At 38.4% G+C, this 72,089-nt stretch overlaps 5 protein-coding genes and 1 pseudogene across 5 annotated transcripts; all 6 read left to right on the top strand.

Moving 5' to 3' along the window:
- Window positions 1-1,979: 1,979 nt before the first annotated feature.
- Window positions 1,980-3,468, top strand: LOC480784 (hemoglobin subunit beta-like). Its single transcript, NM_001270884.1, has 3 exons — window positions 1,980-2,139; window positions 2,259-2,481; window positions 3,213-3,468. The coding sequence occupies exons 1-3, from the start codon at window positions 2,048-2,050 to the stop codon at window positions 3,339-3,341; spliced, it is 444 nt and encodes a 147-aa protein (NP_001257813.1). The 5' UTR covers window positions 1,980-2,047; the 3' UTR covers window positions 3,342-3,468.
- A 1,071-nt stretch (window positions 3,469-4,539) lies between these two features.
- On the top strand, window positions 4,540-5,900 carry LOC476825 (hemoglobin subunit beta-like). Its single transcript, XM_038568846.1, has 3 exons — window positions 4,540-4,697; window positions 4,826-5,048; window positions 5,646-5,900. Exons 1-3 carry the CDS (start codon window positions 4,606-4,608, stop codon window positions 5,772-5,774), a joined length of 444 nt encoding a protein of 147 aa, XP_038424774.1. The 5' UTR covers window positions 4,540-4,605; the 3' UTR covers window positions 5,775-5,900.
- Window positions 18,719-19,537, top strand: OR51V1CP (olfactory receptor family 51 subfamily V member 1C, pseudogene; annotated as a pseudogene).
- On the top strand, window positions 34,801-35,772 carry OR52Z1B (olfactory receptor family 52 subfamily Z member 1B). The gene has a single exon (NM_001388826.1). The coding sequence runs from the start codon at window positions 34,801-34,803 to the stop codon at window positions 35,770-35,772; it is 972 nt and encodes a 323-aa protein (NP_001375755.1).
- A 10,586-nt stretch (window positions 35,773-46,358) lies between these two features.
- On the top strand, window positions 46,359-47,309 carry OR51V20 (olfactory receptor family 51 subfamily V member 20). Its single transcript, NM_001389123.1, is given in 1 exon segment — window positions 46,359-47,309. A coding segment is annotated over 1 exon segment (951 nt).
- Window positions 47,310-61,088: 13,779 nt separating this feature from the next.
- OR52Z1 (olfactory receptor family 52 subfamily Z member 1) lies at window positions 61,089-62,060 on the top strand. The gene is given in 1 exon segment (NM_001389166.1): window positions 61,089-62,060. A coding segment is annotated over 1 exon segment (972 nt).
- Window positions 62,061-72,089: the final 10,029 nt, after the last annotated feature.

The following is a 72,089-nucleotide window of genomic DNA, read 5'->3' as shown; positions in this document are numbered from 1 at the left end:
CTTGCCCCAGGAATAGACAGATAGTCAGAACTTCTTTGCTTATGGGTTTTAGAGAAGAATAAATATAAATAGAAAATGCTAGAATTGTATCTCTTTTACTCCCATCATCTTTTATGGGCATGTAATTCTGACCTAACCTCCAGATTACCAGAGAAGAACCAAGACTTTCCTCTCTGTCTGAGAAAGATCAGAGAGAGGTTGTTCACAAGTACTTGATGGGATTTGGGATGAGTAAAAGGGGAGAGAGATCCTTACTCATGTAGCAGTGATGGAGAAAGTAGTTTAGGGAATGGAACAATGGAAGTGGAGATTTTGTGAGTTTATTTGAAACAACTAGAAATAGAGAAGTCCTTTTCTTATGGTTCACCCTGTAGTTGAGGTTTTGGAGTGTTAGACGTGAAAGGATGAAAAATATATGTTAAGTATTTGTAGCCAGTGATGACAACAGAGAGAGAAAGATGGTTCTAGACATCAAGGTACCTTAATCAAAAGAAGATTCTAACGCAGGAGAAACATGGTAAGTAAAAAAATGCACAGCCATTTCTTTGCTTATAGGAAAGGGGAATTTAGGAGCAGGCTAGGAGGCAAGAGGTACACAGATGATGGGAAGTTGGAAAAAGAACCAGCAGGGCCGTCCAAGAACACCAACATCCTAAGCTGAGCTTAGAAATGCTCACTGCTTTTTTTTTTTTTTTATGGTATCTTTTGATAGTAAGGAGCAGAAATCTCCACTTCAGTTTCTTTGCCTAAGAAGTTAGTTATCAGAATGTATTACTTGGAGGAGAGAAGGATAAGGGGAGGGAAATTGGAAAAGCTATAGAGATAGGGGAAAACATGATAATAAAGGAAGATTTTAAAATATTATTTATATATTCCTGAAAGACACACAGAGAGAGACAGAGACATAGGCAGAAGAAGAAGTAGACTCCCTCAGGGAGCCTGATGCCAGACTTGATCCCAGGATCCTGGGAACACACCCTGAGCCAAAGGCAGATGCTCAACTACTGAGCCACCCAGGTGTCCCTAAAAAAAGATTTAAACAAAAAAATATGTGGACGAAATGAGATTATAAGTGGTGAATTTGAATAAAAGAAATGGTTATACACACAGCATTCTTAGTGGTCTAGGGGGATGATTATCTAAGCCAAAGCCATAGTGCCCTGTCACTTTCCTGCCACTCATTTCAAGTCACAAAGAAGCTTCTCTCTTCTCCCATTCACTTTTCCACATCAGTCCAGGAAGAAATCATTTTTATGTCCCTGGTTAATTAAAGACATTATTTTTCTCACTGCTACTAACCATTTTGTTTTTTAACTGATTTTTCAGTTAGTTTTATTCCTTACTACAGAGAGATAACTCTATGTTTTCATCTGTGGATGCTCAAAACCTAATAGAGTAATTATTACACAGGAGACTTCTGATTTATACGTATTTTCAATTTCCAATCATCATTTACTTGGTTACATGACTAAAGTATGAGAAAAATGAATGAATGAATGAATGAATGAATGAATGAATGAACTAAGCATCTTTCTAGGAGGATTTAATCCAAACCAAGAGAAGGAAGATACACGTAGGACTGTGGCAGAGGTCCCATCCACACTGTCCATGTAATTAGATTCTGAAGACACAGGGGGAGATCCATCCATACGCTTTTAAGTTGAACACAGTGGATGGATGCCTTCTATTTACTGGACCTGGGATTCTTCATTTGTATAACAAGAAAATTGGGGAGGCACTCTCTAAGAAGTTACCAGGTTATGGTTCTCAAAAGTGTAACAGTACACTTGCCAAAGAATGATTTTAGTAGCAATTTGTATTGCTGAGATGGGCCTGAAGATGGGAGGGTCTGAAGTCAGACTCACAAGCCAGTTTCAGAATTGCCAAGGATAGGCTTCACCCTGCGTGACCACACCCAGGCCTGGGCCAATCTCATAACAGCAAGGATGCAAGATCAGGGCTGGGCATAAAAGGAAGAACAGGGACAGCTGCTGCTTACATTTGCTTCTGAAACAACCGTGTTCACTAGCAACCACAAACAGACACCATGGTGCATCTGACTGCTGAAGAGAAGAGTCTTGTCTCCGGCCTGTGGGGCAAGGTGAATGTGGACGAAGTTGGCGGTGAGGCCCTGGGCAGGTTGGTATCCATGTGGCAAGGCAGGCTTTTGGAGAAAACATGAGAGCTGGGCAGATGGAGTTAACTCAGTCCCTTGGGTTCTGACGGGCACAGCCCTCTGTGCTGTTTTCACTCCTCAGGCTGCTGATTGTCTACCCCTGGACTCAGAGGTTCTTTGACTCCTTTGGGGACCTGTCCACTCCTGATGCTGTTATGAGCAATGCTAAAGTGAAGGCCCATGGCAAGAAGGTGCTGAACTCCTTTAGTGATGGCCTGAAAAACCTGGACAACCTCAAGGGCACCTTTGCTAAGCTCAGTGAGCTTCACTGTGACAAGCTGCACGTGGATCCCGAGAACTTCAAGGTGAGTCTAGGATATGTTCCATTTCTTTTTCTTTTCACTTTCTAGTCTCTCACCTGATTCATTTACCTACCTGTTCTCCCTCCACCTTCCTTTGTACTTCAGCATATATCATCTTGAATACCTTTCAAAGTTTATGTAATTTCATACATTTCCTTTCTCACGGCCTTTTCTTTTTCATTAAGTTGTTTTTTTTTTTCATCAAGTTGTTTATTTAACTTCTTGTCTTCTTCCCCTGACTAGTTTTTTTCCCTACTCGATATGCAAATTATGCGTGTCTATTCTCATCTTCTACTTCTCCACTCGGAAACATCTTTCTGTCTCTCCAAATGGGGATTGGAAGGGCACCTCAAGGAGTTGTCAATCTAGAGGCTACAAATCATTTCAAAATTAAAGGATAATTGGATGTTTATAGAGACAAGACTCAATGAAAAGGAAAGGAATTGAATATCTGAGAATAGTGAAGTAGGACAGCCGCAGGTGCTAAAAGACAGCCCAGCATCATACTAATTAATTAATTAACTATTAAATTATATATATATACATATACAATGAAAATATACAGTGTACATACACATATATTTGCTCATTTATGCTGATGGAGAAAACCTGAATATCAGTTTGGGCTGGAGTGTGGGGAAAAAAAAAAAAAGATCATTGGCTCAGTTTCTCAGAAGCCGAGCTTGATTTCTCTCTGAATCATTTATGCGTGTCTCTCTATGTCTTCCCCACAGCTCCTGGGCAACGTGCTTGTGTGTGTGCTGGCTCACCACTTTGGCAAAGAATTCACCCCTCAGGTGCAGGCTGCCTATCAGAAGGTGGTGGCTGGTGTGGCCAATGCCCTGGCTCACAAGTACCATTGAGATCCTGGCCTGTTTCCTGGTGACCACTGGAAGACCCTGTCTCCCTAAATTCTTTCTTCTGAACTGGGGGAAATAATGTCCACCATCAAGGGTATGGCTTCTGCCTAATAAAGAACCTTCAGCTCAACTTTCTGATTCATTCCACTTATTTTATTTTATATTTTATTTTATTATTATTTTTTACTTTATTTGTCTAGGGGTGTGGGAAATACTTGAGAGTCTACAGATAGGAAGCACTTGTTTCTTATTCAAAGAGGTCAAGGGAGATGAGAAAAGGAAGTAGGGGCCTACATTGTCACTAGTGGAAAACACTTCTCCCTCCAAAACATAGGCACGGTCAAGAAGATTTTACATAAAGAATGCTGACATTACAGGGCTCTGTGGAAGACTTCCAACCTAAGGCACAGCCCTCAGGCTAATGCTTTTACTTATTTCCAATAATTAGTAAAAAATAGGGTGCTCGATTAGAGACATAATGAATGATCAAGATACTGTTCTGTTTCCTTTTTCCCTACTTCCCTTGCCTGCGGTGTAGCCTACCATGCCATACTCCATCAGGGAACCAGTTCCAGCTCTAAGAGACAACTATTCATCTATGGGTCCTCAAAACTTAATAGAGTAATTATTACACAAGAGACTTCTGATTTATACATAATTATTTTTCCAATCATCATTTATTTGGTTACATGACTAAAGTATGAGAAAAATGAATGAATGAATGAATGAATGAATGGGCTTTAAGTATCTTTCTAGGAGGTTTTAATCCAAACCAAGAGAAGGAAGATACACGTAGGACTGTGGCAGAGGTCCCATCCACACTGTCCATGTAATTAGATTCTGAAGACACAGGGGGAGATCCATCCATACGCTTTTAAGTTGAACCACAGTGGATGGATGCCTTCTATTTACTGGACCTGGGATTCTTCATTTGTATAACAAGAAAATTGGGGAGGCACTCTCTAAGAAGTTACCAGGTTATGGTTCTCAAAAGTGTAACAGTACACTTGCCAAAGAATGATTTTAGTAGCAATTTGTATTGCTGAGATGGGCCTGAAGATGGGAGGGTCTGAAGTCAGACTCACAAGCCAGTTTCAGAATTGCCAAGGATAGGCTTCACCCTGCGTGACCACACCCAGGCCTGGGCCAATCTCATAACAGCAAGGATGCAAGATCAGGGCTGGGCATAAAAGGAAGAACAGGGACAGCTGCTGCTTACATTTGCTTCTGAAACAACCGTGTTCACTAGCAACCACAAACAGACACCATGGTGCATCTGACTGCTGAAGAGAAGAGTCTTATCTCCAGCATGTGGGGCAAGGTGAATGTGGATGAAGTTGGCGGTGAGGCCCTGGGCAGGTTGGTATCCATGTGGCAAGGCAGGCTTTTGGAGAAAGCATGAGAGCTGGGCAGATGGAGTTAACTCAGTCCCCTGGGTTCTGACAGGCACTGACTCCTGTGCCCTCTGTGCTATTTTCACCCCTCAGGCTGCTGATTGTCTACCCCTGGACTCAGAGGTTCTTTGACTCCTTTGGGGACCTGTCCACTCCTGATGCTGTTATGAGCAATGCTAAAGTGAAGGCCCATGGCAAGAAGGTGCTGAACTCCTTTAGTGATGGCCTGAAAAACCTGGACAACCTCAAGGGCACCTTTGCTAAGCTCAGTGAGCTTCACTGTGACAAGCTGCACGTGGATCCCGAGAACTTCAAGGTGAGTCTGTGGGACCCTCAACATTCTCTTTGATCTTCCTTTTTAAGACCCAACTCATGATGTCCGTAAAGGGTATGGGCATCAGGATGTTGTTCAGAGTGTAAAGGAAGTGTTCTAGTTGCATAAGTATGGACTCCTCAGCACTGTTTTACTTATTTTATCCACTTGGCTCATTAATTGTTTCCTCTTGTCCTTTTTTTTGTTCTCTGCAATGGTTTTTCTTTATTGTTTTAATTAAACTTTTGAGTGTTTAAAAAGTGCTTTTAATCCATTCAAAAACATTTTTTTTTCTGATCCTTTTTTCCTTATCTCTTTTTTGAAAGCAAGGAAGATAAAATCTTATTGCTTCTTTGCCTAGTTGGAAAGAATAACCAAGAAAATTTAAGATTTGGGTTAAAACAGAAGGAAAGAACCATTTCTCAATGTAAAATGAGGGTGATATTGTTGGAGTCATATGGATTGTAACATCTTAATAATCAGCTATCTTTCTGCTTATATTCTAATGACACTGTTTGGGTCTGTGGATGGGTTGGAATACTCTGAGTCTTAGCTAGGTCCCTCTGCTAATCATCCACATGCCTCTTGTCTTCCCCACAGCTGCTGGGCAACGTGTTGGTGTGTGTGCTGGCCCGCCACTTTGGCAGGGAATTCACCCCATTGGCTCAGGCTGCCTACCAGAAGGTGGTGGCTGGTGTGGCCAATGCCCTGGCCCACAAATACCACTGAGTTCTCTTTCTTGCTTTCAAGGCAAAGTCATTTGGTCCCCGGACCCCAACACTTGAACATGGGGAAATTGCGAAGTCCTTTGAGCATCTGGTTCCTGACTAATAAAGAACATTTATTTTCTATGTACTGGTGTATTTAAATTACTTCTGTGACTGTCACTGGAATTGTTACATCACATGAGAAGTCAAGTCATGTAAGACATAAAGAATGAGGGGCTAGTTCAGATCTTGGGAAAATATATCCGTATTTTGGACTCCATGAATGGAGAGGTTATAAATAGCTAACTATGTGGCAAACTGACCCTGCTGCCTATTTTTACTTTCCCTTAGGAAAGGATTCAACTAGAGACTTGCTTTGGGGGTTAGGCTTTTCCTATGCTTTATTTAAATCAAGCATTTTATTTAGGCTTACTTAAATTTCCTCACTCTCCCCAGTTCAAAAACTCACTTTAATACGCAAAATTCTTCTGCCTAAAGGCATCAGTGCTCCCCTAAGATTTTCCTTTGTGTGTTGTTGACAGTTACTTGTCCTCCCCAAGTTTCTTATTCTGGTTCTCTCCATCCTCTTACAACATATACTAGCATGAAAGTTTCAAAGTAGGGGAGGGAGTTTTACTATCTCTTCCCTTGCTTCTTTCTAGGTCTGCATTGGAAGAAAGGAACTGAGAATGTTTTGATAAATATAAGACTAAGACAAATGTGAAAAGGAGATTTTCTGGCTTGATATTCACTACTGTCTTGCAATCCTCCTATGGGCTTCCACTGAATGGAATCCCATCTTCTCAGGATGTTTTAGCGTCCATAGCCAAGAAGTGATTGGAAGCCAGCTCCCACCTCCTTCTCTCTTTGATGCCTCTGATGCCTTCTCTGGCTTTCTAGTTATTAGCACAGTGTTGCCATCATCAATACACCCTTATTTCATTTCCTCAGTTAATGGCTATTTTATGTGGAAGGCAGATTTTGGAAATAAAATGACTTTGAAGACATTCACTTTGAAGTGACTTGTCCCAACCCACATTCTAATTCTGAATAAAGTTAGGAAGACTATGAAAGTAATACCATTAATAAGTAAAATATTTGATTAATTAAATTAATATAAAACCAATCTTCATGCAAACACAGAATAAAGATGAATACAAGGTGTCATTATAAATACACAAATGAGAATTCCCTAAACCTTCAGCATCAGAAGGGAGTCAAAAGTGTGCCTTGGTGACAACTTTGGTCATCTGCTGAAAGGGACCTCACATTTGATATTGACCTGAATGTTAGGACTTTGCATGCAGACAGAGCATAGTAGAGCAGATGTCCCATAGATCTGGATAACATGAGATTTGGTATTGACATAAATGCCCATCTCTGACAAAACTTGGCACTACCTGGCTGCTGTTCTTCTCCTAATATTAGTTGGAGAAGGATGAAAGAGAGGGACAGAGTACATAGCATGTGTATGTCATACACAGAGAATACTATTCTTGTTTGAAAGTGACTTAGACTCATGGAAAGGATTCTCTCACTTTAATAGCCATCAAACAGTAGAAAACAATTTCAATTATTCACATCATAAAATGGATAAGGGCCAGAGTTGCTCCAAAATTACTCTTGCTTTTGCATCTTGCTTTATAAAGATAGTGATTTTTCTTCCAGGACTGATTTTTTATTTTCTGATTGTTTGTCTCAGGATGCTATTAAAATGAACATTCCCTAGCTCTTAAAATGAAATGAAAAAGGAGATTCTAATATAGATGTGAGGGACTAATGTTAGAGTTGAACAAGACCTGAGATTTTGTCACAACTAATCTACTTGAAGGGGAATTGGCTAATTGAGAACACATAATATTTCTATCTATGTCAAAGAGAACACCTTGATAATGGTTCAGTACATCCAGTAGGCCTTGATGCTAAAAATGACTGGGTTCATTAGGGGTACAAAGAAAATGGACACTTTGCTTGTGATGATGTGGATAAGGGAGAGGGAATGCTTTGCAAACTTGTGAATGATAGAAGAGCCCAGCACAAGGACATAAAGTAAAAGGGAAGTAAGAATGTGAGACACACGCTGGACTGAGAGTTGCCTCCTGTAGGAGACAATGGCCATTGCAGATCTGAGAATCAGAACATAAGAAGGCACTATTAAAAGGAAGTCTGGGCCCATGGCAAGCAAGATGAAAAACAAAGTATAGAAACTGTTGATCCATGAGCCAGAGCAGGGGAGTTGGATCATATCCTGGTGTAGATAGCAGGAGTGAGAAAGGATACTGTCATGACAATAAGAGAAACCAAAGAGGTACAGGCCATGAAAGATGGTGAAATATGCACTCTGAATCCACAAAACAATCCTCACTACTTGGGAGCTGATAAGCACTGAGGGATATCTCAGAGGGTCAGCAATGGCCACAGAGCAATCATATGCCATGGCTAAAAGCATGATTGACTCCATGAAAGAAAGATATGAACAACTTAGGGATGGAAAATATAGTCATATAAATGATACAAAATTTATCCATAGCTTTCCCAGTACTGTGGATAATACTGGAACACAGAGACCCAGGTCAATTCCTGCCAGCATAACCAGAAAATAGTACATGGATTAGTTCAGGGATAAGTCTATGTGGACGATGGGAATGATAGTGGCTTTGCCCAGCACTGCTGCCTAGTACACCTAGACAACAGAGATGGAGACTCAGCAGTGGGGCCCATATTCCATCCTAGAAAACCTGTCAGTGTGAATTTGGAAAGTCTAACAATGGAAGACCAGGCAAGATTTCAGGGATTACCTGACAGTAGAATTATAAAATATGATTTCTATATTTTTATTTTTTTAAAGGTTTTTTATTTATTCATGAGAGACACAGTAAGAGACAGAGGCATAGGCAGAGGGAGAAGTCTCCCTGCAGCGAACCTGATGCGGGACTCAATCCCAAGACCCCGGGATCATGACATGAGCTGAAGGCAGATGTTCAACCACTGAGCCACCCAGGCATCCCACTATATCTTTATTTTCAAAAAAAATTGATGCCAGGTGATAATTTACAGAGTGAGTTGACTCTTAATATCTCTTCCTAAATCCCTGAGGTCTCATGCTGGGATAGAAATATTGAGCCCTAGGGAATTTTTGAGCCTTATTTTTAAGGACCTGCATAACATCAAGGCAGCAATGTTAATAGTTGTAAAGTCCAAAAGAAAGTTAAATTGTTACATTCATCTGGAATTGACAAGCTATGGAAATACCTGTCATTTGCATTCCAAAGTTTTGAGAACTAGGAGGTCAAATCAGAGATAAAAAATAACTGAAGAGAGATAGAGGTTTGGAAACAGTCCAGTTGAAATAAAACAAAACAAAAACAAATACACAGAGACATCAATAATCAATATAAAAATTCAAGTTAGTTGACTAAGGATAGATCATCTGATGACCTTCTTTATAGTTTATTGTTGCTGAGTATTGTGATAGTAATAGAAGTAAGAGAAAGTAAGAGCATGGAAGCAATGCTACTGATATATTCAAATGGAAGTCTACACTCCCAGAGTGCCTAGAAGCATTTTTTTTCCAATGGATTCATGGGCCTTTCATAACTTCTTAAGTTGTGAAATGACACTCATGCAAAGATTTTGTCTGTCTTCTTCAGACATTGGACTTTGGATGAACTATCTTTTCTGATGGGGACCCCACGAAGTCATGCATCCAGATATAATTCAGTGTGCAAAGAAGCAAAGGAGACATTTATTGAAGAGAATTTGGAAGCCAAGGAGTATTCTGGAATAAAGAAGAAAACTCAAACAACTGAGGTTGGAGAAAAGGCAGGGATAGATAGGACTCTATCCTAAGTGTTCTCAGATAAAGGATAACTACTTATTTCTTTGCTAAGGGAATTGATGGAATTGCTAGTAGTTTCATCTGGCCTGCTCACAATTTGTTTCTTCTTTGTCTTCACTTTCTTCTACTTTTCTCATATAAGATAATCAATTAAAAAAACACACAATTGCATGCCTAACTGTGAGTCTTTAACAATTCTTGCATGTGCATCACAGAAGTAATCTGGTGACTCACTACTCTTTTTTTGATTCATTTTTATTCAACAAGCACTTATAGGGTCTCTATATGTTAAATTTAAAACTCTGTCTTATGTCCTAGATACAGAATAATAATAGTATGTTTGCCTTGAAAAAAAGTAGAAGTAAGAAGAGAGCACAAATGAAAAGATATTTCATGCTCATGGATTGGAAAAAAAAATACTGTTAAAATTCCCAAACTACCCAAAGCAATCTACACATTTACTGCAATCCCTATCAAAAAACCACCAGTATTTTTCACAGAACTAGAACAAATAATTTTAACATTTGTATGGAACCACAGAAGACCCCAAATAGTCAAAGCAATTTTGAAAAAGAACAACAAAGCTAGATGTAAAACAACCCCAGGTTTCAAGATATACATGAAACTGTAGTCATCAAAACAGTGTGTTACTGGCACAAAAGTAAACACATAGATCAATGGAACAGAAGAGAGAGTCCAGAAATAAACAAACATACAAACAAACAAACAAACAAACAAACACACAAACCCATGATTAAATGGTCATTTAATCTTCAAAAAAAAGAGACAAGAATATGCAATGGGAAAAGAGAGCCTACAAAATGAGAGAAGATATTTGCAAATGACATATCTGAGGGGTTAGTATCCAAAATACAGAAAGAACATACACAGCTCAAGACCAAACACCCAAATAATCCAAATAAAAAATAGAAGACATGAACAGACATTTCTTCAAAGTAGACATACAGATGGCTAACATATGCATGATCAATATCACTCATCATCAGGAAAGTGCATAGTAATATATCACCTCACACCACTTCAAAATGGCTAATACAGAAAGCACAAGAAACAAGTGTTAATAAGGGTATGGAGAAATAGGAACCCTAATGCGCTGTTAGTGGGAATGCTGACTGGCACGCCCAATGTGAAAAACAGTATGGAGGTTCTTCAAAAAATTAAAAATAGAAATACCACCTGATCCAATAATTCCCCTACTTGGTATTTACCCAATGAATTAAAAAAAAAACTAATTCAAAAAGATATATACACCTCTATATTTAATGCAGCATTATTTACAATAGCCAAACTATGGTAGCAACCCAAGTGTCCACTTGGTTGATGAATGGATAAAGAAGAAGTGATATGCATATATGATAGAATATTAATAAGCCATAAAAATGAAATCTTACTATTTATAGTAACATGGATGAACTAGAAGATATAATGCTAAAATAAATCAGTTATCAGAAAAAGAAAAATACCATGTGATTTGATTCATACGTGAAATTTAAAATATAAAAAACAAAGAAAGAAAAGCAAAAAGAAAAAAAAAACAGACATTTAACTATAGAAAACAAACTGGTGATTACCAGAGGGGAGGAGCATGAGGAGGTAGGGATGAAACAGGTAATGGAGATTAAGAGTACACTTACTGTATAGAGCACCATGTAATCTATAGAATTGTTGAATCACTGATGTATAACTGAAACTAATATAACACTACATTAATTACACTGGAATTTAAAAAATAGAATGTATAAGCAATTTAGTCCAAGATGCTTCCTCTTCTTTCAGTATATTAAATTAGCTTTATCATTCTCTTCTCAGATGCATGGGGCGATAAATATTTCTACACAAAGTTATGATGCACCCCTTAGTCTCCTTGGCCAAAGTGAATCATTAATGTCAATTTTTAGTCCTTGTAATAACTCAAGTGTTATTTCTGAATGAAATCAGAAGGCACCAAAAAGATTAAGAAATACCACAAGGAAGTTCATGGAGGAATTATTAAAAAGGAGAAAAAGAGCTATAGTTAGCTTTGCTTTATTGGTAAGGAAGTGAAATGAGTAAGAACACCAAGTTTCTCAATCTCTAGTAAGCCCTGAGCTGGGGAGTTTCTACATGATGTGAAGAGCACATGAGCAAAGTAGAACTTAGGTCTTGGCAGGTGCTGCTCCCCTCCCCTCTCAGCTCCCTGTCTGCCTGCTTAGTTGGATGGTAGGGCTAGGCTTTAAACTTCACCATAATGTCAGCTTTTGCACCTAAACCAAGGCTAGCCATGAAACCGAGGGAGAAAATTAAAAGTAATTAAAAAATACATTAAAAAAAAGAAGTTATAAAGGGAGATACAGGACAATTCTGAAGGAATTCTGGATGTTAGTTTTATTGTTTATCTACCAGAAATAGACTCAGATAATAGAAGAGTTAGGATATCACTTTGTACATTAGACCCAGCTGTGGTAAAAGAATGATCTGCCTGTCTGCAGGGAAGAAATTTCCTACCTTACTGAGATGATTTATAGCCTCCTCCAAAGTTTAATCAAGTATTTCTTGGAGATGCCCTTGAGAGTAAATGCCTTTGTATTGCTTTCATTTTGAGCCTAATGGGGCCACATTGCTTCCCACAACTGTTTTTCTTATTGAATTTCCAGTCAAATATGAGCTAGAATATGTGTTCTTGCTATTGTTGTTGTAGAATGTAGCCATGAGCAATGTAACCTTGGGAGAACTTGGTTTCTTCAGTGGAAAACTAAATTGTTCAATATCACATGCTAAAGATGAATATATGCATACCTTATGACCCCAAATTTCCAGAGATCCAAGTGAGTGTGTGTATGCAAAATTTCTACAAGAATCTTCAGAGTAAGGTTCTTCATGAGTCACAAGCTACAAAGAACCCAAATGCCCATCAACAATGGTATTGATAGATTTATTTGTGATAGATACATAAAGTGGAATACTATGAACCACTCTCTAGTTACATCAACAATATGAATGCAATTCACAAATATTAGGTTGCATAGGTAAGTCAGACTTTAAGAAAATGATATAATTCAATACATATACATTTTAAATTGAATATGTATTGAATATACATATTCATTTTATGAATATGAATCAGTCATGATAGGTAAAAAGAGACAAATCAGGGCACCGAGTAACTTTAAGGCTAATGATAGAGAGGTAACCCCTGCACCATGCATGTTCTTTTACTCCTAGACACTAACCCATACTACTTCTCCTTGCTGTTTCATCACTGTTGCTATTTTTATCAACATAAAAGGCATTTTTGGTGTTGGATATTACTTTCTACAGTATGTATTTTTCTGATCCTTTATCCCTCTGAAACTTTTTACTGTGACCTTAATTTGTGTTTCCATAGATACGCATTAAAAGTGGTATAACAGATATCACATGAGATATTACTCACAATTTACAATCTACAATCTCTGTGATTCTGGGATTTCTCAATTTCTGTTTTTAAATTTAGAGCCTGGATCCTGTTACTGGTACATAATGTAGTCTCAAAAACAAAATAAAATAAAATAAAAATAATTTTTAAAAAAGGAAAATGGTAAAGAAGATGAGGGATTAAATAAACAAACAATTTCTATGGCACCAGTACTTTTCCTGAGTATTTTGTCACATTTTAGAACAATGTGTCTTTCCAGATAGTTACCAGTTCCATTCTGAGAGACATGCCTGGCTCATTACCTGATTTGAAAGGCCATAAATCCCAAAACACTCAAAAATGCCTACCTCTGGTGTTTCAGGTAATGAGCCTTTACCACTTCTGGGACCTTCTAGAAATTCAAGGATCTAGAAATGTAAGCAATTAAAATTTTACATCTACTACAAGTTCAGAATATAACAATGTTCAATATACACAGAAATTTGCTTTACATAAATAAAAAGTGATCTGTTCTCACAGAATGCAACAACCTGTTGTCAAAAGCCACAATAAGGGGAGTCTCCCAGCACTGCATCTATCAGAGCAGAGGCTGTTGGACAGGGTAAGAGGCCATGTTCATCACCCATAGCTTCTCATAAGCTCTACAGGGAAGTCTAGCCATTTGTACTCCACCATCTTTTTGTTCCCCAGCAACAAGGCATCCTAGTAATAACATCCTGGTGAGGTGCTTTGAGTAACTCTCTTCCCTGAGATACAGTGGCTACATTCCCCCTGCTACCCCATCTGGCTTAGGTTAAAATTTCACTGAGTGAGTTGATTTTTGCTCCTTGGAAAACTGACTATTCTGAGATATGGCCAGCATTACTCTCTGAACTAGATTTTGCTCTTATCCCCATCTCTGTGGCAACAGAAGGGCTAACAGGCAAGATATGTACCTAGGGATGCCCTGGAGGCCCTTTCAGCCCTTGGAGATATGGGTTTCCACTGATTATGAAGGAGTCTTGAGCAGTCATTTGGGATTAGCCTAGTTCTTGTCTTGTCTATAATATCCTTCTTTCCTATGCTCTGGGGACACAGTAACCAGTCATCGGGGCCTCGACTCTACTCTCAGCAAAGTAGTGCTCTCTTAGTAATAAAGCAGGAACAATTAGAGGAACTAATATACTTCTTATGTTCTCTTCCTATAGAGGAGAGTGGAATGGAAATTAATGCCACTTTTTCATTATTAATAACATTTCTGTCAAGCGTGTAAAAGTGATCATGGGAATATAAACTTCTATGATTATATCTTAATTCTAGATATAACTATATATGTATATAATGCCCACTGGTTTTCTATGTCTTTTTCTGAAGATCTGAGGCAATTAATATGACTATATATATGTGTGTATATATATAGTCATAGTATATATGCTATATGAATATATATTAATATATATGTATATGTATATGTATGTATATGTATGTATATGTATGTGTGTGTGTGTGTGTATATATATATTGCTGACCAAGCTATTATCTCCACCAAGTGAAACTAAAAACCTAAAACACATCTAATTAGGTCTGATCTCCTATAGTACAGTAATCAAGCTATTCTTCTTCACCAACTATTCTTCTATACTGAAAGAATAAGAGCAGTAATGAAGAGGGTGATTCCGATGGCCAGGTTGAAGCCACCCAAATGCCTTCGAGAGCAGCAGGAGATTACTAATGTATATTCTGGTTGTCCATTTCTTAGAAAGACACTGCAAATTTCTTTATCTTGAAATAGAAGGGGGTGAATTAGCTTATTCTGTATTTTTTAGGGGACGTTTAAAAATATATGTAACATTTTAAATGCTTACCCTCAAAAATTTAACTCCCTATTTTAGAACGATTAAAGAGAGATTTGCTTCCCGTTTTCATGTTTCTGCTTGGATTTCATCTTTCACTCAGTGACTGTTATCCTATTATGTCTGATTTTTATCTCAGTTGTCTTATATTACCTTAAAAATAGAAAAAGTATTAAAAAGGATAAATTTCCTTAATGGTGATCACTTAGGCCATAGTGCAATCAAAAAAAGGCAATTCCTGATGGAAACTTCTCAGATACTCACATGACCACAATTAAACAAATGTACCATGTAATATAACTTTTATCATGGTTCTAATACTATGGTATCATTTTAAAATACTTAAGATGGGAGTATTATTTAGAAATTTCTAATATAATGTAATAAGCAAAACACATAGTAAGAAAAGATACACAAATAATATATAATAAAGAGCAAATTTACAAAATTAATAAAAGTAGCTAATCCTGTAATCTGGGATTTTAAACCTACACTGAGATTATGGTAAACACTAGTCCTTTGGACTAGTGTTACAGAAGGTTCTTATCTCTTCAGCCATGCCAAGTCTCTGAAGGGCTGGGCCTCACTTAAAATTTCACAGTTGTAAAGCAAATCTGCTTTATACATCCTTGAAGATGGGAAAATTCAATGGGCTTCTTCAGGCCCTGCTGGTATCCATATGTGACCCTTAGATGGACTACCTGGCAAAGAGTGAGATCTTTCAATTTATTGGACATAGCAGGTTGTGTGTGGGTGTCATTAAATAATGATACGAAAGAAAGAAAGAAAAGAAGAAAGAAGAAAGAGAGAAAGAAAGAAAGAAGAAAGAAAGAAAGAAAGAAAGAAAGAAAGAAAGAAAGAAAGAAAGAAAAGAAAGAAAGAAAGAAAGAAAGAAAGAAAGAAAGAAAGAAAGAAAGAAAGAAAGAAAGAAAGAAAGAAGAAAGAAAAGAAAGAGAAAAAAGCAAACCCTGGACTATTCTGGCAAACAGTCATACTTTTTATTCAATTTAATGAAAAAGACTCTGACTTGTACATCCAACACTCCACCTCCATGCCTTTAGGGTAAGTAAGGAATATTCATCTTTACCCTACCCAACCTGGAAAAGGCAGCGAGTGATTAATAGTGATTAATTCATTAAAAGTGATTCATTTGCAAAGAACAGAAAAAAAGACAGCATGCTTGAATATGTAGGTCAGTTTGAACTGGAGGGTGTAAGAAAAGACTCCTGTGAGAAAATGATCTGTTTACTTTGATCACAGATATGCTTTCCAAATCCACATTCCAGACAAAGTGCACAGAGCAAATGCCGGGATCCCATCACCACCCTGGGCTCCAATTCACTGCTGCATTAATTCACTGAAATATTATTTATTTCATGCCAGGCATTGCTCTGGTTGCTAGGAATTCAGAAACAAGTATTATGCACACTGACTGAGAGAGGGAAAAACATAGCATGATGTTTTGAGAAATATGTTCTTTTTTCCCCTCCTTTTTGATACAAATGGAGCATATTTTGCATCTGAAATATCTGACCACTTTCCTTAGAAATTTTCATTTATTCATCTCATCAGCACTATCTTCTCTGATTCCCATCCTATCTCAAAATAGAATTTAGAAAAATTCTACAATTGCACTTTTATGCTGAAAGACTTCATCTGAGGCGACACTACTAAGCTTTGTGGCTAGGCTGAAGAAGCCTGAATGAGAGAATAGATTTCAATTCCATGTGTGCCTATATTCAGAGGATGTTTGAATCTTTTGTCAGTCAGGCTGTGAATGACGGGAACCATATCTGGATTCTGAGCATTGTTGTTTGAGGTCAGCAGGAATGCCCAAGGCAGCATCTGTTTTATGCATCACATAAACCTTCGAGAGGATGACAACGTTTGGTAACATGTGACCAAAAAGAATCGAATGTGTACTTTAAGATATGACAGTTTAGATTTCATGGTATTTTTTTTGCAATGTGTTTGCATTTAACTTGTTTTATACCTCTGTAATTGAACAGTTCAAAATCATAGATTAATTCAAATAAGACAGTAATAATTGGATAAATGCCCCATCTATGCTACACCTCACTTTGCCTTTCAATGAGCAAAAACCAGACATGGCTCCTATTCCTCTCACACTTCCAACAGATCTCCTAGAAAATCAGCAAAGGATAAGTGGCATAAATACAAAGCAGGGAATGATGAGACTCATTTATTGGAGAGGATGGGGGCACTTGTGGTGGGGCTACAAAAATCCCTCTGAGGAAGCTACATTGAACTTCTCCACCAAAGAAGAAAAAGTAATTGTTGACTATGTCACCTGGAGGGGAGAATCCTCAATGACGAAAGGAGGTTTTGTGCAAATACCTGGGGTAGATCATTCTACACAGAGAGAAAATCAAGAACAAAGACTCCGAGATAGGAAAACTCTTAAGTGGTTTTAAGGAGGAATAGATTCCTGGAGATAGGAAAAGAAAGCAACAGTGGCCAATCCTGTAGACAGAGAAGTGGGTGGGCCAGATCCTTTCATTTTTTCGACCAGGATAAATATATTTTTGTTTTAATAGCAATGAAAAGGCACAGTGATTTTGTTTTTTGTTGTTTTTGCCTTTTGTTATTTCATTTTGTTTTAACATGGGCTTATGTGATCTAGTAGATGTTCATTGTTTATTTATTTATTATTTAATTTTTTTATTTTTTATATTGGCGGGGGGAGTAGATGTTTTTTAAAAAAGCAGCCAGAGGTGCCTGGGTGACTCAGTAGGTTAAGCATACAACTTGATGTCAGCTCAGGTCATGATCTCAGGGAGATGGGATTGAAGCCTGATTTGGGTTCTGGGCTCAGTGTGGAGTCTGCTTGACCCTTTCCCCTTTATTCCCCGCATTGTGGTGTCTCTGGGGAGAGTTATTTTTAGGGGGAAAGTAGAAAAACAATAAAACTAACTGGTAAATTATTGCCATAGGCCAGGAACAGATGAGGATATTATATACCAAGACCTGGTAGCGTATAGTGTATAGGTGAGAAGTCAGCAGGTCTGGGTACGTTTGAGGCAGGAAATGATAGAAAGAGATGAAGAATTTGATAGCCAGAAGAGGGAAGGAAAGACAAGAAACAAGAAAGACTCTTGAAAGTTTTCCTAAGTAATCTTTAATTTGCTGAACTGAATTTATGATACCAGGAGTTAATGGACTTATGAGGAAAATGATATATTTTTGTTATAATTTGAATTTTTGGATTAAAGATGATCTCAAATATGAGGCTGCATCCATCAGTCTGTGCTCACAGGGGAGGTGAGAACACTGAAGTGCAAATTTCAGCCTACCTTACGGAATAAAAATTAACACTCTCCTCCCTCTCAGAGACATTACAATGCAGTATGTAACAGAGACCTTAGTCAGTTATGTAGGCTTATGAATATGACATTGTAAATTGAATAAATTATATAAAGATAAATGTATTTACCAACGATATAGATAAGTGAGGAAAATCTGTCTCAGGTAACGGATCCTTGAAAAGTGATAGTTGAGTTGCAGAGGAAAAATACAGGATTATTTTACAAAGGAGAGGAAGAGGTTGGGGAGAAGACGGAAAGACCATCTCTGTGAAAAGAACACCTTAGGCAGATAGAACATGTGAAGAAATATCTGATGAAAGAAGAGAAATTGTGCTTTTGAGAAGGAAAAGGAGTGCTCAAGGGGAATACATTTTTCTTCAAAGGGTAAATACTCCAATCATTCAAGGAAGGACAGAAAGAAAAATATTGGGCTAGATTATTTCACATGGAGGGGGATCAAGGCAAGAAAGAACAGCACAGGGGACTCTAGACGCGGTCTGACAGGGACAGAGGGTGCATTATGAAAGAAGGGTAGCCTGAGGAGCTGCTCAGTGTGCTAGTGTACTGTCTGGGAACTGCCTGGTGCTGCATGTGATCCGGACTGAGCCGAGCCTGCACCAGCCCATGTTCTACTTCCTGGCCATGCTGGCCCTCACTGACCTGTGCATGGGGCTGTCCACGGTGCACACGGTGCTGGGCATCCTGTGGGGGTTCATTCGAGAAATCAGCCTGGATTCGTGCATTGCCCAGTCCTACTTCATCCATGGTCTTTCCTTCATGGAGTCCTCTGTCCTCCTTACTATGGCCTTTGATAGGTATGTCGCCATTTGCAATCCACTGCGGTATTCCTCCATTCTGACTAATTCCAGGATTTTCAAAATCGGGCTCATCATAGTGGGTAGGAGTTTCTTCTTTATTACACCCCCCATCATCAATCTGAAATTTTTCCATTACTGTCATTCCCATAGCCTCTCTCACTCGTTCTGCCTACACCAGGACCTTCTGCGTCTAGCTTGCTCAGACATCAGGTTTAATAGCTACTATGCCCTGATGTTGGTCATTCTCACGCTGTTGTTGGATGCTGTTCTCATCCTTTACTCCTATGTGCTGATTCTTAGGGCAGTCCTGGCAATTGCCTCTCAGGAGGAACAGCATAAATTATTTCAGACCTGCATCTCCCACCTGTGTGCTGTTCTCGTGTTCTATATCCCTATCATTAGCTTAACAATGGTGCACCGTTTTGGCAAGCATCTCTCACCTGTGATCCATGTACTTATGGGCAACATCTACATCCTTTTCCCACCTTTGATGAACCCCATCATCTACAGTGTCAAGACCCAGCAGATTCGGAGCAGAATGCTCAGACTCTTTTCTCTGGATATGTGTCAAGATGCCTAGGGCTTTTGAAAAATAAAACAGCAGCCTTAATTAACACACAGTATGTAATACCAAAAAGGAATTTTGTTTTAGTTAAGTAGTCCAGAGTCTAGGATTCTTGATTTTAAACACATTTAAACATAAATCGAGAGAATCACCTATGAACAAATGCTATTTTAACTTATGTTTGGTACTAAATCATTCTTTGGGCTGGAGTTGGGAGACTCCCTTTGAAACATTCCAGAAATTTTCTACCAACTATGGATTTATGTAAAATGAGATATTATATGTTCCTGCCACAAGTATATCCAAGAGATGATAAAACTAGTTCATGTGCCCAAAATGGAAATCAAGCACTTTCCTTGCATCAAAACAGGTCTAGATTCAAATCCTCAGTTTTAGTTACAAGGGTGGATGACTGCACATTCTTTAATTCTCAGATTATGTTAACTAATATTCAAATTGGGGAAAGTGGGGATTCATGGGTGGCTCAGCAATTTGGCGCCTGCCTTTGGCCCAGGATGCGATCTTAGGGTCCCGGGATCAACCTGCGTCTGGCTCCTGGTATGGAGCCTGCTTCTCCCTCTGCCTGTCTCTCTGCCTGTCTCTGTCTCTCTCTGTCTCTCTCTCTCTCTTATAAATAAATAAAATAAATAAATAAATAAATAAATAAATAAATAAATAAATAAATATTTTTTAAAAAATGGGGAAAGTGCCCATCTCTCGGAGATCTTATGATAGGCATATATGGACCAGAATCCTCCAGTAGGGTTTTACTAACATGATGGATATATTCTCTAATATAGGGTAATAGGGACCAATATAGAAGAGCTATGTATGGCTATTGAACATTTGAAATGTAAAGAGTATAACGGGGCTCATGCCTCTACAATTCATGTTAATTATGGTTAATTTATATTTAATTGTTAAAAGGACATTGCCTCCGCCAATGCAGTGGCTACTGTATTGGACAGGGCAATATAGATTATAAAGACAACCTCTAATGGAATTTGATTTTGGATTCAATTTTCACCACGTCTACTTAAAATTGGAATCCTCACTTGTTATATTTTACATGTAAACTCTTTTGTCATTGGGCCAGAAATAGATCTTGCAGTAAACTCTTTGATTTTAAATGTTAAGAGGGGAGTATTCTGAATAGATGAAATTTTACGCTTATGATTGAGCTTTATGAACTTTATATTTATTGATTCTGAGTTAAAAAATATCAACAGATTCCCTTCTGAGTAATTTAGAAAATTTAATTCAATTTTCAAAAGAATGGAAGCAAGAACGAAATCAGGTATCTGTGCTGAGATACAGGGGGAAAATGGTTTAAGATTCTCGTAATCTTGGATACCTGAGGAAGAAATGTTAAGTAATGCTCAACAGATGACTGCATCAGAGCAATTTCATGAAGCAAGAATTTAATATTAATAGGTAAAACCTAGACCTTTGTATTTTATTTATTTATTTTTTTTTAAATTTTTATTTATTTATGATAGTCACAGAGAGAGAAAGAGAGAGAGGCAGAGACATAGGCAGAGGGAGAAGCGGGCTCCATGCACCGGGAGCCCGATGTGGGATTCGATCCCGGGTCTCCAGGATCGCGCCCTGGGCCAAAGGCAGGCGCCAAACCGCTGCGCCACCCAGGGATCCCGACCTTTGTATTTTAAATTAGCCTTTGAAACTCTGTGTTTCTATCTTCCCCTCCTTTTTAGTGCTTCACTCAATTAAGTAATCAGTGTAGAAAGCAGAAGTATAGGCTACTCTCCAACAGCTTTAAAGTGTGGAAATAGTTCCTAGACAGAACAAAGTATCTTGGAACATGCGTTTGACAAGAGTCCTAAGACCCAATTTCAGCATGAAAACAGCAGTTAGCTGCTGAATCTTTGGAGATTCTGTTGTTTCTCACAGACCATGTCTAGGCACATGTCTCTCAGCTTCCCTTCAATATCTTGACACCGCAGCATCACCTCTCCTCAGCACTGACTCAATCTTGCTGAAGCAGGGGCCTCTGGGGCAGCAGGACATGTCCTGCCCTGGCCAGGCATGCTGGGAGTACTGACATGAGCTTATGTTGTGTTAAGGGATTAGCACCATATGTAACACACCCGAGTCCTCTTTTGGAGAGTCCTGTATTCCACGGTGAATGGGAGGGTTCACTTGAGGACTTGGTACTCATAGAGATGCTCTGAGTGGCTGTACCTCACATTATGACAATTTGTAGAATATGAGCCAAAAGAGTTGGAAAGAAGGGCTATGAAATGGACGTGAAAATACCTGGTACACTCTCAGAAACCACAGGTGGTTTCAGAACTGTGCAATTGTATTATGATGAGGAGACTTGTGAAGAACTTCAGAATGTTTGAAACTGTGTGAACCAGTGGAAGGATGTCAAAGGAAGGCAAATGTGTGAAGGAAGCAAGCTGATGAAAATACATCTCCTGACTACTGGGTTTTACATGGAAACAAACAGGCAGGAGAGTTGGTCTTATAAAGGCCTTTGACTTGAAGCACCATCATAAAGTCAAATAAAGCCATTCTTAGGGAGGAAGGGAGATTTTGGAGTCATCCTTCCCGGTCCTGAAGTTGAGAATTGACAGCCATACCTTAGGTTTAGGAGCACTGTCTGACACTTTGTAACCTTTTTAGAAACATGACAAAGATATTCTTCCATGACTTCTGGAAAGCAAACTTGTAAGGAAAAGAAACTTGTTATCCAAAAATTAGACAGTCTCTGAGGGCTGTTTTCAATGAGGTGGCCTAAAGAGCTAGTAGGAACTAACAACCTGATGGGAGTTGCCCAGACATCATGCTAAGCCTTCAAGGCAGCCACCCAGTATGGATGGAAACCACTATTGAATATTTGGAAGCATGTGTTCTCTTGGTGTAGACTTTGTTACATGTCGACTGTTATGTCCTTGTACGCTACTTCCTTAACTAAGGTCAAACAAAAAGGAGAGGTAAAGGACATTAGATGGGGTGAGTTGAGCAAAACAAGATGTGGGAAAACAGAGATCATGGCTCTGTTGGTGTTCATTTTGTTCTGACTTCAGAAAGCTATGGTCCAGAATGAGAGAGATTTGTGATCCTCAGAAGTGAGGGAACATGTTTTAGTGGAAATAACACCCTGGTAATAGTCCAAAGGCCGATGCTCTCTGTACACTATATGTCCTAATTTCCTTAGATGTAACAGAACTCTACTTTCAATCAACTTAGGTTTTCTACCTTAGGATGTTTCTCTGGTCCCTAGACTATTTGTGACCCCTACCTCAAAAAGGGAGAATCAGCTAGAGGAATGGATAGAGACTTTCTGGTGAGGCGACGAAAACAAGCCCACTATCCAGGATCACTCTCTTAGAAATTTAAAAATAGGGATCCCTGGGTTGTGCAGCGGTTTAGCGCCTGCCTTTGGCCCCGGGCGCGGTCCTGGAGACCCGGGATCGAGTCCCACGTCGGGCTCCGAGTGCATGGAGCCTGCTTCTCCCTCTGCCTGTTTCTCTGCCTCTCTCTCTCTCTCTCTCCCTGTGTGCCTATCATAAATAATAAATAAAAATTAAAAAAAGTTTAGAAATTTAAAAATAATACCAACCCAGTCTAAATTCCCTTTGCCAGTGAAAACTGGTGTCCTAGAGCTTTTCTACTGAACATGTGACTTCCGGTCCTGCAGCCTCAGCTTGATCTGGGAGCTTGGAAAAAACTTATATTCTTGAGCTTAGTCCAGTCCTACTGAAACAGAATCTGTATTCATGTTGGGGATGCTGGCGCTGTTCTTTTTCTTGGTCAAGTGTCAGATATAGGTTTCTGCAAATTTTGTGGCAATTAACCAAGATGTACCTTTCTGTGTTCACTTAATAATAGAATATGAATTTAAGGAATGTAATCATAAAATAGGAATGTGTAAATTTACAGGTAAACTCAGCAGATTGAATGTTATGTTTTTATTTCTGCTACTTTCTGAAGTTCACTAAAACCATGGTGCCCACAAGAGACAGTGTGAAATGTTACCAATGTATGTGTAAACAAGTTATATAAATATGGAAGATTAAGATATCCCCCAAAGTCAGAATGGTTACTTAAATCTGAAATCTTGGTGCCTGCAGAAGGGGATACCCGTGAGGTAAAAAATGATCTGTGCATGCCAACTCTAGAAAAACAGCAATTTCATTTAAAGCATTGGTGAGAGGTGGCACTGAGAATGGCACAAAAGGTGAGTTTGTGTGTAAGGCTTCCTAATTGAAGTGTCCAGAAAATATCTATTTCAATTCCTGCAAAATGCTTGGTCTCTTAGTGACAGAATCAAATATGACCCAGATAAAAGGGCATTGGGTACAAAGGATGATAGGAATGAGGGGTCATATAAGAGAGAGGGATGGTGTAAAATAATTCATATTGAATGTTGAAGCCCATAGAACACTTGTCTACATTCTGCTTGTAAAATAGCAGCACACTGATTTTCTCTAGGGAAGCAAGTTTGAGATGATTCTCCGTTGAACTGTCTCAAAAGAAAAGAGTAACAGGTACTGACATTCGAGTATTTATTCACTGACTTGTGTAGTCTCCTTCCTCTGGAACCTACAATGTCATGGACCAGGTAACATATCCCAGTATGTCCATGGAAGTCCCTGTTACATTCATGGTCCCTCATCATGACATATGAATGGACAGCCAAATCAACACCAGGGATGAGATCAAATCCACATATGGAAAAGTCACATATCAAAATTTAAATTATGAAAAGAAAATCACCTGGAACGTGTTATGATGAGTGAAATAAGTCAATTAGAGAAGCACAAACATTGTATGGTGTCATTCATTGGGGGCATATAAAAAATAGTAAAGGGAATAAAGAGGAAAGGAGAGAAAATGAGTGGGAAATATCAGAGAGGGAGACAGAACATGAGAGACTCCTAAATCTGGGAAAGGAACAAGGGGTGGTGAAAAGGGAGGTGGACGGGGGTGGGGGTGACTGGGTGACGGGCACTGATGGGGGCACTTGATTGGATGAGCACTGGGTGTTGTGTATATGTTGGCAAATTGAACTCCAATAAAAAAATAAATAAATAAAAATAAATAAAAAATAAATAAAAAAGAAAAAAGAAAGAAAAGAAAATTAGCTGTATTGAGCAGAGCTTCTACAGGGTAGAAAATAAAACTTAAAGAGAAAAACTAATCCCTAATTAATACTCCTAACAACATACCAGATTATACTAAATCCTTGACAGTGGATTAGAATACTCTTAATAAGACATAATTAGACAATACAAAAGATTATTTATGAATTAAGCAACAATGTGAGAGATTAAAGAAAAACCAATAAAACTCTCAGGAAATAGTGTTAAGAAAGTAGAACAAAAGGTTAAATGTTACATTGGGGTGTGTGGGGGTGGAAGAAGAAAAAGAGGATCAATCCAGTAACACAAACACATCACTGGTAGGTGTCCTAGGAAGTCAGGGAGTATAAAAATATAGGCAGAATAATAGGATAGGAATGTATTAGAGTATTATACAAGATTTTTTCCCAGAACACAAGGACACAATTCCACATAGATACTATCCCCCAAAGACCCAGAAGAGGAAAATAAAAAAATAATATAATTTCATAGTAAGTTAAGAAAATGAAAAGAAAGCCATAGACCAGAGGAAATCATTACAACACACTGTTCATCAAAGGATCTGTATTCAAAGTATACAAGGAACCTTTAAATTTAACAACAAGGAAATAAACAAGTCAGTTAAATATTGGGCAAAAGATCTAAAAAGATATTTACCTCCGAGAGGACAGGTTAATACCAATAAGCACATGAAAAAGAATTTTTTTAATTTAAAAGAAATTTATTGGAGTTCAATTTGCCAACATGTAGCATAATACTCAGTTCTCATCCCGCCAAGTGCCCCCTCAGTGCCCATCACCCAGTCACCACAACCCCAAACCCACTTCCCCTTCCACTACCCCTTGTTCATTTCCCAGACTTAGGTGTCTCATGTTTTGTCACCCTCAATGATATTTTCACTCCTTTCCTTTATTCTCTTTCACTAATTTTTAATTTCCCCAAATGAATGAGAACATATAATGTTTGTCCTTTTCCAATGGACTTATTCTACTCAGCATAATACCTTCCAGGTCCATCCACGTTGAAGCAAATGGTGGGTATTTGTCGTTTCTAATGGCTGAGGAATATTCCATTGTATACATAAACCACATCTTCTTTATCCATTCATCTTTCAATGGACACCGAGGCTCCTTCCACAGTTTGGCTATTGTGGACATTGCTGCTATAAATATCGGGGTGTAGATGTCCCAGTGTTTCACTACATCTGTAACTTTGGGGTAAATCCCCAGCAGTGCAATTGCTGGGTCGTAGGGCAGGTCTATTTTTAACTCTCTGAGGAACCTCCACAGAGTTTTCCAGGGTGGCTGCACCAGTTTACATTCCCAACAACAACGCAAGAGGGTTCCCCTTTCTCCACATCCTCTCCAACATTTGTCCTTTCCTGTCTTGTTAATTTTCCCCATTCTCAGTGGTGTGAGGTGGTATCTCATTGTGGTTTTGGTTTGTATTTCCCTGGTAGCCAGTGATGCAGAGCATTTTCTCATGTGCATGTTGGCTATGTCTATGTCTTCCTCTGTGAAATTTCTGTTCATGTCTTTTGCCCATTTCAGGATTGGATTGTTTGTTTCTTTGCTGTTGAGTTGAATAAGTTCTTTATAGATCTTGGATACTAGCCCTTTCTCTGATAGGTCATTTGCAAATATCTTCTCCCATTCCGTAGGTTGTCTTTTAGTTTTGTTGACTGTATCCTTTGCTGTGCAAAAGCTTCTTATCTTGATGAAGTCCCAATAGTTCATTTTTGCTTTTGTTTCCCTAGCTTTCATGGATGTATCTTGCAAGAAGTGCTGTGGCCAAGTTCAAAAAGGGTGTTGCCTGTGTTCTCCTCTAGGATTTTGATGGAATCTTGTCTCACATTTAGATCTTTCATCCATTTTGAGTTTATCGTTGTGTATGGTAAGAGAATGGTTTAGTTTCATTCTTCTGCATGTGGATGTCCAATTTACCCAGCAGCATTTATTGAAGAGACTGCCTTTTTTCCAGTGGATAGTCTTTCCTGCTTTGTCGAATATTAGTTGACCATAGAGTTGAGGATCCACGTCTGAACTCTCTATTCTGTTCCACTGATCTATGTGTCTGTTTTTGTGCCAGTACCACACTGTCTTGATGACCACAGCTTTGTAGTACAACCTGAAATCTGGCATTGTGATGCACCCAGGTATGGTTTTCTTTTTTAATATTCCCCTGGATATTCGGGGTCTTTTCTGATTCCACAAAAATCTTAAGATGATTTGTTCCAACTTTCTGAAGAAAGTCCATGTTATTTTGATAGGGATTGCATTAAACGTGTAGATTGCCCTGGGTAGCAAGGACATTTTCACAATATTAATTCTGCCAATCCATGAGCATGGAATAGTTTTCCATCTCTTTGTGTCTTCCTCAATTTCTTTCAAAAGTGTTCTGTAGTTTTGAGGGTATAGATCCTTTACATCTTTGGTTAGGTTTATTCCTAGGTATCTTATGCTTTTGGGTGCAATTGTAAATGGCATTGACTCCTTAATTTCTCTTTCTTCAGTCTCATCGTTAGTGTATAGAAATGCCACTAATGTGGGCATTGATTTTGTATCCTGCCATGCTGCCGAATTGCTGTATGAGTTCTCGCAATCTTGTGGTGGAGTCTTTTGGGTTTTCTACGTACCATGTATCATGTCGTCTGCAAAGAGTGAGAGTTGACTTCCTCTTTGCCAATTTGAATGCTGTTTATTTCTTTTTGTTGCCTGATTGCTGAAGCCAGGACTTCTAGTACAATGTTGAATAGCAGTGGTGAAAGTGGACATCCCTGTCTTGTTCCTGATCTTACGGCAAAGGCTCCCAGTGTTTCCCCCATTGAGAATGCTATTTGCTGTGGGCTTTTTGTGGATGGCTTTTAAGATGCTGAGGAATGTTCCCTCTATCCCTACACTCTGAAGAGTTTTGATCAGGAATGGATGCTATATCTTGTCAAATCCTTTCTCTGCTTTGTCAAAAGCTCTCTCTGTGAAAAAAGATGTTTAATACCATTTGTCATTAACAAATGGCAAAGTAAAACAATGAGACAGCATACACACCTATTAGAATGGCTAAAACCTAAAACACTGACAATGTCAAATGCTGCTGAGGATGCAGTCATAGTCATAGTCATACTCATTCATTGCTGGTAAAAAGGCAAACTAGTACAGCCTCTCTGGAGGAGAGTCATGCAGTTTCTCACAGGATCAAACATACTCTTATCATAGGTTCATTCATTCCCAGGCATTTTATCCAATGATATGAAGTCTTATGTCCACACAAAGACATGCACCTGAATCTTTATTTCAGATTTCTTTGCAATTGCCCCAAATTGGAAGCATTTAAGATGAATGGATAAACAAACTGGTATCTCTGTAAAATGTAACATTCCCTTTGATTCAAAGAGAGATAGAGAGAGAGAGAGAGAGAAAGAGAGAGAGAGCTATCAATCTATGGAAAGACATGGAAGAAACTTAAATGCATATTTTTAAGTGAAAGAAGCTGTCTGACAAGGCTGAATATTTATATGATTTCAAGGACCCGACCTCCTAGAAAGGGCAAAACTATAGTAATAGAATACAAATCAGTGTAGCCAGGGGTCCAGGAAGAGGGAGAGATACATGAATAGGTGGGGAACAGGGAATTTTAGGGTAGTGAAGGTGTTCTGTAGGATACTCTGATGGTAGGCATATGACATTATCTATAGGTAACCTCTAGTTTTAGAAAGTTCACCTTATGGCAGTTAGCTGTCATGAAAGACCTACATTAGTCCTATTTTTGGTACTTGAAAGAAATCTCAAGAATATTTTAACTTTACAAAAAAGATGAAAATCAAAACTAGCTTTTAGTGTGTGTTTTGCTTTTTTTTAAAAATAATAAATTTATTTTTTATTGGTGTTCAATTTGCTAACATACAGAATAACACCCAGTGCTCATCCCGTCAAGTGCCCCCTTCAGTGCCCGTCACCCATTCACCCCCATCCCCCGCCCTCCTCCCCTTCCACTACCCCTAGTTCGTTTCCCAGAGTTAGGAGTCTTTATGTTCTGTCTCCCTTTCTGATATTTCCTACCTATTTCTTCTCCCTTCCCTTCTATTCCCTTTCACTATTATTTATATTCCCCAAATGAATGAGACCATATAATGTTTGTCCTTCTCCGATTGACTTATTCTACTCAGCATAATACCCTCCAGTTCCATCCACGTTGAAGCAAATGGTGGGTATTTGTCATTTCTAATGGCTGAGTAATATTGCATTCAGCCATCACAGGAGCAGTGAGAGCAGCCCCACTTCCTTCCCCATGAAACACACTCAACATCACAGTATCAAAACCCCACAGTATTGATACTGTGTCTGTGATCACCTATGCTCTATCCTGAGTGATTTTGTGCATCTGTCAGCAAGATATATCCTGAAGTATCAGAAAACCTAACAGAAGGTATTTTGGGGGTCTGGAAATGCTCAAAATCCTTCATGCTTTTGTTGTTGTTGTTGTTGTTGTTAATAGCGTCTTTACTTTGTTTCATTTCATTTTGGCTCAGGAAAGATTTTATAGGAACTCTCTACTTTTGGACACCAGGGAGAAAACATGTTCTCATCAGACACAGGATTGTAGACAGCGCGATCCCATATGTAAACTGTCAACTTTGGTGAGTAATAATGCATCAATACTTCCTCAATTGCTTAACAAAGAGACAAATCAGACATGCAATCATCATATTGTAACATAAAATGGGAATGAAAAGGACACAGCAGTAGCTTGGAGCTGAAAATGAATAAGTGAGTAAACCAAAAGCCAATACCAAAGGAGTGGAAAACAGAATGGTCCTGCTAATTTCCACAAGAATGCAGGAATCTAGAAGATATCATAAAATCCCTTCAAAAGGTTGAGGGAAGGTACTGGACTCCTGATGATAATGGTAGTCACTTCCATCTCAATATGTCTACAGATTTCTTTCTCTCCCTCAACCTATAAAGTACAACAAGAAGACTAGACATAACTATCCATATTTCCATGTCTAGGGACATACAAAATCTCAAACTTTGAGAGTCAGCTCCAGAACTACAGGTAAGACTGTAATAGACTGTTCAGGGAAACAGGTTGAGCAGCAGTATTTTACTGTTACTGAAACATTGAAAACACCACATCCACCATCACAAATGCCAAAAAAGAGTCCATTCCATGGTGTAAAATAGTGAGAATAGGTCTGAGGGCCTTTAAAGGAGACATTCCTCAAGTGGGGAATTAAAGGAAGAGTTGAAAGAGCAGGAAAAGAAACTTGAAAGCAAACTTGAGAAGCTGTTGCTTTTGTGTCATGAAACACCATGACAAAATGGGTGTTAGGAGCACATGGTTGGTGCTGTCAATTAAGCTCTCAATCTTGATGTGTCAGCTGAACTCTGCTCTCCGTGTCCTGAGATGGAACCCTGAGTCGGTCTCTGCACTCAGCAGATGGTCAGCTTGAGATTCTCTTTCTTTCCCTCCCTCTCTATTCCACCCCTCCTTGTGCACTCCTTCTCTCTCTCTCTCTCTCTCTCTCTTATATATATATATATATATATATATATATATATATATATATATATAAAGAGAGGGGACACTCTAGTAAACCCTCTTAGTCTTCTATCATTCCCTCACCCTTCTATATGTGCATGTGTTGGGCATTCCAGGGAAACCATGAGATATTTCAATTGAAGAGTTCCTACAGAAAACATATAATTATAATAAAAATGTTTCTGCTGATAGAGATTCTGTCTCACCTCCCTGAAAATGCACACACACAATAACACACACATGGGTTCTAGAGAAACTTCAATGTATCTCTCCAATCTATCTTTCTTGGGAATAATTTGTATTCCTCAGATATGGGAAATAAAACAGGAATGGAAAGAATAGAAATAGATAAGAAATGTATCATATTATTTAAACTCTGAAGTCAGAAGAGAAAGATGCACAATCATTTCAAAAATATATTTACTGTCTTTTTATTGTTATCTGCTATGTAACAAACCACCCAAAACCTTTGTGCTTCAAACAACAGTGATATAACATTTCTAAAAATTCTGTGGGTCAACAATCCAAGTAGGGCTTGTCTGTATGGTTCTATTTCAAAGAGGAAATGGTCTCACTGAGACCTCACTGGTCACTCAGTAGGCAGCATCTGGCTGGGAACTCAGTTGATTTGAAAGGTCCACAGAGTTCATTGTCATATTTGGTGCCTTTTCTGAAGGTCTCATCCACTTAGTCATACTCTCCCCAAGGAGAGCTTCTTCTTATTCTTGTGTGGTCCTATTCCTAACATGGGTGGCTGGCATTGAATTAGAAACAAGGCCGAAGTTGCCAGACCTACTACTTTGGCTCAATATCTGAGAACATCACCGTCATTTCTGCAGTATTATTTGGTCAAAACACCTATCAGCCCAGTTTCAAGAGGAGGAGACATCAGCACCCTTATGGATGATAGTAGAGGCAGGCATCCATTGAGAAGGGAGGGATTACAGTCTGTTTCACAGATTACTTTGCACAGTCTCAAAACAGATTGGTGAAAATATTGTAACAGGAATTGAAAAAGAATAATAAACAGGAGAGAAATCATTATGTAAAGGCCAGTGATATGTGGAGAAAAGACAAAATGTACAAAAGGATTCTCTGAAAAGTAAAAAAAAAAAAAAAATAGAAGAAAAAAAAAGAGCAAAACCAAACAATAAAGCAAAGCTGAAACTAAGATTATAGTTATAACCTTTGCAGAAAACCCAGACAATCCCAATGCATTTAGAGAATGGTTACTAGGAATGAGAAAGTTGAAAAAGAAACAGAAACAGAAGAAGAAAACCTCATGCAGAGAACATAAATATCCAAATAAAAATATCTATAGGGGCTAATGGCGTTTCTGGATCCATCTGATGCTAATTCTACCATATGACCAATGGAAGAGAGAGAAGGCCAAGGAGTCTTAAATTTTTGAGGTAAATAAATGACAATATCAAGGTTTTAGAGACCCTTTAAGAAACAAACAATGCTTTCATATGTGGCATTGACCCTCAGCATTTGCTGATGCCTCCAAGGGAACAAGACATGACTACACTAGCAGGAGTTTCTGCCTCTCAATGGAGACCTGGATGTTTAACGGCAAGTGTGTGCTGATCTGGGTGTGTTAGAGTACTGGGCAGAGGGAAACCTGCACATGTGGCCTGTGGAGAGAATGTGGGGGCGCTTCTCCCCTAAGCCAGGTCTGGACCCTCTCCTTCCATGAATCAGTAAAGTTCAGTCCTCTGGGGACTGAAGATCTTGGGCCTGAGAGATCCCTAAAGGAGGTATAAATAGCTATACATTTCCTCTTTGTGTCTGTGTGTTTTGAAAAGATTTTATGTATCCACTTAAAGGAGAGAGAGAGAGAAAGAGAGAGAGAGAGAACAAGCAGGGAGAGGATCAGAGGGAGAAGGACAAGCCAGATTCTGCACACAGTGCTGAGCCTGACATGGTGCTCCATCCCATGATGCTGAGATCATGGCCTGAGTGAAAATCAAGAGTAAGAGACTCAATGGATTGATCCACCCCCAGGTGCCCCATCCTATTTTTGCTTTGAACATCATCTGCCTTTTACTTTTTCCATCTCAACGAATTAAATATCTCCAGGGTCCTAGAAAAGATAGGTAAGTAAGCTGACTTTTGCTCAGCAAAGATGTAGAAAAAGACATCAGGGAAAAAAAGAAAAGGGAAGGAAAGGAAGAAAAATCTTAGGAAACCGAAGGAGCTACTCAGTCTTCCTAGAACTTGATCATCCCACATTTCTCTCAGCCCTGACCCCTGAGGTGCGGTATGTGGCTGTGATTGGACTGCAGGGGCGATTGTAGTGGCTCTTTGGACTCTTTTACGAAATGAGTCATCTGCAAAGAGCACAAATATTTTTTCCTTTAAGAATATATTTATACAGTGGTTGTTTTTCTTTACTATGTGTCTCTGAATGTTGGGCATAGGGGCAATGAATTTCTATTCCAGGTCCAGTAATAAGAGTAAGGCTCAGGAGTTACACAAGTCTAGTAGTTAAAGACCATGTATAGGTGTGTACACATCAATCCTTGCATGCATTTTTTCCATAGATTTCCTTGATATTCACCATATAGCAGGTGCTGGGCTAAACACAGAGGAAGAAGCTGAAGTGTAGAGATTTGGACTCCACTCCCTATGTGACAAAGGTGCTACCCTGGTGATTGGGCAAAAATAAAACTCCATTTCTAAGCCCACTGAGTTCAGCATGCTGATCTGCCTGCATCTTATAAATCAAAAAGGACAGATTTGGGGTGAATATTATAGTTGATATCATGTGCCTAGGGTGAGTAAGTGAGTCTTGGCCTGTGTGTATACTCTAAAGCAGTTCAGTGTCTGTCCAGTGGATCCTAAGCCTAAAGTCCAAAACATTGAACTTACTTCAAAGTAACAATGTTTTTGATCTTAGTGATGGTAATTTTGGAAGTGCCCTAATTTCATCTGTTGCCTGGATAAAAATGTATGTGATTTATTTAGCAATTATCCTAAGTTACTAACTTCAGAACTGGTTCATATCTGTCATTTATGTTTATTTTTGAGTATTTTAAAGAAGAAAACCAAGCTTTAAATCAAGTAAGTTTTATTGGAAATGTAGTCAGAATATGACTTACTCAGCTGTACATCCAATCTGTGGGTCCCATTCTGTCCCTGTAGCCACAACACTGCCTCTGTGCATATAGTCACAATTCAGTCAGACTAGGCCATTATGAATATTGTAAAGAAATTCTTCAGTGAGCTCTGGAGCTGTAAGTTAGAGAGCTGCATGTGATACTGCTATGCCAAGAGGAAATCAAGTAAAATAAACCAGATCACTGGTGTCCCAAAGGATCTGGAAAATATCTATAAATTGGTTGATTTTCTCTTCTACCTCCATTTCTGTGCTTTTCATCACTCATGTAGACTCCTCCCTCCCCATCTCTGATGTCCTTATGAAGCCCCGCTCACTCTACAACCCCTCCCATAGCTGTACATGACTCACATACATGGTTCTGGCTCAGGTCCCGATCAAGTATACTGTATCTTTTCTCTCGCACTCTGAAACCCTGCGATCCTTTTTAAAATAAGTTTCCAACAATTAATTTTACTTGTATGTTAAATGTTTAGACCATTAGCTTATGTAATCAAAGGAGATCCAGAGACTTATGCATCTCAACTTTTTAGTGTAACACCTTAAAGAATTAAGTACCAACTTCAGTGTACTCACCCTCCCTTTTAGTGAAGGACAGTGGATGCCTACTTCATAATGTAAAACATTAGTATTTGCTGCTGTGTGGGGATTTGGAAATAATAAATATGTTGTCCAATTTTCAATCAATGACCCAAAAGGTTAAGAATGTTTTTCCTCACCACATGCAGGACATATCCATTTAAGAATCTAACTGAACTCGATATTGCATAAACTTTAGGTTTTTAATGTTCAGCCTATAATTTTAAGAAACATGTTGATTAGCAGACAAGGATCAGTTAATTCATCTGTGGCTCCTCTATGCCCAGCATAGACCTTAGCATCATTTCTACGGTCAATCAATGCACAAGAGAGCCTCCTCGTATACATGGTCTGAAATCTATTTTGGTAAAACCTAATTCCCTCCCTCTTCAATAAGCAGTATAATCAATTCCACATGTATCTATGTTACTCAGGGGTAGGATCAGTGAAAATTTTGATGACGTGTTTTTATATAGGCAACATTCGATGGTGGTTAAGATCGGAACTTTCACATTTTCATTCTTTGGCTCTAATGGGACCTAAGTCAAGAAGCTGAAAGTCTGTGGGATTCTTTTTTTTCATCTGTGGGAATAAGAATGATATTATGTCAAGGATTATTGTTCAAGTCTTTTCAACAGGCTATTGTGAAGATTTAATGAGTTTAAATTTTGGGAGTACTAGACATATATTAAGCACTTATCAAATGGTAACTATTTTTTTCAAGATATGTTTTAATATTTCCATGTAATGAGTCAGAGTGCAATTTTAAGCTGGTTTATACACCTCACTGTCGTTCCACAGAGAAGAACATATTGGAGAAGAAATTCTGATCCTACATCAACCAGTGGTGCTCTTCAATTCTCAGTCTGCCCTGTGGTTTTTATTCAAGGTACTAGGTTCTGAATATGCTGCAGGAGATGGCCCCTTTCTCTTACAACCACACCAATACCCAGGATATGTGGTATGTCCTGATTGGAATCCCAGGGCTGGAAGATTCTCACCCCTGGATCTCCATCCCTATCTGTTCGATGTACGTGTTGGCTGTCATAGGCAACAGCTTCTTGATCTTCCTGATTGTGACTGAGCGCAGTCTCCACGAGCCCATGTATTTTTTCCTTTCCATGCTGGCCTCGGCAGATGTGCTGCTCTCCACAGCCACGGCCCCCAAGATGCTGGCCATCTTCTGGTTCCAGTCCATGGATATATCCTTCGGTAGCTGTGTATCTCAGATGTTTTTCATACATTTCATCTTTGCGACAGAATCTGCTATTCTCCTGGCCATGGCATTTGACCGCTATGTGGCCATCTGTCACCCCCTGAGATACACCACCATCTTAACCTCCTCAGCCACTGGGAAGATTGGCATAGCAGCTGTGGTCAGGAGCTTTTTCATCTGCCTTCCATTCATCTTCCTGGTTTACCGACTTAGGTACTGTGGGAGAAACATCATTCCCCACTCCTACTGTGAGCACATGGGCATTGCCAGATTGGCATGTGACAGTATCAAGGTCAACATCATCTATGGCCTGACTGTGGCCCTACTGTCTACAGGACTGGATATTGTGTTCATCATTATGTCGTACATCATGATCCTTTGCACAGTGTTTCAGATACCTTCCTGGGCTGCCAGATTCAAGGCCCTCAACACATGTGCTTCCCACATCTGTGTCATCCTTATGTTCTATGCCCCAGCATTCTTTTCATTTTTTGCCCATCGTTTTGGGGGTAAAACCATCCCTCACCACATCCACATCCTGGTAGCCAATCTCTATGTGGTTGTTCCCCCTATGCTAAACCCCATCATTTATGGGGTGAAGACCAAACAGTTTCAAGACCGAGTGATGTCGCTTTTCTCTCCCATCAGCACATGTTGTTAAAATGGAGATTGATGCTAAAAGCTGCATATCTCTGAATCAAACACATGCACCCTCACATATATACACACACACACATAATATTTGAATGAGGAATTAGAATGATTGAAATGCATAAAGAATCCTCAACACACTTAAAAGGACAGTAAATGCCAAAGATACCAATGCATAAATCACTTAAAGTCTTTGGAATACTAATGATATTCTCAATTCTAGACATGTTATCATCTTGCATTGTACTTAATTCTTTTTTTTTTTTTGTACCTATTTGTTAAGGAAGTATAAGATAAGTCTGAAAAGAAAGGAATATATTTTAGGATTCAGTCCAGATGGAACTTTCTTGGGTATAGCTGGGAGGTGAGAATAGTGATTTGCTGAGCTTTTGCACGGACATTTAAAATTCTGCTGAAATATAAAACTCTCCCACTGCAATCAGTAAACACTTGCCTAGTAGCATGAAGCTACTTAACTAAACTTATTTTTATCAGCACCTTTTTCTTTAATTAAATTGTTAGTTTTAAAGTGAGATATTTTTGTATCCCTGATACACTCTACTGTATGGAATAGGTACAGAATATAGGTCTATTGTATGAACGCTTAATAGTGAATTAAAACAAATAATGACTTCATCTTACATAAAATGTCTCTAATAACACGAAATATAAATTTTTATAAGCTTGTCTCCAAACTGTACCTTAATTTCTTTATTTAAGAAAATACTTTTATAGTATCTCCTTCTCAAGGCTTAACATGCTATGAGAATGTAAAATCGGAACTTATCTACATTTGATGTCAGCAAAAAGTGAACTTGGAGGTATTGCTTTGAACAATTGCAACCTTTCCAGGGTTAGTCTTTTTTCTTTGTCTTCTATTAAGTATATATCATGTATGTGTGGATATACACATTAATGTATATATGATGTAATATATGCGAATGAATGTGAAATGAAAGTCTTTTTCTTTGATCCTTGGAATCCTGAATAATTACCGTGGCTTGCAATAAATGATATATTCACTTGAATTTCAACAAATCTATTTTAGCAGTTAAAAAAAAAGTTTGATATTAAAAATCCTTGTTTGCTTGTCCACACTAACTGTATAAAATTATCTGTTGTGTAACTTTTGATTCTTGCCTGGTAAAATGGAATCATTTGAGTACCTTCTTTATTGGCTTGATAATTAATCGAAATATTTCATAGGATATATTTGATATTTTATAAATATAAATTTTATTTTGATGATGTCGGTAATTTTTATGATCAGAGACACTAAAGAACCCAGCAAACTGAAACTAGCTCTAGTAACAATAGTTCATGGAAAAATGGTGGGAATGGGTCATAGTCATAGATATGGGAGTCACATAAACTGTGACAAAAGTTGCAGCACATAACTAGGAACTCTTTGACTCATATGGGTCAAAAAATGTTCTGTTTTCTTCTAGTCATTTATAATTTTAGATATTTCATTTAGATTTATAATCCATTTCAAGTCAATTGTTGCATAGGAAAATGGTTGTTTTTCTTTTTCTTTTTTGGATAATGATACCCAGTTGTTTCAGCAATATTTGTATAGAGGACTATTCTTTCTCTGTTGAACAACTTTGATATTGTTTTTGAGAATCAATTGACCTCATATGTAGACATTAATTTCTTGACTCTGTATTCCATATATCAGTGACTTTAGCAATATGAGTCTCTTAATGACCGTAGCATTCTTAAAATACAAAGTGGCGGGAAATTGGTGTAATTTATTGTATTCTGCTAAAAACCTGGATTGTCAGATTAGTGTATGATACATAGTGAATACATATCAATATTTTTGAGGAAATTTTTGGGTGATAATCCTTTAAAGATGATTCATTAGCCTACTACCCTCCTAAAAAAAAAGCCAATATTCAGAAAAAAGGAAAACAAATAGGTTTTGATCTATGTGTGAAGACATTTCCAGGGATTACAATAAAGTAGAAAAAGGTTGTTAGCCAAAATAAAATGGTCAGGACCATTTTTCACACTATTTGTTTTTTATTTTTTAATTTAAATTCAATTAGCCAACATATAATACATCATTAGTTTCAGATGTAGTGTTCAATAATTTATAATTTTGTATAACATCCAGTGCTCAGAGCATCATGTACCATCCTTAATGTCCATCACCCATTTATCCCATCACCCCACCTTCCCTCCAGCAATTCTGTTTCTTTCCTATAATTAAGAGTCTCTCATAATTTTCCTCTCTCTGATGACTTCCCTTTTAGTTTTCCCTCCCTTGCTCTATTATCCTCTATGCTGTTTTTTATAATCTACATATGAGTGAAACCATATGATAATTCTCTGCTTAATTATTTTGCTCAGCATAATACCCTTCAGTTCCATCAATATTGATGTAAATGTTAAGTATTCATCTTTTCTGATGGCTGAGTAATATTCCATTGTTAATATATATCACATCATCTTTGATCTGAAGAATTATCTTTCAAAGTATGTTCTACATCAACTGAAATTTGGATATGACTCGCTGATACTATATATCTGGAGCAGAATCAGGATATGTGCTGAAAATATTGTAAGAGTTGACATAATAACACTGATACTTAAGTTATTTTGAGAAGCTGCAATTGCCAATTACCAACAATAATGGATACTTTGAGGGTGAAAGGAACTTAGGATAGAATATTGGAAGGCACCAAATTTAAATAAAATCAGTAGAAGAGAAGAAGAGGAGGGAAACAAAGTGATGCACCAGCCTAAATTGTTCTTTAGTGATTCAAGAATGGGCTCATGATTAGCTAACATGTGCCAGTCTGACCTCTGTTTCAATTTCATTCCACATGAATCAGTATCACTGTATCTGTCTCCTTCACAAGTGTGCCCTTTTATCTTTATCTCATATTCTCCCTGAAATCCGCTGTGAATGCCTTCCTCGATCCTACTGAAAGTATTCGTCCCAAATTTGCCAGTATCTCAACATACCTCTTAAAGTTAGCAACATACAAAAAGTCTAGACTCCAGGTGAACCAAGTACTTCTTACAGTTAGCAGCATACAAGAAGGTCTAGACTCCAGGTGAGTCATGTCAAGGAGAGAAATAACAGGTGTGTAAGTATTTCTTGTAATTCATCACTTGTTATAATGATAAAAGGTATATGAATTCTTCCTCCCATATTTCTAAAGATTTGAAAGCATATATTATATATTCTTTATACTTGCATCAAGAGCAGACGGCATGATTCCTTCACACCTATGAGACATAAAACATCTGCATTCTGAGAAAAGAGTGGCAGAAAAGAGGAACTATAAAAGAGAAATGGAGAAAAAAGTCACCAAGTGGCCAACGACATGCTCAAAGTTCAGTATGGTAGGGTTTAGAAATGTACCATATAACTTGTCATGTGGGAATATTATTAAATTTACAGAAATAGTTTCAACACAATAAAAATCAGAGGAATGAGAATGCAGGACGATGAGAGTAAATGTGTGATAAAGAGCTATTGTGGATACAGATTTTTCTTTCCAGAAGTGCTTCAATGATAAAGGGTCATAAGGATATTTATAGAATTCATTGGCATAGTAACATACCCATATCTAAGTGTTCTTTAGATGTCTTTCCAAGTGAGAACAGCAGAAAAGGAACTGAACTCATAAAAGTATAACTCGTGTGCATTAATTTCTCTGCATTTACTCTGTGAGGAAAGAGAAAAGAGAAGAACAATGAGATTCTGCAAGGTATAGAAATGATTTCAGAGATATTAGCTGTGAATGGACCCCGAAGTGACTTATTCTGAGCTGCTGGGCCTCCTGGCCTGGGCTAGTGGCAAGGAAATCTCTCAGTCCATGTTCAAACTTCCTTTTTCTCCACATTCACTATGAACGTGTTAATTGGTAGCCAGGAGCTTTCTTCTGTACTTTGAGCTCAATAAATTTGTTGCTGCCTCAGCATAAATGAGACCGATCCTGCTGTCAGTTTTGTTGGAGGATGAATTCAGCAACATGATCTCAGGCAGACTTACAGAATAGAGTCAAATCTGTTTTAAAGGGGGAGAAGAAAGGCAAGAAAATTGTCCCACAGATGTCCATGTCCATATATTGGATATGGCCCCAGCAGCAAATAGATCAGAGTTCATGACATTGACAAGGGCTGTTACTGAGGGTGTAACAGGAGGCACTGCCCAGCACAAGATACTGGGGAATGAGACCAGAATCTCGAGAGAAAGACAGGTGGAGGAGAGAAAAGCAAGGAGGGATGACGGTCATCAGGTGTCTGGTAAGAACAGAACTGGTTCCCAATAACAAAGGGTAAGAATGTCTCACTATCTCTAAGTTTACCTCACAATGCTTCACTAGTGGATTTCCCTTCCCACCTGTCCTTAACTCACATCCTCTCCCACCTGCCTTCTCACCATCTGTACCTGTCAGGTAATGCTCACATGGCAGTTCCTTTCTCTTGACTAAGTCAGACAATGTGGTTGTTACTAAAGGATTCCTATTCTGTCTATAAGGAAGAGAAAAATCAACCCTATGAGAAACAATCTGTGACCTATGGATGTGTAGAATAAGACACTGGAGAGCAAAGCTGTGGAAATTAAGGAATTAGCTGACTTACTAGTCTATCCTAAATACATGTTAGCTGATGCAGCCTTTCTTCATAAATGATCCCTCTGATTTAAGTCTTTTCCTTGAGTTGTAGCTGCATAAATCACAGCTGTTCTTGATCTACTGGCATATTTGGTGACATTGGTTATGTGGTTTGTTGATCATGAGCTTGCTGACATCAGGCAACACTGTTGGAGAGTTCAGGAAAAATGACATACCTGAACCATGTATTTTATAGGAAATGCTTTTCTATTGTATAACTTGAGAATTTCATGATTTTAGATATGCAGTTTTTAAAATCAATGATCTTTATCAGAGAAGAACTCTCATTTGAGGACTAAGAGCCCAAGAGTTTAGAAAATCCAGTCATCAGTGAATTGTGGTGATGAAATTATATTTAGTTGCTCTACAGCCCTCTCCTAAATCATTTCTGGTGTGCCGAGGCCTGCCATCTTTCCTCCCTTTGTAGGACTTCTAACCATCTCTACCTGTCAGGTAATGCTCACATGGCAGCTCCTTTCCAGCTTCTAGATCGGGCTCCCTTTTAAGGAACCTGTCTTTTTATCCCTTTATTTTCTCATTCTTTATTTCTATTTTCTATTCATTTTTGATGCTTCACCTCCAAAATGATTGAAGTATTCAAATGAGAATCAATGAGACTAAATTTACCAATATTTTGCTAATGGTACCTCTAAACACTTTAAACCCTAGAAACTAAGCCTAGAAAAAGTATTAAAACAGATTATTTGCTTGGAGGTTATTTAGGCCTTAAAGTGCAATCAAACGAGACAAATCCTAATAGAACTTTCTCAGATACCCACATGACCACAATTAAACAAATGTACCATGTATTATAACTTTTTATCATGGTTCTAAATTATGGTAATCACTTTTCAATATTTATGCTATGATGAGAATATTATTTATATGCATCTTATGTAATGTTATAAGCAAACACATAGTAAGAATAAATACACAAGTAACGTAATAAAGAGAACATTTATAAAATTAATAACAGTAATCATTCCTATAACCTGAGTTTTAAGTCTATACTGGGTTACTGGTGAAAAAGTTGCCACCAATACTAACATGTTGAGAACTCCTGAAAGCCCAGTTTTTGGACTAGTGTCATAGAAGGTTCTTATCTCTTCAGCCATGCTGGAACTCCAAAGGGCTGGGCCTCACAAAAACCCAGTTTAAAGCAAACTTGCTTTATGCATCCTTGAAGATGGGGGAAAATGGGCTTCTTCTGCCCCCTACTGGTGTCCAGATGTGACACTGAGAGGGACTACCTGGCAAAGAGTGAATCTTTCAATTTATTGAACAAAGCAGGTTGTGCGCGGGCGTCATTAAATAATGATACAAAAAAAAAAAAGCAAAAACCTGGACTATTCTGGCAAACAGTCATACTTTTTATTCAATTTAATGAAAAAGACTCTGACTTGTACATCCAACACTCCACCTCCATGCCTTTAGGGTAAGTAAGGAATATTCATCTTTACCCTACCCAACCTGGAAAAGGCAGCGAGTGATTAATAGTGATTAATTCATTAAAAGTGATTCATTTGCAAAGAACAGAAAAAAAGACAGCATGCTTGAATATGTAGGTCAGTTTGAACTGGAGGGTGTAAGAAAAGACTCCTGTGAGAAAATGATCTGTTTACTTTGATCACAGATATGCTTTCCAAATCCACATTCCAGACAAAGTGCACAGAGCAAATGCCGGGATCCCATCACCACCCTGGGCTCCAATTCACTGCTGCATTAATTCACTGAAATATTATTTATTTCATGCCAGGCATTGCTCTGGTTGCTAGGAATTCAGAAACAAGTATTATGCACACTGACTGAGAGAGGGAAAAACATAGCATGATGTTTTGAGAAATATGTTCTTTTTTCCCCTCCTTTTTGATACAAATGGAGCATATTTTGCATCTGAAATATCTGACCACTTTCCTTAGAAATTTTCATTTATTCATCTCACCAGCACTATCTTCTCTGATTCCCATCCTATCTCAAAATAGAATTTAGAAAAATCCTACAATTGCACTTTTATGCTGAAAGACCGTTCATCTGAGGCGACACTACTAAGCTTTGTGGCTAGGCTGAAGAAGCCTGAATGAGAGAATAGATTTCAATTCCATGTGTGCCTATATTCAGAGGATGTTTGAATCTTTTGTCGGTCAGGCTGTGAATGACGGGAATCATATCTGGATTCTGAGCATTGTTGTTTGAGGTCAGCAGGAATGCCCAAGGCAGCATCTGTTTTATGCATCACATAAACCTTCGAGAGGATGACAACGTTTGGTAACATGTGACCAAAAAGAATCGAATGTGTACTTTAAGATATGACAGTTTAGATTTCATGGTATTTTTTTGCAATGTGTTTGCATTTAACTTGTTTTATACCTCTGTAATTGAACAGTTCAAAATCATAGATTAATTCAAATAAGACAGTAATAATTGGATAAATGCCCCATCTATGCTACACCTCACTTTGCCTTTCAATGAGCAAAAACCAGACATAGCTCCTGTTCTTCTCATACTTCCAACAGATCTCCTAGAAAATCAGCAAAGGATAAGTGGCATAAACACAAAGCAGGGAATGATGAGACTCATTTATTGGAGAGGATGGGGGCACTTGTGGTGGGGCTACAAAAATCCCTCTGAGGAAGCTACATTGAACTTCTCCACCAAAGAAGAAAAAGTAATTGTTGACTATGTCACCTGGAGGGGAGAATCCTCAATGACGAAAGGAGGTTTTGTGCAAATACCTGGGGTAGATCATTCTACACAGAGAGAAGATCAAGAACAAAGACTCTGAGATAGGAAAACACTTAAGTGGTTTTAAGGAAGAATAGATTCCTGGATCTCATTCATTTGGGGAATATAAATAATAGTGAAAGGGAATATAAGGTAAGGAAGAAGAAATGTGTGGGAAATATCAGAAAGGGAGACAGAACACGGAAGACTCCTAACTCTGGGAAATGAACTAGGGGTGGTAGAAGGGGAGGAGGGCGGGGGGTGGGGAGGAATGGATGACGGGCACTGAGGGGGGCACTTGACGGGATGAACACTGGGTGTTATTCTGTATGTTGGCAAATTGAACACGAATAAAAAATAAACTTATTATTAAAAAATAAAAAAGAAAGAATAGATTCCTGGGAGATAAGAAAAGAAAGCAACAGTGGCCTATCCTGTAGACAGAAAAGTAGGTAAGCCAGGTCCTTTCATTTTTCCGACTAAGATAAAAATATTTTTGTTTTAAGAGCAATGAAAAGACATCAGTGATTTTGTTTTTTGTTGTTTTTGCCTTTTGTTGTTTCATTTTGTCTTAACATGGGCTTATGTGATGTAGTAGACATTTATCATTTATTTATTTATTTTATTAATTAATTATTTTTTTTAGCGGGGGGGAAAAGATGTTTTTAAAAAGCACTCAGTAGTGCCTGGGTGACTGAGTCGGTTAAGCATCCAACTTGATGTCAGCTCAAGTCATGATCAGGGTGATGGGACTAAACTAGGCTTTGGGTTCTGGGCTCAGCGTGGAGTCTGCTTGACCCTTTCCCCTTTTCTTCCCGCCTTCCCTACTTGTGCTTTCTCTGTAAAATAAGTAAAGAAAATGCAAAAATATAAAGAGGAAAGAAAGAAAGAAAGAAAGAAAGAAAGAAAGAAAGAAAGAAAGAAAGAGAAAGAAGAAGAAAAAAGAAAGAAAGAAAGAAGAAAGAAAGAAAGAAAGAAAGAAAGAGAAAGAAGAAGAAAAAAGAAAGAAAGAAAGAAGAAAGAAAGAAAGAAAGAAAGAAAGAAAGAAAGAAAGAAAGACAGAAGAAAGAAAGGAAGAAAGAGAAAGCAGTGTGGTATCCCTGGGGAGAGTATATTTTTAGGGGGCAAGTAGAAAAACAATAAAACTAACTGGTAAGTTATTGCCATACGTGAAGAACAGATGAGGATATTATGTACCAAGACAGTGGTAGCGTACAGTGTGTAGGTGAGAAGTGGGCAGGTCTGGGTACGTTTGAGGCAGGAAATGATAGAAAGAGATGAAGGATTTGATAGCCAGAAGAGGGAAGGAAAGACAAGAAACAAGAAAGACTCTTGGGAGTCTTCCTAAGTAATCCTGTAATTGCTGAACTGATTTTATGATACCAGGAGTAAATGGATTTATGAGGAAAATGAAATCTTTTTGTCATAATTTGAATTTTTGGGTTAAAGATGAAGATATCAAATATGAGGCTGTATCCATCAGTCTGTGCTCACAGGGGAGGTGAGAACACTGAGGTGCAAATTTCAGCCTACCTTACGGAATAAAAATTAACACTATCCTCCCTCTCAGGGACATTACAATGCAGTATGTAACAGAGACCTTAGCCAGTTATGTAGGCTTATGAATATGACATTGTAAATTGAATAAATTATATAAAGATAAATGTATTTACCAACACAATAGATAAGTGAGGAAAATCTGTCTCAGGTAACGGATCCTTGAAAAGTGATGGTTGAGTTGCAGAGGAAAAATATAGTATTATTTTACAAATGGGAGGAAGATGTTGAGGAGAAGACGGAAAGAAAAGAACTCTGTGAAAAGAACACCTTAGGCAGATAGAATATCTGGAGAAATATCTCATGAAAGAAGACAATTGTGTTTTTGAGAAGGAAAAGGAGCTCAAGGGGAATACATTTTTCTCCAAAGGGTAAAGACTCCATTCATTCAAGGAAGGACAGAAAGAAAAATATTGGACTAGATTATTTCACATGGAGAGGGGCTCAGGGCAAGAAAGAACAGCACAGGGGACTCTAGAAGGGGTCTGACAGGGACAGAGGGTGCATTATGAAGAAAGGTAGCCTGAGGAGCTGCTTAGTGTGCTAGAATGACTAAATTGAGGAAGAAGAAGAGGAAGACAGAATCTGGAGCTAATTGAACATGTTGGAAGGATGAGATGAAACAGAAGCCAGAATTGATTTTGAAACACCTGCCTATATTCTAAAGCCTTCAGTCTTTTTATGATGACTCCCAGGGTCAGAATCCCAAGCAGGAAAACAATGTGGGGAAGAAGTCAATGAATGCCGTTGCCAGGAGGCTTTTTAAAATTCTGGAATTACCTCTGCCACATTGGCCTTATTTCTAGTCTTTTGAATGCTAGGATCTAAGGAAGAGAAAAAAACCTGCTCATCCCTTCCATAAATTGATATTCAATGAATATTGAACTTACTGATTGAATGAATGAATAAGTGGGTGAAGAACACTGGGCTGATGTCAGAAGCTGAGAGCTTTTAGCCCAAGTCTCTGAGTCACAAGGGCACAGTTAAGCTGAACATCTCAGAGTGAGAGCTCTCCTGGGAGATTCTTCTCCAAAGGCCTCATGCATAAATATTCCTCTCTTCTTGTCACGGCACAGAAAAAGTAATTGTTGGCTGTGTCACCTGGAGTGGAAAAAAAAAAAAAACAGGGGTGTCTTTCCTAAGGATTATTTGGAGGAATTATTCATTTGGAGACAGCAGAAAATGGAGAGTTAGGGGTACACAGCAACTAGACTTTGGATAGACTTTGGATACTTAAACACTAAATGTTACTCTTCATTTTAAGTGCTTAATAAATTGGAGAGAGGAAACTAATAATTGCTTTGAGAACCTCAGCTCTCACTTTTACCGGTACTCCCTTTCCTCAGAATCCCTGAGAAAATATCCCAGGCAACATAGCCTCTCTGGAAATTAGCTTCTTACTCTGGTCTCCTCATTTTCACTTGTAGCTTCTAAGGATATAATGTGCCTCCAGTGGATGAATAATGGCTCTTACATGACATGAGGAGGACATTATTCTCTTCCAGGCAGCAGATAATACATCTCTAAAGAAGAGAGTTGCTCAGCTAGTATTTCATACACTCAGTTAACTATAGCATAATTTTATTTACTCAGAAATTTCACCTAATTCATCTGAACTTGGAGCATTTCCTTGGAAAAACCCTTTCTTACTGCCTGGAAGAGGTATCCCTGTGCCAAAAGGATGGCGTTGGGAAGTTCTAGCCTAAATTCTTCCTCCTTCCTTCTCACGGGATTTTCTGGCCTGGAGCAGCAATATCCTTGGATCTCCATTCCCTTCTCCACTATCTACGCCATGGTGCTTTTGGGCAACTGCCTGGTGCTGCACGTGATCCGGACTGAGCCGAGCCTGCACCAGCCCATGTTCTACTTCCTGGCCATGCTGGCCCTCACTGACCTGTGCATGGGGCTGTCCACGGTGCACACGGTGCTGGGCATCCTGTGGGGGTTCATTCGAGAAATCAGCCTGGATACGTGCATTGCCCAGTCCTACTTCATCCATGGTCTTTCCTTCATGGAGTCCTCTGTCCTCCTTACTATGGCCTTTGATAGGTATGTCGCCATTTGCAATCCACTGCGGTATTCCTCCATTCTGACTAATTCCAGGATTTTCAAAATCGGGCTCATCATAGTGGGTAGGAGTTTCTTCTTTATTACACCCCCCATCATCAATCTGAAATTTTTCCATTACTGTCATTCCCATAGCCTCTCTCACTCGTTCTGCCTACACCAGGACCTTCTGCGTCTAGCTTGCTCAGACATCAGGTTTAATAGCTACTATGCCCTGATGTTGGTCATTCTCACGCTGTTGTTGGATGCTGTTCTCATCCTTTACTCCTATGTGCTGATTCTTAGGGCAGTCCTGGCAATTGCCTCTCAGGAGGAACAGCATAAATTATTTCAGACCTGCATCTCCCACCTGTGTGCTGTTCTCGTGTTCTATATCCCTATCATTAGCTTAACAATGGTGCACCGTTTTGGCAAGCATCTCTCACCTGTGATCCATGTACTTATGGGCAACATCTACATCCTTTTCCCACCTTTGATGAACCCCATCATCTACAGTGTCAAGACCCAGCAGATTCGGAGCAGAATGCTCAGACTCTTTTCTCTGGATATGTGTCAAGATGCCTAGGGCTTTTGAAAAATAAAACAGCAGCCTTAATTAACACACAGTATGTAATACCAAAAAGGAATTTTGTTTTAGTTAAGTAGTCCAGAGTCTAGGATTCTTGATTTTAAACACATTTAAACATAAATCGAGAGAATCACCTATGAACAAATGCTATTTTAACTTATGTTTGGTAGTAAATCATTCTTAGGGCTGGAGTTGGGAGACTCCTTGAAACATTCCAGAAATTTTCTACCAACTATGGATTTATGTAAAATGAGATATTATATGTTCCTGCCACAAGTATATCCAAGAGATGATAAAACTAGTTCATGTGCCCAAAATGGAAATCAAGCACTTTCTTTGCATTGAAACAAGGCTAGATTCAAATCCTAGGTTTTAGTTACAAGGGTGGATGACTACACAATCTTTGTTTCTCAGATTATGTTAACTAATCTTCAAATGGGGAAGTTGGGATCCATGGGTGGCTCAGCAGTTTGGCGCCTGCCTTTGGCCCAGGGTGCGATCCTAGAGTCCCGGGATCAACTTGCATCTGGCTCCTGGTATGGAGCCTGCTTCTCCCTCTGCCTGTCTCTCTGCCTCTCTCTCTCTCTCTCTGTCTATCATGAATAAATAAATAAATAAATAAATCTTTAAAAAAATGGGGAAAGTGCCCATCTCTGGGATCTTGTGATAGGCATATATGGACCAGAATCCTCCAGTAGGGTTTTACTAACATGTTGGAGATGTTCTCTACTATAGGGTAATAGGGACCAACATATAAGAAGAGCTATGTATGGCTATTGAACACTTGAAATGTAAATAGTGTAACTGGGCTCATGCCTCTACAATTCATGTTAAATATGGTTAATTTATATTTAAATGTTAAAAGGACATTGCCTCCGCCAATGCAGTGGCTACTGTATTGGACAGCACAATATAGATTATAAAGACAACTTCTAATGGAATTTGATTTTGGATTCAATTTTCACCACGTCGACTTTAAATTAGAATCGTCACTTGTTATATTTTACATGTAAACTCCTTTGTCATTGGGCCAGAAGTAGATTCTGCTGTAAACTCTGATTTTAAATCTGAAGAGGGGAATATTCTGAGTAGATGAAACTTTATGCTTATGATTGAGCTTTATGAACTATATCTTTATTGATTCTGAGTTAAAAAAAATATCAACAGATTCCCTTCTGAGTAATTTAGAAAATTTAGTTCATTTTCAAAAGAATGGAAGCAAGAATGAAATCAGGTATCTGTGCTGAGATACAGGGGGAAAATGGTTTAAGATTCCCGTAATCTTGGATAACTGAGGAAGAAATGTTAAGTAATGCTCAACAGATGACTGCATCAGAGCAATTTCATGAAGCAAGAATTTAATATTAATAGGTAAAACCTAGACCTTTGTATTTTAAATTAGCCTTTGAAACTCTGTGTTTCTATCTTCCCCTCCTTTTTAGTGCTTCACTCAATTAAGTAATCAGTGTAGAAAGCAGAAGTATAGGCTACTCTCCAACAGCTTTAAAGTATGGAAATAGTTCCTAAACAGAACAAAGTATCTTGGAACATGCGTTTGACAAGAGTCCTAAGACCCAATTTCAGCATGAAAACAGCAGTTAGCTGCTGAATCTTTGGAGATTCTGTTGTTTCTCACAGACCATGTCTAGGCACATGTCTCTCAGCTTCCCTTCAATATCTTGACACCGCAGCATCACCTCTCCTCAGCACTGACTCAATCTTGCTGAAGCAGGGGCCTCTGGGGCAGCAGGACATGTCCTGCCCTGGCCAGGCATGCTGGGAGTACTGACATGAGCTTATGTTGTGTTAAGGGAATAGCACCATATGTAACACACCCGAGTCCTCTTTTGGAGAGTCCTGTATTCCACGGTGAATGGGAGGGTTCACTTGAGGACTTGGTACTCATACAGATGTACCGAGTGGCTGTACCTCACATTATGACAATTTGTAGAATATGAGCCAAAAGAGTTGGAAAGAAGGGCTATGAAATGGACGTGAAAATACCTGGTACACTCTCAGAAACCACAGGTGGTTTCAGAACTGTGCAATTGTATTATGATGAGGAGACTTGTGAAGAACTTCAGAATGTTTGAAACTGTGTGAACCAGTGGAAGGATGTCAAAGGAAGGCAAATGTGTGAAGGAAGCAAGCTGATGAAAATACATCTCCTGACTACTGGGTTTTACATGGAAACAAACAGGCAGGAGAGTTGGTCTTATAAAGGCCTTTGACTTGAAGCACCATCATAAAGTCAAATAAAGCCATTCTTAGGGAGGAAGGGAGATTTTGGAGTCATCCTTCCCGGTCCTGAAGTTGAGAATTGACAGCCATACCTTAGGTTTAGGAGCACTGTCTGACACTTTGTAACCTTTTTAGAAACATGACAAAGATATTCTTCCATGACTTCTGGAAAGCAAACTTGTAAGGAAAAGAAACTTGTTATCCAAAAATTAGACAGTCTCTGAGGGCTGTTTTCAATGAGGTGGCCTAAAGAGCTAGTAGGAACTAACAACCTGATGGGAGTTGCCCAGACATCATGCTAAGCCTTCAAGGCAGCCACCCAGTATGGATGGAAACCACTATTGAATATTTGGAAGCATGTGTTCTCTTGGTGTAGACTTTGTTACACGTGGACTGCCATGGCTTTGGACGCTTCTCCTTAACTGAGGTCAAACTAAAAGGAGAGAGCTAAAGAATATTAGACGGGGTGAGTTGAGCAAAACAGGATGTGGGAAAACAGAGAGTCATTGCTCTGTTGGTGTTCATTTTGTTCTGACTTCAGAAAGCTATGGTCCAGAATGAGAGAGATTTGTGATCCTCAGAAGTGAGGGAACACATTTTTAGTGGAAATAACCCCGCCCTGGTAATAGTCCAAAGGCCGATGCTCTTACTGTACACTATATGTCTTACTTTCCTTAGATGTAACAGAACTCTACTTTTCAATCAACTTAGAAGGTTTTCTACGTTAGGCTGTTTCTCTGGTCCCTAGACTATTTGTGACCCCTACCTCAAAAAGGGAGAATCAGCTAGAGGAATGGATAGAGACTTCCTGGTGAGGCAATGAAAACAAGCCCACTATCCAGGATCACTCTCTTAGAAATTTAAAAATAATACCAACCCAGTCTAAATTCCCTTTGCCGTGGAAACTGGTGTCCTAGAGCTTTTCTACTGAATATGTGGCTTCCGGTCCTGCAGCCTCAGCTCGATCTGGGAGTTTGGAAAAAACTTATATTCTTGAGCTTAGTCCAGTCCTACTGAAAAGAATCTGTATTCATATTGGGGGTGCTGGAGCTGTTCTTTTTCTTGGTCAGAGTGTCGGCTATAGGTTTCTGCAAATTTCGTGGTAATTAACCAAGATGAATCTTTATGTACCTTCCTGTGTTCACTTAATAATAGAATATGAATTTAAGGAATGTAATTACGGAATAGGATGTGTAAATTTACAGGTAAACTCAGCAGATTGAATGTTATGTTTTTATTTCTGCTACTTTCTGAAGTTCACTAAAACCATGGTGCCCACAAGAGACAGTGTAAAATATTACCAATGTATGTGTAAACAAATTATATAAATATGGAAGATTAAGATATCCCCAAAAGGCAGAATGGATTACATAAATCTGAAATCTTGGTGCCTGCAGAAGGGGATACCCATGAGGTAAAAAATGATCTGTGTATGTCAACTCTAGAAAAACACAGCAATTTCATCCAAGGCAGTGGTGAGAGGTGGCACTGAGAATGGTACAAAAAGTGAGTTTGTGTGTAAGGCTTCCTAATTGAAGTGTCCAGAAAATATCTATTTCAATTCCTGCAAAACGCTTGGTCTCTATAATGACAGAATCAAATATGACCCAGATAAAAGGGCATTGGGTACAAAGGATGATAGGAATGAGGGGTCATATAAGAGAGAGGGATTGTGTAAAATATTTCGTTTTGAATGTTGAAGCCCATAGAACACTTGTCTACATTCACCTTGTAAAATAGCAGCACACTGATACTCTCTAGGGAAGCAAGTTTGAGATGATTCTCCATTGAACTGTCTCAAAAGAAAAGAGTAACAGGTACTGACATTTGAGTATTTACTCACTGACTTGTGTAGTCTCCTTCCTCTGGAACCTACAATGTCATGGACCAGGTAACATATCCCAGTATGTCCATGGAAGTCCCTGTTACATTCATGGTCCCTCATCATGACATATGAATGGACAGCCAAATCAACACCAGGGATGAGATCAAATCCACATATGGAAAAGTCATAAATTAAAGTCAAAATTTAATTTATGAAAAGAAAATTACCTGAATTGAGCAGAGCTTCTTCAGAGTAGAATATAAAACTTAAAGAGAAAAAACCACAATCCCTAATTAATACTCCTAACGACATACTCCGTCATAATAGATCCTTGAGAGAAGATTAGAATACCCTTAATAAGACATAATTAGACAACACAAAAGATTATTTATGAATTAAGCAACAATGTGAGAGATTAAAGAAAAACCAATAGAACTCTCAGGAAATAGTGTTAAGAAAGTAGAACAAAAATTTAAATGTTATATTGGGGTGTGTGGGGGCGGGAGAAGAAAAAGAGGATCAATCCGACAACAACAACACATCACTAGTACGTGTCCTAGGAATCAGGGAATATAAACATTTAGGCAGAATATTAGGATTAGGAATGTATTAGAGTGTTATACAAGAATTTTTCCCAGAACAAAAGGACACAATTCCACATTGATAGCATCCCCTGAGGACCCAGAAGAGAAAATAAAAAAGAATATAATTTCATAGTAAGTTAAGAAAATGAAAAGAAATCCATAGACCAGAGAAAATCATTACAACATACTGTTCATCAAAGGATCTGTATCCAAAGTATACAAGGAACGTTTTAATTCGAAAACAAGGAAATAAACAAGTCTGTTAAATATTGGGCAAATGATCTAAAAAGATATTTCCCTCCAAGAGGACTGGTCAATACCAATAAGCACGTGAAAAATATATTTTTAATTAAAAATATTTATTGGAGTTTAATTTGCCAACACATAGCATAACACCTAGTTCTCATCCCGCCAAGTGCCCCCCTCAGTGCCCATCACCCAGTCACCAACCGCCCGCCCACCTCCCCTTCCACTACCCCTTGTTAATTTCCCAGACTTAGGTGTCTCTAATGTTTGGTCACCCTCACTGATATTTTCACTCATTTTCTCTCTTTTCCCTTTATTCCCTTTCACTAATTTTTAATTTCCCCAAATGAATGAGACCATATACTGTTTGTCCTTTTCCAAAGGACTTATTTCACTCAGCATAATACCCCCAGGTCCATCCACGTAGAAGCAAATGGTGGGTATTTGTCGTTTCTAATGGAATGGCTGAGGTTATTCGATTTTATACATATACCACAGCTTCTTTATCCATTCATCTTTCTATGGACACCGAGGCTCCTTCCACAGTTTAGCTATTGTGGACATTGCTGCTAGAAACATTGGGGTGCAGGTGTCCTAATGTTTCCCTGCATCTGTATCTTTGGGGTAAATCCCCAGCAGTGCTATTGCTGGGTCGTAGGGCAGATCTATTTTTAAATCTTTGAGGAACCTCCACACAGTTTTCCAGAGTGGCTGCACCAGTTCACATTCCCACCAACAGTGCAGGAGGGTTCCTCTTTCTCCACATCCTCTTCAACCTTTGTTGTTTCTTGCCTTGTTAATTTTCTCCATTCTCACTGGTGTGAGGTGGTATCTCATTGTGGTTTTGATTTGTATTTCCCTGATGGCCAGTGATGCGGAGTTTTTCTCATGTGCTTGTTGGCCATGTCTATGTCTTCCTCTGTGAAATTTCTTTCCATGTGTTTTGCCCATTTCAGGATTGGATTGTTTGTTTCTTTGGTGTTGAGTTTAATAAGTTCTTTATAGATCTTGGAAACTAGCCCTTTCTCTGATAGGTCATTTGCAAATATCTTCTCCCATTCTCTAGGTTGTCTTTTAGTTTTGTTGACTGTATCTTTTGCTGTGCAAAAGCTTCTTATCTTGATGAAGTCCCAATAGTTCATTTTTGCTTTTGTTTCTTTGCCTTCATGGATGTATCTTGCAAGAAGTTGTTGTGGCCAAGATCAAAAAGGGTGTTTCCTGTGTTTTCCTCTAGGATTTTGATGGAATCTTCTCTCATATTTAGATCTAAATGGGATTGACTCCTTAATTTCTTCTTTCAGTCTCATTGTTAGTGTATAGAAATGCCACTGATTTCTGGGCATTGATTTTGTATCCTGCCACACTGCCAAATTGTTGTAGGAGTTCTAGAAATGTTGGGGTGGAGTCTTTTGGGTTTTCTACATACCATGTATCATGCCATCCTCGAAGAGGGAGAGTTTTACATCTTTGCAAATTTGAATGCCTTTTATTTCTTTTTGTTGCCTGATTGTTGAGGCTAGGACTTCTAGTATGATGTTGAATAGCAGTGGTGAGAGTGGACATCCCTGTCTTATTCCTGATCTTACGGAAAAGGCTCCCAGTGTTTCCCCATTGAGAAAGATATTTGCTGTGGGCTTTTCGTAGATGGCTTTTTTTTTTTCTTAGAAATTTATTTTTTATTGGTGTTCAATTTGCCAATGTATAGAATAACACCCAGTGCTCATCCTGTCAAGTGCCCACTTCGGTGCCCGTTGTAGATGGCTTTTAAGATGCTGAGGAATGTTCCCTCTATCCCTACACTCTGAAGAGTTTTGATCAGGAATGGATGCTGTATTTTGTCAAATGCTTTCTCTGCTTTGTCAAATGTTTTCTCTGCGAAAAAGATGTTTAATACCATTTGTCATTAACAAATGGCAGAGTAAAACAACGAGACAGCACTACAACCGATTAGAATGGCTAAAACCTAAAACACTGACAATGCCAAATTCTGCTGAGGATGTAGTCATAGGCATTCTCATTCATTGCTGGTGAAAAGCCAAACTAGTACAGCCTCTCTGGAGGAGAGTCTTGCAGTTTCTCACAGGATCAAACATACTCTTATCATATGGTCATTTGTTCACAGGCATTTTATCCAATGATATGAAGACTTAATGTCCACACAAAGACTTGCACCTGTATCTTTATTTCAGATTTCTTTGCAATTGCCCCAAATTGGAAGCATTTAAGATGAATGGATAAAAAAAACTGGTATCTCTGTAAAATGTAACATTACCCTTTGATTATATAGAGAGAAAGAGAATGAGAGAGAGAGAGCGAGAGCTATCAATCTATGAAAAGACATGGAACAACCTTAAATGCATATTTTTAAGTGAAAGAAGCTGTCCTGACAAGGCTTAATATTTATATGATTTCAAGGACCCGACCTCCTAGAAAGGGCAAAACTATAGTAATAGAATAAAAATCAGTGTAGCCAGGGGTCCAGGAAGAGGGAGAGATACATGAATAGGTGGGGAACAGGGAATTTTAGGGTAGTGAAAGTTTTCTGTAGGATACTCTGATGGTGGGTATATGACATCATTTATAGGTAACCTCTAGTTTTAGAAAGTTCACCTTATGGCAGTTAGCTGTCATGAAAGACCTACATTAGTCCTCTTTTTGTCACTTGAAAGTAATCTCAAGAATATTTTAACTTTACATAAAAGGTGAAAATCAAAACTAGCTTTTAGTGTGTGTTTTGAATTCAGCCATCACAGGAGCAGTGAGAGCAGCCCCACCAAGGTCCTTCCGCATGAAGCACATTCAACATCATGGTATCAAAACCCCACAGTATTGATACTGTGTCTGTGATCACCTATGCTCTATCCTGAGTGATTTTGTGCATCTGTCAGCAAGATATATCCTGAAGTATCAGAAAACCTAACAGAAGGTATTTTGGGGGTCTGGAAATGCTCAAAATCCTTCATGCTTTTGTTGTTGTTGTTGTTGTTGTTGTTGTTGTTGTTAGCGTCTTTACTTTGTTTCATTTCATTTTGGCTCAGAAAAGATTTTATAGGAACTCTCTACTTTTGGACACCAGGGAGAAAACATGTTCTCATCAGACACAGGATTGTAGACAGCGAGATCCCATATGTAAACTGTTAACTTTGGTGAGTAATAATGCATCAATACTTCTTCAATTGCTTAACAAAGAGACAAATCAGACATGCAATCATTATATTGTAACATAAAATGGGAATGAAAAGGACACAGCAGTAGCTTGGAGCTGAAAATGAAAAGTGAGTAAACCAAAATCCATACCAAAGGAGTGGAAAACAGAATGGTCCTGCTAATTTCCACAAGAATGCAGGAATCTAGAAGATATCATAAAATCCCTTCAAAAGGTTGAGGGAAGGTACTGGACTCCTGATGATAATGGTAGTCACTTCCATCTCAATATATCTACAGATTTCTTTCTCTCCCTCAACCTATAAAGTACAACAAGAGGACTAGACATAACTATCCATATTTCCATGTCTAGGGACATACAAAATCTCAAACTTTGAGAGTCAGCTCCAGAACTACATCTGAAAAAGACTGTTTAGGGAACTAAGGTCGAGCAGCAGTATTTTACTGTTACTGAAACATTGAAAACACCACATCCACCAACACAAATGCCAAAAAAAGAGTTCATTCCATGGTGTGAAATAGTGAGAATAGGTCTGAGGGCTTTTGAAGGAAACATTCCTTAAGTGGAGAATTAAAGGAAGAGTTGAAAGGGCACGAAAAGAAACTTGAAAGCAAACTTGAGAAGCTGTTGCTTTTGTGTCAGGCAACACAATGACAAAATTGGTGTTAGTTAAGGGCACATGGTTGGCACTGTCAGTTAAGCTTCTGAATCTTGATTGTCAGCTGAACTCTGCTCTCCGTGTCCTGAGATGGAACCCTGAGTCGGGCTCTGCGCTCAGCAGATCAGCTTGAGATTCTCTTTCTTTCCCTTCCTCTCTATCCCACCCCTCCTTGTGCACTCCTTTTCCCTTTTCTCTCTCTCTCTCTCTCTCTCTCTCTCTGTCTCTCTCATATATATTATATAATATATATATATTTTTTAAAGAAACAGAGGTCAGTTAAAATAGAGGACAAACAATAAAACAAAGCTAAAACTAAGATTATAGTTATAACCTTTGCAGAAAACCCAGACAATCCCAATGCATTTAGAGAATGGTTACTAGGAATGAGAAAGTTGAAAAAGAAACAGAGACAGAAAAAGAAAACCTCATGCAGAGAACATAAATATCCAAATAAAAAATATCTATAGGAGCTAATGGCGTTTCTGGATCCATCTGATGCTAATTCTACCATATGACCAATGGTAGAGAGAGAAAGCCAGGGAGTCTTAAATTTTTGAAGTAAATAAGAGGACAACATCAAGGTTTTAGGAAACTTCTAAGAAGCAAACAATGCTTTCACTTGTGACATTGAGACTCTGCATTTGCTGATGCCTCCAAGGGAACAAGACATGACTACACTAGCAGGAGTTTCTGCCTCTCAATGGAGACCTGGATGTTTAACGGCAAGTGTGTGCTGATCTCGGTGTGTTAGAGTGCTGGGCAGAGGGAAACCTGCACATGAGGCCTGTGGAGAGAATGCGGGGGCGCTTCTCCCCTAAGCCAGGTCTGGGCCCTCTCCTTCCATGAATCAGTAAAGTTCAGTCCTCTGGGGACTGAAGATCTTGGGCCTGAGAGGTCCCTAAAGGAGGTATAAATAGCTATACATTTCCTCTTTGTGTCTGTGTGTTTTGAAAAGATTTTATGTATCCACTTAAAGGAGAGAGAGAGAGAGAGAGAGAGAGAGAGAGAGAGAACAAGCAGGGAGAGGATCACAGGGAGAAGGACAAGCCAGATTCTGCACACAGCGCTGAGCCTGACATGGTGCTCCATCCCATGATGCTGAGATCATGGCCTGAGTGAAAATCAAGAGTAAGAGACTCAATGGATTGATCCACCCCCAGGTGCCCCATCCTATTTTTGCTTTGAACATCATCTGCCTTTTACTTTTTCCATCTCAACGAGTTAAATATCTCCAGGGTCCTAGAAAAGATAGGTAAGTAAGCTGACTTTTGCTCAGCAAAGATGTAGAAAAAGACATCAGGGAAAAAAAGGAAAGGGAAGGAAAGGAAGAAAATCTTAGGAAACCGAAGGAGCTACTCAGTCTTCCTAGAACTTGATCATCCCACATTTCTCTCAGCCCTGACCCCTGAGGTGCGGTGTGTGGCTGTGATTGGACTGCAGGGGCGATTGTAGTGGCTCTTTGGGCTCTTTAACGAAATGAGTCATCTGCAAAGAGCACAAATATTTTTTCATTTAAGAATATATTTATGCAGTGGTTGTTTTTCTTTACTACGTGTCTCTGAATGTTGGGCATAGGGGCAATGAATTTCTATTCCAGATCCAGTAATAAGAATAAGGCTCAGGAGTTACACAAGTCTAGTAGTTAAAGACCTTGTATAGGTGTGTATACATCAATCCTTGCATGCATTTTTCCTTAGATTTCCTTGATATTCACCATATAGCAGGTGCTGGGCTCAACACAGAAGAAGAAGCTGAAGCGTAGAGATTTGGACTCCTCTCTCTATGTGACAGAGTTGCTACCCTGGTGATTGGGCAAAAATAAGACTCCATTTCTAAGCCCACTGAATTCAGCATGCTGAACTGCCTGCATTTTATAAAATGAAGAAGACAGATTTGGGGTGAATATTACAGTTGATATCATGCGTCTAGTGTGAGAAAGTGATTTTACAGTTTAGAATATATAACCCTCAAATGATCATCCCATTAGACCTTTCCTTAAGGTGGTACATAATTCTTGAAAGATGTTACACTAAAATGCTTGAGATGCATAAGTCTCTGGATCTCCTTTGATTACATAAGCTAATTGTCTAAACATTTAGCATACAGGTTAAATTAATTGTTGGAAATTTATTTTAAAAGGCATTGCAGGGTTTCAGAGAGTGAGAGAAAAGATACATTTGGCAGTATGCTTGTTCCAGACCTTAGCCAGAACCATGTACGTGAGTCAAGTACAGCTAAGGGGAGGGGTTGTAGAGTGAAAAGTGTTAAGTGCCAAGGCCTGCGTGTGTACTCTAAAGCAGTTCAATGTCTGTCCAGTGGGTCCTAAGCCTAAAGTCCAAAACATTGAACTTACTTCAAAGTAACAATGTTTTTTATCTTAGTGATGGTAATTTTGGAAGTGCCCTAATTTCATCTGTTGCCTGGATAAAAATGTGTCTGATTTAGTAGCAACCATCCTAAAATAGTAACTTCAAAACTGGCTCACATCTGTCATTGATGTTTATTTTTGGGGATTTTACAGAAGAAAACTAAGCTTCAAGTCAAGTAAGATTTAATGGAAATGTAGTCAGAATATGACGTACTCAGCATGTACATCTAATCTGTGGGTCCCAATCTGTCTCTCTAGCCACAAACACTGCCTCTGTGCATATAGTCATGGTTCAGTCAGACTAGGCCATTAGGAATATTGTAAAGAAATTCTTCAGTGAGTTCCGGAGCTGTAGGTTAGAGAGCTGCGTGTGATACTGCTGCGCCAAGAGGAAATCAAGTAAAATAAACCAGGTCACTGGTTCCCAAAGGATCAGGAGAATATCTATAAATTGATTTGATTTCTCTTCTACCTCCTTTTCTGTGCTTTTCATCATTCATGTAGACTCCTCCCTCCCCCATCTCTGATGTCCTTATGAAGCCCCGCTTACTCTACAACCCCTCCCCATAACTGTACTTGACTCACATACATGATTCTGGTTTAGGTCTGGGTCAAGTATACTGCCAAACGTATCTATTCTCTCACTCTCTGAAACCCTGCAATCCCTTTTAAAATAAATTTCCAACAATTAATTTTACCTGTATGTTAAATGTTTAGACAATTAGCTTATGTAATCAAAGGAGATCCAGAGACTTATGCATCTCAACATTTTAGTGTAACATCTTTCAAGAATTAAGTACCACCTTAAGGAAAGATCTAATGGGATGATCATTTAAGGGTTATATATTCTAAACTGTAATTTAATACATGGGGTCCAAATGACCGTAGAGAACAAACTAATGGTTGCCACAGGGATAGGGGGATGGAAGATGGATAAGATGGGTGAAAGGGAGTGGAAGAGAGAAGCTTTCCTTTTTGGAATTATTAGTCCCAGGAATAAAAGGCAAGTATAGGGAATAGTGTCAGTGGAATTATAATGGTGTTGCATGGTGGCATATGAGATGTATCCATCTGGCGAATATAACATAACATATAGACTTGTCCAATCATGGTGTGGTCCTCTTGAAACTAATGCAACCTTGTATATAAATTCTTCAATAGAAACAAGAAAAACAAAAATGGAATCCAAATATTTCATAATATGAAATGAAGTGCCAGATTATTGAACATTTAATGAAAAAAGTCAAAGTGGTCAGATTATACTGTGCAGTGATCCTGACACCTTGCAAACAAGAGGTTAAATAGGTTAACATCCCTTAAGTCCATGTTCCTCTTCAGCAAATGCGTTGAGCGCTTTTATTGAAGAACGGGGACTGAGGGAGGATGGAAGCCACTCGTTATCCACTTCTTTCCTATTCATGCCTATACCCTCGTTTTTTATGTGTGTGTTCATATGGACACACCCCCTCACACACACATCCCACTCACATGTTGTATCTCCTAGTCTGTTTTTCACCCAACAGCTCTCCTGACTTTATGCACATTCTTTTGGAACTCTAGAAAAAGAGCAAACAGTAAATTACTCACCCTTCCTTTTAGTGAAGGACAGTGGATGCCTACTTCGTAACGTGAAACATTAGTATTTGCTGCTGTGTGGGGAGTTGGAAATAATAAATATGTTGTCCAATTTTCAATCAATGACCCAAAAGGGAGAGAATGTTTTTCCTCACCATATGCAAGACATATCCATTTACGAACCTAACTGAGCAGTCAGCCCTGTGGCTTTGCGGCTTAGTGCTACCTTCGGCCCAGGAGACCCGCGATCGAGTCCCATGTCGGGCTCCCTGCATGGAGCCTGCTTCTCCCTCTGCCTGTGTCTCTGCCTCTCTCTCTCTCTGTCTCTCATGAATAAATAAATAAATAATCTGTAAAACAAAAACAAAAGAATCTAACTGAGCTTGATCTTGCATGAACTTTAGGTTTTTAATGTTCAGCCTATAATTTTAAGAAACATGTTGATTAGCAGACAAGAATCAGTTAATTCATCTGTGGCTCCTCAATGCCCAGCATAGGCCTTAGCATCATTTCTATGGTCAATCAATGCTCAAGAGAGCCTCTGTATATACATGGTCTGAAATCTATTTTGGTAAAACCTAATTCCCTCCCTCTTCAATAAGCAGTATGATCAATTTCACATGTATCAATGTTACTCAGGGGTAGGATCAGTGAAAATTTTGATGACGTGTTTTTGTATAGGCAACATTCGATGGTGGTTAAGATCGGAACTTTCACATTTTCACTCTTTGGCTCTAATGGGACCTAAGTCAGGAAGCTGAAAGTCTGTGGGATTCTTTTTTTTCATCTGTGGGAATAAGAATGATATTATGTCAAGGATTATTGTTCAAGTCTTTTCAACAGGCTATTGTGAAGATTTAATGAGTTTAAATTTTGGGAGTACTAGACATATATTAAGCACTTATCAAATGGTAACTATTTTTTTCAAGATATGTTTTAATATTTCCATGTAATGAGTCAGAGTGCAATTTTAAGCTGGTTTATACACCTCGCTGTCGTTCCACAGAGAAGAACATATTGGAGAAGAAATTCTGATCCTACATCAACCAGTGGTGCTCTTCAATTCTCAGTCTGCCCTGTGGTTTTTATTCAAGGTACTAGGTTCTGAATATGCTGCAGGAGATGGCTCCTTTCTCTTACAACCACACCAATACCCAGGATATGTGGTATGTCCTGATTGGAATCCCAGGGCTGGAAGATTCTCACCCCTGGATCTCCATCCCTATCTGTTCGATGTACGTGTTGGCTGTCATAGGCAACAGCTTCTTGATCTTCCTGATTGTGACTGAGCGCAGTCTCCACGAGCCCATGTATTTTTTCCTTTCCATGCTGGCCTTGGCAGATGTGCTGCTCTCCACAGCCACGGCCCCCAAGATGCTGGCCATCTTCTGGTTCCAGTCCATGGATATATCCTTCGGTAGCTGTGTATCTCAGATGTTCTTCATACATTTCATCTTTGTGGCAGAATCTGCTATTCTCCTGGCCATGGCATTTGACCGCTATGTGGCCATCTGTCACCCCCTGAGATACACCACCATCTTAACCTCCTCAGCCACTGGGAAGATTGGCATAGCAGCTGTGGTCAGGAGCTTTTTCATCTGCCTTCCATTCATCTTCCTGGTTTACCGACTTAGGTACTGTGGGAGAAACATCATTCCCCACTCCTACTGTGAGCACATGGGCATTGCCAGATTGGCATGTGACAGTATCAAGTTCAACATCATCTATGGCCTGACTGTGGCCCTACTGTCTACAGGACTGGATATTGTGTTCATCATTATGTCGTACACCATGATCCTTTGCACAGTGTTTCAGATACCTTCCTGGGCTGCCAGATTCAAGGCCCTCAACACATGTGCTTCCCACATCTGTGTCATCCTTATGTTCTATGCCCCAGCATTCTTTTCATTTTTTGCCCATCGTTTTGGGGGTAAAACCATCCCTCACCACATCCACATCCTGGTAGCCAATCTCTATGTGGTTGTTCCCCCTATGCTAAACCCCATCATTTATGGGGTGAAGACCAAACAGATTCAAGACCGAGTAACATTGCTTTTCTCCTTCATCAGCACATGTTGTTAAAATGAAGGTTGATGCTAAATGCTGCATATCTCTGAATTAAACGGATACACACACACACAGACACATACATACACAGAATATTTGAATGAGGAGTCAGAATGATTGAAATCTATAAAGAATCCTCAACACACTTAAAAGGACAGTAAATGCCAAAGTTACCAATGTATTTTCAGAAAGCACTTAAAAACATTGAAAAACTAATGATATTCCTAATTCTCCTAGACCTGCTATTTTCTTGCATTGTACCTTATTTCTAAGCAAACATAAGATATCTCTGAGAAAAGAGGAATGTATTTTAGAATTGAACCCAGATGGAAATTTCTTGGGTGTAGCTGGGAATTGAGAATGGTGAGTTTGTGAGATTTTGCACAGACCTTTGAAATTCTGCTGAAATATAAAACTCTCCCACTGCAATCAGTAAACAATTGCCTAGTAGCATGAGGTCACTTAACCATACTTATTTTTATCAGCACCTTTTTCTTAAATAGAAATGTGAGTTCTAAAATGATATATTTTCTGTCTCACTGACATAATGTCTTCTATATGGCATAAACACAGAATATAGGTTGTTGAAGGAACAGATAATATTGAATTAAAACAAATAATAAATTAAATGAACCCATCTGAGACCATGTAGACAACTTAAAAGTTAATACTTTTTCCCCCTATATATTAGCAGCTTCAGGCCCAAATCACCAAGGAAGTATCCTGTTATCAACAGAGACTTCATTGAGGGAGGGACTAAAAGTTTAAAAATGTCATGCTGAGTCCAAAATTAAAAGGCAATAATAGATTACATAGGATGTTTACCAATAATCTTATGTAAATGGCTCTAATCTCATCAAATATAATTTTCTATAAGCTTGTCTCTATACTGTACCTTAATGTCTTCATTCAAGAAAATATTTTTACCATCTTGAAATATGGAAATATTTTATGATCTGTCCTTCCTCAAGGCCTATCACATGCTATGAGAACATGAAATCTGACGTTATTTACACTTGAAGAAAGCAAAAAATGAACTTGGAAGTATTTTCTTGAACCTTTGCATCCCTCTCTGGGATAGTTTTTTTTTCTTTGTTTTTCTATTATATATATATACCATACAATGTGTAACACACTTTAATGAATGTATAATGTTAATGTGAGAAATGAAAGGCTGTTTCCTTGATCCTCGGAATTCTGAATAATTATCTTGGCTCAAAATATATGTTTTCTCCCTTGATGTCAGCAAGTAAGTCTATTTTAGGGGTTAAGAAAAATACTTTGATGTTAGAATTTTGGGTTTGCCTGTATCACAGTAACTCTATAAAATTGTCCTGTTATTTAACTATTGGTTTTTGACTAGTAAAATGGAATTATTTTAGTACCTTCTTTACTGACTTGATAATTAAATGAAATATATCATATAATGTACTTGGCATTTAATCAATGTAAATTTTATTTTGATTATGATGGTAATTTTTATGAACCGAGAAACTAAAAAACCCAACCCAGCAAACCAAACCTAGCTCTGGTAACAATAATTCATATAAAAATTATTGGAATGGATCTTCATTATAGATATGGAAATCAGGGGCAGCCCGGGTAGCTCAGTGGTTTAGCGCCACCTTCAGCCCAGAGCGTGATCCTGGAGAACTGGAATTGAGTCCCACATCAGGCTCCCTGCATGGAGCCTGCTTCTCTCTCTCTCTCTCTCTCTCTAATAAATAAATAAAATCTTTTAAAAAAAGATATGGAAATCACATAAGATGTTGATAAAAGTTGCAGCAAATAAGATTCTGGTTTAGGGGCAAATTCTCCAAGGAATGAAAGAGAGTCAGAGAGTAATTCAGTTACAATAAGCTGGCAAAATATTTGTTTAAATGTGTGTTTTAAGTGAGCCTAGAAGGACGTTTTAATGCTTTATTTTGGCAATGGGGATCTAAGAAAATGCCAATTTCCCACTCAGAATGTATGAAATATGATAGAGTAAACAATGATTGAGTTGACAATTTTAAGAAACTTTCAAGTTGAGGGCTCAGGGATGTGTAGATGCTGAAGGAGTTAGGAGAGCACTGTCTATTCTTAGCTGATGGAGGCACCATTACTGAGCCATTGCCCTAGAAATTTTGAAGGCAATGCTCCATATCCTATCATCTCCATGACCACTAAATTTCCAGCTGGGTAACAATGACTAAGAAAGATAGAATACCACACAAGATAGAAATGGTGAGCCCTGGAGGAGTTTAGAGAAAACTGACATAGTCTTCCAGACACAATTAAAAAAAACAGGACACTAAGATTGTTAACATGAGAACAGTCTTTCATAAGACAATGCTGAGGAATTTAAAATCAGATTCTGAGCTGCAGTAGTTATTGCGGGAGCTGACTCCAGAGCTGGACAGCTGGCCACTGCCACTGTTGTTGTTCCTACTGGTGTCACCTTGTACCTGGGACTGAGCAGGAGCCTCATAGGATAAACAACTCCCACTGAGCTGTGCACCTGGCAGGGGGCTGAGCTGCTAACCCAGATGCACACACCTGAGAATCAGCACAGCAGGCCCCTCCACCAGAAGACCAGGAAGAAGGACAGCAGAAATGCAAGTTACTGACCAAGCAGCAATGGAAAGTTCCAGGGGAAGTCGAGGGATTTACAATATATATAACCAGAGGATACTCCCCCTTGTTTTTTGTTTTCTGTTTGTCCCCCAGCCCCCACCTTTTTTCTTTTTCTTCTTTTTTTTTCTCTTTTTCTCCTTTTTCCAGTACAACTTATTTTGGCCACTCTGCACTGAGCAAAATGACTAGAAGGAAATACTCACCTCAAAAGAAAAAATCAGAAACAGTCTTCTATCCCACAGAGTTACAAAATTTGGATTACAATTCAATGTCAGAAAGCCAATTCAGAAGCACAATTATAAAGCTACTGGTAGCTCTAGAAAAAAAGTATAAAGGATTCAAGAGACTTCTTGACTGCAGAATTTAGATCAGATCAGGCCAAAATTAAAAATTAAATGAGATGCAAATTCAATCAAAATTAAATGAGATGCAAATTCAATCAAAATTAAATGAGATGCAAATTAAATCAAAAATTAAATGAGATGCAAATCGAATTAAAAATTAAATGAGATGCAAATTAAATCAAAAATTAAATGAGATGCAAATCGAATTAAAAATTAAATGAGATGCAAATTAAATCAAAAATTAAATGAGATGCAAATCGAATTAAAAATTAAATGAGATGCAAATTAAATCAAAAATTAAATGAGATGCAAATCGAATTAAAAATTAAATGAGATGCAAATTAAATCAAAAATTAAACGAGATGCAAATCAAATTAAAAATTAAATGAGATGCAAATTAAATCAAAAATTAAATGAGATGCAAATCAAATTAAAAATTAAATGAGATGCAAATTAAATCAAAAATTAAATGAGATGCAAATCAAATTAAAAATTAAATGAGATGCAAAATAAATTAAAAATTAAATGAGATGCAATCCAAACTGGAGGTCCTAATGATGAGGGTTAACAAGGTAGAAGAACGAGTGAGTGACATAGAAGACAAGTTGATGGCAAGGAGGGAAACTGAGGAAATAAGAGGAAAACAATGAAAAGATCATGAGGATAGGTTAAGGGAAATAAATGACAGCCTGAGAAGGAAAAATCTACGTTTAATTGGGGTTACTGAGGGCTCCAAAAGGGATAGAAGTCCAGAATATATATTTGAACAAATTATAACTGAGAATTTCCCTAATCTGGGAAGGGAAACAGGTATTCAGATCCAGGAGAGAGAGAGATCCCCCCCTAAAATCAATAAAAACCGCTCAACACCTCGCATAGTGAGGTGTTTCACCTTGCATAGTGAAACTTGCAAATTTCAAAGATAAAGAGAAGATCCTTAAAGCATCAAGAGACAAGAAATCTCTAACTTTTATGGAGAGAAGCACTAGGATAACATCAGACCTCTCCACAGAGACCTGACAGGCCAGAAAGGGCTGGAAAGATATATTCAAGGTCCTAAATGAGAAAAACCTGCAGCCAAGAATACTTTATCCAGCAAGGCTCTCATTCAGAATAGAAGGAGAGATAAAGAGCTTCCAAGATAGGCAGAAACTGAAAGAATATGTGACCACCAACCCGGGTCTCCAAGAAATACTAAGGGTGACTCTCTAATAGAAAAAGGAAGTCCAAGGAAACAATCCACAAAAACAGGGACTGAATAGGTATCATGATGACATTAAATTCATATCTTTTAATAGTAACTCTGAATGTGAATGGGCTTAATGACCCCATCAAAAGGCACAGGGTTTCAGACTGGATAAAAAAGCAAGACCCGTCTATTTGCTGTTTACAAGAGACTCATTTTAGACAGAAGGACACCTCCAGCCTGAAAATAAAAGGTTGGAAAACCATTTACCATTCAAATGGTCCTCAAAAGAAAGTAGGGGTAGCCATCCTTATATCAGATAAATTAAAGTTTATCCCAAAGACTGTAGTAAGAGATGAAGAGGGATGCTATATCATACTTAAAGGATCTATCCAACAAGAGGACTTAACAATCATGAATATTTATGCCCTGAATGTGGGAGCTGCCAAGTATATCAATCAATTAGTAACCAAAATTAAGACATACTTATATAATACTACACTTATACTTGGTGACTTCAATCTAGCGCTTTCTACAATCGACAGATGTTCTAAGCACAACACCTCCAAAGAAACAAGAGATTGAAATGATTCACTGGACCAGATGGATTTCACAGATATCTACAGAACTTTACATCCAAACTCAACTGAATACACATTCTTCTCAAGTGCACATGGAACTTTCTCCAGAATAGACCACATATTGGGTCACAAATTGGGTCTGAAGTGATACCAAAAGATTGGGATCGTCCCCTGCGTATTCTCAGACCATAATGCCTTGAAATTAGAACTAAATCACAACAAGAAGTTTGAAAGGTCTTCAAACACGTGGAAGTTAAGGACCATCCTGCTAAAAGATGAAAGGGTCAACCAGGAAATTAAGGAAGAATTAAAAAGATTCATGGAAACTAATGAGAATGAAGATACCACTGTTCAAAATCTTTGGGATACAGCAAAAGCAGTCCTAAGGGGGAAATAGATTGCAATACACGCATCCATTCAAACTGGAAAGAACTCAAATATAAAAGCTAACCTTAGACCTAAAGGAGCTAGAGAAAAAATAGCAAATAGATCCTACACCCAGCAGAAGAAGAGAGTTAATAAAGATTCGAGCAGAACTCAATGAAATTGAGACCAGAAGAACTGTGGACCAAATCAACAAAGCCAGGAGTTGGTTCTGTGAAAGAATTAATAAGATAGATAAATCATTAGCCAGCCTTATTAAAAAGAAGAGAGAGAAGACTCAAATTAATAAAATCATAAATGGGAAAGGAGAGATCACTACCAACACCAAGGAAATACAAACGATTTTAAAAGCATATTATGAACAGCTATACGCCAATAAATTAGGCAATCTAGAAGAAATGGACGCATTCCTGGAAAGCCAAAAACTACCAAAACTGGAACAGGAAGAAATAAAAAACCTGAACAGGCCAATAACCAGGGAGGAAATTGAAGCAGTCATCAAAAACCTCCCAAGACACAAAAGTCCAGGGGCAGATGGCTTCCCCGGGGATTTCTATCAATCGTTTAAAGAAGAAACCATACCTATTCTACTAAAGCTGTTTGGAAAGAAAGAGATGGTGTACTTCCAAATTCGTTCTATGAGGCCAGCATCACCTTAATTCCAAAACCAGACAAAGACCGCACCAAAAAGGAGAATTACAGACCAATATCCCTGATGAACATGGATGCAAAAATTCTCAACAAGATACTAGCCAATAGGATCCAAGAGTACATTAAGAAAATTATTCACCATGACCAAGTAGGATTTATCCCCGGGACACAAGGCTGGTTCAACACTCATAAAACAATCAATGATTCATCATATCAGCAAGAGAAAACCCAAGAACCATATGATCCTCTCATTAGATGCAGAGAAAGCATTTGACAAAATACAGCATCCATTCCTGATCAAAACTCTTCACAGTGTAGGGATAGAGGGAACATTCCTCAACATCTTAAAAGCCATCTATGAAAAGCCCAGCAAATATCATTCTCAATGGGGAAGTACTGGGAGCCTTTCGCCTAAGATCAGGAACAAGACAGGGATGTCCACTCTCACCACTGCTATTCAACATAGTACTGGAAGTCCTAGCCTCAGCAATCAGACAACAAAAAGACATTAAAGGCATTCAAATTGGCAAAGAAGAAGTCAAACTCTTCCTCTTCGCCGATGACATGATACTCTACATAGAAAACCCAAAAGCCTCTACCCCAAGATTGCTAGAACTCATACAGCAATTTGGCAGCATGGCAGGATACAAAATCAATGCCCAGAAGTCAGTGGCATTTCTATACACTAACAATGAGACTGAAGAAAGAGAAATTAAGGAATCAATCCCATTTACAATTGCACCCAAAAGCATAAGATACCTAGGAATATACCTAACCAAAGAGGTGAAGGATCTATACCCTAAAAACTATAGAACACTTCTGAAAGAAATTGAGGAAGACACAAAGAGATGGAAAAATATTCCATGCTCATGGATTGGCAGAATTAATATTGTGAAAATGTCAATGTTACCCAGGGCAATTTACACGTTTAATGCAATCCCTATCAAAATACCATGAACTTTCTTCAGACAGTTGGAACAAATCATCTTAAGATTTGTAAGGAATCAGAAATGCCCCGAATAGCCAGGGAATATTAAAAAAGAAAACCATATCTGGGGGCATCACAATGCCAGATTTCAGGTTTACTACAAAGCTGTGGTCATCAAGACAGTGTGGTACTGGCACAACACAGACACATAGATCAATGGAACAGAATAGAGAATCCAGAAGTGGACCAGCAACTTTATGGTCAACTAATATTCGATAAAGGAGGAAAGACTATGCACTGGAAGAAAGACAGTCTCTTCAGTAAATGGTGCTGGGAAAATTGGACATCCACATGCAGAAGAATGAAACTAGACCACTCTCTTGCACCATACACAAAGATAAACTCAAAATGGAGGAAAGATCTTAATGTGAGACAAGATTCCATCAAAATCCTAGAGGAGAACACAGGCAACACCCTTTTTGAACTCGGCCACAGTAACTTCTTGCAAGATACATCCACGAAGGCAAAAGAAACAAAAGCAAAAATGAACCTTTGGGACTTCATCAAGATAAGAAGCTTTTGCACAGCAAAGGATACAGTCAACAAAACTAAAAGACAACCTACAGAATGGGAGAAGATATTTGCAAATGACATATCAGATAAAGGGCTAGTTTCCAAGATCTATAAAGAACTTATTAAACTCAACAGCAAAGAAACAAACAATCCAATCATGAAATGGGCAAATGACATGAACAGAAATCTCACAGAGGAAGACGTAGACATGGCCAACATGCACATGAGAAAATGCTCTTCATCACTTGCCATCAGGGAAATACAAATCAAAACCGCAATGAGATCCCACCTCACACCAGTGAGAATGGGGAAAATTAACAAGGCAGGAAACAACAAATGTTGGAGAGGATGTGGAGAAAGGGGAACACTCTTGCACTGTTGGTGGGAATGTGAACTGGTGCAGCCACTCTGGAAAACTGTGTGGAGGTTCCTCAAAGAGTTAAAAATAGATCTGCCCTATGACCCAGCAATTGCACTGCTGGAGATTTACCCCAAAGTTACAGATGCAGTGAAATGCCAGGTCACCTGCACCCCAATGTTTCTAGCAGCAATGTCCACAATAGCCAAACTGTGGAAGGAGCCTCGGTGTCCATCGAAAGATGAATGGATAAAGAAGATGTGGTTTATGTATACAATGGAATATTCCTCAGCCATTAGAAACGACAAATACCCACCATTTGTTTCAACGTGGATGGAACTGGAGGGTATTATGCTGAGTGAAGTAAGTCGATCGTAGAAGGACAAACATTATATGGTCTCATTCATTTGGGTAATATAAATAATAGTGAAAGGGAATAGAGGGGAAGGCAGAAGAAATGGGTAGGAAATATCAGAAAGGGAGACAGAACATGGAAGACTCCTAACTCTGGGAAACGAACTAGGTGTGGTGGAAGGGGAGGCGGACGGGTGGTGGGCGTGACTGGTGGCGGACACTTATAGGGGCACTTGATGGGATGAGCACTGCGTGTATTCTGTATGTTGGCAAATTGAACACCAATAAAAAATAAATTTATTATTAAAAAAATCTTTAAAAAATAAAAAATAATATAAAATCGTAAACAAAAATGTATATATGCCTGAAATAAATGTAGGAAACATTTATTTCATATTGTTCATTGTAATAATATTGACTCCAAAACCATCTATAAATTCAACATAATACCAATTAAATGCTAATCTATGTTATTGTTTGCATGCTGATTTTTTTCAATTTTTTTTATTGTGGTGAAATATGTGTACCATATCACTCGTTATAATGATACTTTTTATGCATACAATTCATTGGAATTAATAATATTTTGGATATTATATAATATCACCACCAATTCAAACGTTTTTCATCACCCCAAACAGAAACTCTATACCTCTTTTTCTTTTGGGGAGGGGATGAAGAGGAAGAAATAACATTTTTATTAAAACAGAGGAACACTCAAATTTTTGTCTTTTTTTTCTTTCAATTTTGTATTAAATTCTAGTTAACATATACTGCAATATTGGTTTCAGGAGTAGAATTCAGTGATTCGTTATTTAAATGCAGCACTCAGTGCTCATCACAACAAGTGCTCTCCTTAATACCCATCACCCATCTAGCCCATCCCCCACCCACCTCCTTCTATCAATCCTCAGTTTGTTCTCTATCATTGAGAGTCTCTTATAGTTTGTCTCCCCTTCTCCTTTTCCCCCCCTGCCCACACATTTATCTGTTTTGTTTCCTAAATTCCACATATGGGTGAAATCATGTTATTTGTCTTTCTTTGACAGACAGATCAGATCAGTTAGTGAAATTATACCACTTAACCAGTAACTTCCCATTCCCCTAGTAACCTCTAATCTACTTTACATTTCTATGAATTTGCTTACTTGTATAAGTGGAATAAAATAATTTTTATGCTTTGTGTCTGGCTTCTTTCACTCAACATAATGTTTTCAAAGTTCATCCATCTTGTAGCATGTATCCATACTTTATATGGATGCATGATGTCCCATTCAAAGGCAGAATACGGAGTCAAGAGTCATATGGGTACATATTTATATAAAGTTTTAAACTAAAACAAAACTAATTTAAACTAAAACAACCTCAAAATGGTTGACAAAGTACCAAATTATCTATTAATATGTAATAAAAATGGTCTCTACATTTGTTAATAATTAAATTAAATCCTTGGTTACCCAAGTCCCCAAAACAAATTCCAGATGGAGTTAAAGTTTTCTCTTCTCTCCTTGCTTTCTCTCAATTCTATTAAAATCTCCCATCATAGTTGCTGTCTATATCAGTATCTAGATCACTTCCCATCTCTATATAGAGTTTGTATCTGTTTTTGAATTTATGTATGGGATAGCTGTATAAAAAAACTGAATTTGTGTATGAGATAGCTGTTATAAAAATCATAAAAACTATATGTTATAAAGAAGAATGTTAACTACATAAAAGCTATGTATGACATGTATATTTCATAGGACAAAAATAAAATCAAAAGACAATAGAAAGAAAAACATTCAAATATGAAAAGTGTTCTATATTTAAATAATAATTAATGAAAAATTAATTATTTGTTGTCTCTTTATCTTCTTTTGTATCTATAAACTCTTAATATATTTCTTGTCAGAGGACTTGTTCCCTCCCTTTCTCTGGAATCCAGCTGAAGTTTCCAAGGATTATTATTCACTGCTTAATTGTTCCCTCAAGTATTCCATGTCATCATGCCTTAACTGCCAATCAAGTAAGCACATATAAAGGAAAGTAGTAACTAGACTTACAGCCTGATCAGAAGGAAAGCAAGA

This window comes from Canis lupus, chromosome 21, assembly GCF_011100685.1.
Source record: "Canis lupus familiaris isolate Mischka breed German Shepherd chromosome 21, alternate assembly UU_Cfam_GSD_1.0, whole genome shotgun sequence".
Lineage (NCBI taxonomy): Eukaryota > Metazoa > Chordata > Mammalia > Carnivora > Canidae > Canis > Canis lupus.
Note: the sequence above shows the minus strand (reverse complement) of the source record. Positions and strands in the feature narration are given on the sequence as shown.

What these genes read in the sequence shown, in the direction of transcription:
- LOC480784 (NM_001270884.1), top strand. Translation starts at nt 2,048, where the DNA reads ATGGTGCATCTGACTGCTGAAGAGAAGAGTCTTGTCTCCGGCCTGTGG. An exon ending in GGCGGTGAGGCCCTGGGCAG is followed by an intron (nt 2,140 to 2,258) that starts GTTGGTATCCAT and finishes TTCACTCCTCAG; the next exon opens with GCTGCTGATTGTCTACCCCT. An exon ending in TGGATCCCGAGAACTTCAAG is followed by an intron (nt 2,482 to 3,212) that starts GTGAGTCTAGGA and finishes TCTTCCCCACAG; the next exon opens with CTCCTGGGCAACGTGCTTGT.
- LOC476825 (XM_038568846.1), top strand. Translation starts at nt 4,606, where the DNA reads ATGGTGCATCTGACTGCTGAAGAGAAGAGTCTTATCTCCAGCATGTGG. An exon ending in GGCGGTGAGGCCCTGGGCAG is followed by an intron (nt 4,698 to 4,825) that starts GTTGGTATCCAT and finishes TTCACCCCTCAG; the next exon opens with GCTGCTGATTGTCTACCCCT. An exon ending in TGGATCCCGAGAACTTCAAG is followed by an intron (nt 5,049 to 5,645) that starts GTGAGTCTGTGG and finishes TCTTCCCCACAG; the next exon opens with CTGCTGGGCAACGTGTTGGT.
- OR52Z1B (NM_001388826.1), top strand. Translation starts at nt 34,801, where the DNA reads ATGCTGCAGGAGATGGCCCCTTTCTCTTACAACCACACCAATACCCAG.